We start from the raw sequence: 60,948 nt of genomic DNA, 5'->3' as shown, positions 1-60,948 counted from the left end.
GATTACAGTGAGATTTAATGGAATGAAGGGCATTTTCTCTTCTCTGAAATTGATTGTTTCCAGCGACCACCTGCATGTGTCCGGACATGAGTTGCTCTTTTGTTTTAAGGGACTGTGAAAGGTCACAGCTGTAACGTAGTAAAGTCCCAAAATCTGATTGTTTTACTTATTTTCCTGTCACGCTCTCTACCTCTCCGACACTTTGCCTTTTTCTGCTTCACGTCTCTTCACTTTTCACCCCTCCCATCACTCCTTTACCTTCCCTCCTTCATTTCTCCTCCTAACCACTTCCCCCTTTTCTTTTCTTGTTCCTTTCATCCTCTCTCATCCCTCCAACTTTCCTCTCCTTCCATTCCCTGCAATCCCTCCTCCTCCTTCTCCTCCTCCTCCTCCTGTTCTCCCTCCTCCTCCTCTCAAACATCACACAATCCCCTCCTATCCCAATCCAGCGCACCCTCGCTCTCTCCCTCCCTCTACCTTTATCTTTCTCTCCCTCACTCTTTCTCCCCTTCATCTCACCTCCAGCCTGCCGGAGCACCCTCATCCTACTCCTTTTGGATCGCTCAGCCCGCCTGCTCTCGTCCACTTTCCCTTTTTGTCTGGCTGTCTTTACACCTCTCACTCTCTCTGCTGTCTCTTGCCTTTCATCTCTCTTTCTTTCTATCTCTTTCTCTCTGTCTGTCCTAGTCTCCTCTTCAGCCGACAGAAGCTCACAGGCTCGCTGCTCTTCCTTAAACCACTGAGGATTCAGAAGCACTTGGGTCACATACTCTGTTACTTGAGGTAAGTGTGTGTGTGTGCGTGTGTGTGTGCTGATGGTCATTCACGTTATCTGCATCAGCTGCTGCTTTAGCAGCAGATGGGATGGGACCAGTGAAAAGATGGGAAAAAGGGAAGAGGCAAAAAAGATGTAGTGGAAATTCAGGCAGTCCACAGCAGATGGGAAAGTGACATGACAGGATAGTGAAGAAGATGGAAACGAGGCAAACAGTGGCAAATGATGATGATGATGATGGAGATGGTGATGGGGATGGTGCCAGGGGGTAAAGTAAAAGAAAAGAATGAAAAAAGATTTTGATTAATGCAGCAGTCATGAACGACTGCAGCATCAAAAAAAAAAAAGAGTCAAAGAGAGTTTAAGAAGATGGAAAGCGAAGTAAATATGGAAATGAGGGTGTAAGAAAAAAAAAACAAGACAAAACATCAAAAAGGAAGCAGAGAACAGCCAAAAGAGAGTGAGAGAAATATTTCAAGGAAAGAAATTAGAAAGGGGTGATGATGATTCCCCTCTGTAACAGCTGCATGCCTCAAAACGCAGCGATGCCTGCCTCCTCCTCTCCCGTAAAAATCCCATTCACAAACAGGTCCTGAAAACAGGGGATGGTGATTGGTTCCCTGAGCGCTGTGTGTCTGTGTGTGCTTCATTAATGTGTATGTGTGTGAAAGATCGGGAGGGAGAGAAGGAGCAAGAGAGAGGGAGGGGGGTGCGGAGAAAACCTATTGCATTCTTGTGCAGAAGATGCTGAGGCTTCGGAGCACAGGCTTGAATGAAGCTGCAGGGTGTGTGCTTGCACATTAACATTATCTGTAATACGCAGCCTGTACTACGGGATAATGCAGGGAAGGTGAGTGATGTACTGAGACATACGAACAGTGCAACTGATGATTCTGCACCAGTCTTAAACTCTGTTATTCTCGTTAACTCTTTCTCCCCCATTGCGTCATTCTTGCTGCTGTTCCAGATTGTCTTCCCTCTCTCTGCCATCGTCACTGGCACAAACTTGTCACCACTGCCAACCCTCCTAAGTTAACAGCTGTCCAAACAGCAATGTTCTTCTGTCTCACCAATGCTGGCAAGCTGTTGGTGCGTTAGACTTAAAGGGCTACGATTGGAAAAGGGCAGGAAAGGAGGGGAGGTGAACAAAAAACACCTTCTCAGGTGAAGTCTAGAAAGAAGGAGCTGAGAAATATAACTGGAATTCAAGACGACATTAAGGAAATATTAGCTAGCATGAAAGACAGGAGACCAATATGGAACGATGCTGCAGTCAGGGCTAAAAAGGAAAAACAAATTCTCACCTAAATAAATAAAATAATGCAGTACATCTAGGAGATTCCACAGTTTAGGTGCCATGGTAGAAAAAGCATGGTGACCATTGGTTTCAAATCACAGGACTCACAAAAAGCTGTTTCTGACATTCTCAGTGTGTGCACCTGTATGTTCGCAGGCCAGAGAATGAGCTTGTTACAAATGCACCAATGCACTTTACTGTATGTGACAGTGAACGAATGTTAAACTGGTGTAATGTGATTTGAAGTCAAAAACACCCCCAAATTTCAGGCTTGGAGTTATGAAGCTGTCAAGATGTACTGTGGTGTACTATAGTTATCGTTAGGGTCTTATTATTGTTGAATCAGTTGTAAGAATCAGTAAGGTAGACAGAAAGGTATAATTAAGTATCATCTGCATATAGACGAAACAAAACATTTACTAAGGTTAATCGTCTAAGTTGGTTGTTTTGTAGTTTTTGTGGTCACAGTGAGGATCGGAATCACTCATACGTAAAGATGGTGAAACATGCTGGAAAACACAAGTGGCCATTATTGCTTTCTTTTCTTTCCAGTTTAACAACAAGCAAGAAACCATTCGAGTACATCCTGGGCCATAAATGTTATCACCGCTTCCCCATTAGATGTAAAAGCCAGGCTTGCTGCACAGTTACATATCCTCTCCCAATTTCATGGGAATTCAGTGATTTAATGAGCATGGAGCTCTGTGGAGTGTGAAATACCCAGGTGTACTATAATGCTCTTGGGGGAGGAGACCTCACAGTGTGGCTGCAGGAGGTGTGCGTGTGAAAGAGGTAGGATGGTTTTGTATGTCTGTGTGTGTGTGACAGGACAAGAAAGGAAGGACAAGTGACAGGAAGATGGAAGGACAGGTGCCTTAGGTCACAGCATGCATGTGTGAGAAAGACACAGATTCAGACAGAGCGTGAGAAAGAGGCAGAGGGAAAAAGAGAAGTGGTCGGTGTGTGTGTGTGGAGCTGTGCAGGTCTATGCCGTAGTGAATCTGGTGTGTTTAATGAAGCGAGGAAAAACCAGTGTGGAAGAAATTTCTGAGCTGTGTCAGTGGGATTGGGGCAGGTGGATTGGGAAAAGAGTTTAAGTACCATAACATTCAGGCTTGGATTTCAAATTGTGTGTCTGTGTGTATCTTGACAATGAGCGGCGTACACGGTTATTTAGTGCTCTAATTATGAGCTAGTTTGAGGTGAGTCTTGTGGTCTGCGAGCAGAGGAGAAAAACTAATTTGCATGTGTGCAGTTCTCTCTCACGCCTTGTTACAGGTTCTAGATCCAGACGCGCTAACTCATTCTCAGTATCCACTGATGTGCTGTAGATCCGTGTGTGTGTGTGGTTCAGGTGCAGACCACCACCACTGTCTGATGAACCAAACAGGAACAAAATGCTTCCAACTTGTACAGACGGAGGTTTTGCTCTTTATACAAGAATCTTGCTTTGGTTGCATTACAACCAAAGCAAGATTCAGTCAGAACTGCTGTGTCCTGTGTCTCGTCTGCAGACCATCAGTGTGTTTCTGTTATTTGGTTTCAACTGACAAACACCTGTAAAGTGCTCTCTAGTAGCTTTGGTAGACTGTTCTCTTGAGTGCACCGCCACCTAATGGATTCCAATTTAATATTCAGGCATCTTTATTGAATATAATGTTAAATATGGTCAATACAATGGTTCAGTGGTGCTACCTGAAGTGCACTGTGCACCAGTCAGTCACAGACTTTAATCCTTCAAGTGGTTTTACCATTGTGGTGGTCAGAAGTCAACATGAGAAAAATCCAATCCTTTAATGTTACAGCTGATCAGTGTAAATTAGACTATTGTGTGATAGAGGGTCAAAATGTTTTGCTTCGAACACTGTGCCTAAATGTATGACTGAATCTTCAACACTTTATGATTTTGATTACTGGGGCATGAAGATATGTGAAATCATTCAAACCATAATTTAGAGTATTGCGGGGTAATTTAAAATGTAAAAATAACCACTGGGTTCATTTCTCAGTGATCCAAAATGAAAAAACAAAGGTTTCCATCTCCACTGCTGACAAAGTGGTAGAATGAGGAACTTACAGATCATTAACTTCATCTTTAGAGTCATGTTGCTACTGTGGCTAAGAACTGGTGCAATATCTGTTCCCAACCTGACTGTGCTGTCCGTGTCTACACAAATGTGATGGGAAACCAAGAACACAGTGTTTGTTAGGGTACCTATCTTTGTCCTATCTTTTATGATAATTGCCTTCTGGTTGTATATGCGTCTCCTTTGCAGTTCACAGTGTGTGAATGTGACTGAGCAGGATGGAAACTGGGCAGCCAGCGGACTGGATACAGAAATATAATTTAGAGAGAGAGGTGCTCGATTGTGCAGGTTTGCGATCATAGCTGAGAGTGTCATGGAAGAAAAGTAGTCAGAGAGAAGCATGGTGCTTGTGTGGGCAAGCATCCATGGAAAGTGCACCGTGGAAAATGGAAAACTATTTTCTTTGGTGCATTTCTCTTGATCTCCGTCATTCTTGTTTTAAGTATTTATCATCGCCATCATCTTTTTTCTCTTCTTTCCCTTCTTATCCCTGTTTCACCAGGGTTTAAATCTGCTGTCAAAGTTAATCTCATTCTCCCCATTTTCCTTTTCTTTCACCACCTGTGAGCTGATATGTGACTGTTAGATAAGCTGTGACTGCTGAGCATATGGTCACCTCATCACTACAGTTCCTTCGCCACTTAAGAGGTTGTCTGGATAATTAAAACACCAGCCACGGAGCAGAGGTTGTTCAGAGAGAATTTGCATTTGCGCTGATTTTGTCATGAAAAGCACGATTAAGCCAGTGTTCAGGGCCCTTGTTAAAAGGCATTAATTAAAACACAGATTTCAATAATGGAGAAGTTCTTTGCTGAAGTGACATCTTTAAGCAAAGTGGCTGAACTGGGGGGTTGGTAGCAATCAGAAATGCTCAAAAGTCATGAAGTCATTCGTCTTGTTGACAAGTATTAATGCAGTGCTGTATACCTTATGGTATACTTGCTCACCAAGGTGCATGCAAAGTCACACATATTTTGTGATATACTGTAGCACTACAGGTCACTGAACCCTATCTCAGAGATGCAAACAGATAGAAATGGGCATAAACAGGTGCACACACAGATAAACCGTGTAGGGATGCAGGGCACGTCAGAGACAACATACACTTTTCTATCCTCCAACTCTTCTACCAACGTACCTATCACGTTTCCACTCATATGGAAAAATGCCCCCAATGCCCTGGACAGGAGGATGTGGTAGGCAGACAGGCTCGATGGAGTTGTCACTGGAGTGTCTTTATTGCCAAGGTCAAGGACAGATGTGTGAGGCAGCTGACATCTGGAGAATGTTTGATTGTCTCACTGATACGCAGGATGATCAGTGAAAACCATGCCTGCAAAAGCGTGGTGCTGCTGATTTGGGATTTAAGTGGGATAAATGTGTGTGTACTCCTGTTGCGTGCAGATGTAGGTGTGTGCATGTACGCGATTGTTTTCGTATGTATGTCAATGGCGCCAATGCTGGAGCAGAGCCACCTGTTAATTAGGAATTATGAGCGTGAAGTGATCATCAACTATAGCATCAGATGTTGCGGTTTGGCTAATATTTGAATAAGTGATGGGGTTGTAGAGGTGCACAGTGCCTTGTCAAACAGTGCTCAGCTGGACTCAGGTCTCAGGTGCTGTGTTGCCCAGTGACGGCTAAATTGCAATACTTGTATTACTTTCAGTGCCTTCGGTCTGTGGATGTTCTTCCTCTCTGCAGCTTATCTTGGTTTCTCTCATCCATCTTTCTCATGCAGAATTCCACACATGCTTAACGGCAGGTAGATACAGACGTGAATAAGTAACTCACTTTTTTCACTTTTTTCTTATGGAGGACTTTAGGTCCACAGATTGGTGTCTCTGAGCACAGCACTGTCAGACATGTGAGGTCAATAAGTAGATACTAACTTTAGAGAAGAGCAGAGGTCACCACCGTGTATCAGGAGTGTGCCCACCTCCAATTAGAAAACCTGTGACCTCTTAAATGAGATCATTAACAAACCCGTGGTCAGATGGGAGAAACAGCGAGAGAACACGGATTGAGACTTTTCTTATTTTAGAGCTTGGACACTTTTTTTGGAAAAGAAAAATTAAATAAGATGATAATGTGACCTACTTTCAAAACCACTTAAAGCCTCAATCTTTCGGGAACGCAGTCATGGTATATATAGATATACACAGTGAATAGTATCAAGCTCGTCAAGGTTAAATGATGATTTGGTCAGAAAATCTCATTGTGTTCTGTGTAGGGTTGTGCCCCTGAACCTAACAACAGTATATTAAATTACACAAATCCTACTTTAAGGTCCCTTTTAGTTAACATCTTCAACTGGACCTTTATTCGAAAGTCTTCATCAGTTCTTTGTGGACACTGTGATGGTCACCTGTGGGCTGCTGTTCTAACCTGAATCTAAGCGTTAACAAATGCGAAGCCGCTTAGGTAGTGATGAAAGAACGGCTTTGTTGGTTATACCTCAGGGCACCTGCTCCGCTGAAAGACGGTCATTCCACCTTGACATGAATGGTTTCCTTCACACCTCGCTCGAACCACCTGTCTTCTCTGTCCAGAACGTGGACAGCAATGACAGCAATGACAGCTGGTGAGCTTTGATAAGCTTAAAGACTGGAAACAGGCCTGGCTCTGTCCAAAGTTAGCAGAACTGTCCTAGCAGTGCCTCTAATTAGCTGCTGGTGACTGTTTCATGATTCAGTATCTCCTCATTTTAATGAACATTTACCAAAATGTCAAACAGTCATTGTAAAGGTTAAAGTATTAGGTATTTTCACAGGAGGACAAATGGAAAATTAAGTCCACAGCACAGTTATCTTGAAGCCAGTGTGGAGCAGCGATCTGTCAGCGGTCAAATGGAAGTGCATTATCAACGCATGAAGTCAATGACAACTCATCTCAACACAGAGATGATGCGGATAAGATGTGGTTGTGCAAAGTGGCATTTACAATATCCATCAAACCCTGTCGAGTATCATCTTCCAGACCACATCCAGCCCCTCGGGAACACAGGCCAGGATGCTGGCGACAGGTGGGACGGTAGTTTTCCTTCCATTGCTCCCTTCCTGCTCTTCCTATGCTCCATTTTCATCTGACCTTCATTTCCAGTTTCCTGGTCTCTTGATTTCATTTAATGTCCTGTCCTTCTCCTACCATCCGTCCATTCTCTTCCCTATCTCCATCTCTGCATCATGGTCTGCTCTGCTACTCAGTTCTCAGCTCATAACCTTGTGGCTTGTGTAGTCCTACTTTACACCAGAAGCTCTCTCCCTTCTTTCTTCAGTCTTTATGTTATTTCAAGGTGACTTTCATTCATACGAGTGATTTGACAACGACAGCAGCAGGAGCAGCATCACTGACAGTGTTTATCCCTTACTGCACCACATTGGTTGTCCCATTCATTTCAGTGTCATATTCAATCACGCCTTTGAGACACATTATGTTGGAAACAGATGACATCTTGAGGAGTTATTGTCACCTTTGTCAGCCTCATAAAAACAAACTAACAACATTGTGTTTTCCCGGTGAAGCTCGTGTGGCTGTTACAGTTTGATATAGTAGAGTGATGCACAGTTAAAGTTACAGTTAAGACACAGAAGAACTCTCCACTGAGCTTGAAGACATTTTGTTGATCTAAGAAAAATCATAAATGTCTTTGTGGGGGGATCTCAGCCCATTCTTCAGTGACAAATAGTTCTACCTCATCAAAAAAAAAAAGTATTTACATTGCAGTATTACGAAGTATTACTTTCCAAAATGTACCAGCTCGGGTCTTAACACTGATGAAGATTTGACTGTGATTTATGAGTGATGCAAACATTGGGGCAGAATGATGCTGATCATTTTGTCTTTAACTGTTTACTTCTGTGCTGATGGCCATGAGGCATTTTGGAGTTTGATATAATGTGTGTCTACACATGTGTGTGTGTACATAGTGTTTATACCTTCATTGATGTGTGCAGGACTGTGTGTGTGTGTCTTCATTCACTTCTTCCCCTGCAGCTACAACTCACTTACACTGTCTCTGTCTTTTGTGTATAATGAATGACTGCACATTTCTTTCCTTTATGTGAATGTGCATATTATGTCCTCAAACTCCTTCCTCCTGCCAATTCTCCTTCCTGCATTCTTTCTCTGCCTCTATACGAAGGCTGGCCCGGGCACGACGGTGGATGAGAGTCAGAATGAACATGGAAAACTCAGAGGGGAAGAGCGTACGGTATATGTTCTGCATGCTCCTCTCAGAGTGTCTGTCTTTGTGTACGACCAGCGGAGGGTGTGCTACTACTGCTGTAGCTGTTGGAGCTTTCTGCTGCAAGGTCAGTGGAGCGCTACCCTCTATCTCTCTCTTTCTCACAGCACTGCAGGAGCTGCTGTCTGTGACAAGAGGGTGTCAGCTGCTGCTGCTGCTGACCAGGCATCACTGCCAGGGTTAGGAATACAAGGCAGCAAATACAAACTGGCACAATTCGGCAAGCACATGCACACACACAGCCATGCATGTGGGCCATCATTGCTCACTTATGCGAATACATGTTCATATGCAATGAGGGACACTTGAGTGGTGGTTTGTGGATCCCACTTTTTGTTTCTGTGACACTATATTTAGACCATCCTAGACAACCAGCACTGAACTCAAACACTCTTCATTCACAAATTTAGATGGATGGATAATACTTTATACCTAATTTCAAGATTCGGCAGAAGTGAAAATCATTATGATAAGAAGTGGATGAGAGTGGAGGACTTTCTTTTATATGAGTGTATTTTGCTTTTATGACTCAAGGTCAACATCCCGTCCATAAGAAGAGACAAACTGGCAACGATGTAGGCAAATACCCCCAGACACCCGCCTTTATGTCCAATGAATTTAACCACTCTTCAAACTGTGACTTTAACAACCCCTACTCTGCTTGCTGCCCCCCCATCCCCTTTCTCTTTCCTCTTACATCACAGACGAGGTCCAGAATACAAATCGTGTTTTCCTTTCTTTATTTGGGTAGCCAATAATGCTGTAGGCCAGAGGAGAATGGGAGACGGGAGCGAATATGTCCCACCTAAAGAAAAGAAAAGCAACAATGAGGTGATGAAGCTGCTCTGCAGACCAAGAGATGAGAGAACAAAGAGAGGTGGAAATGCTGAGAAGGAGGGAACATGTAGAGATGGAAGACACATGAACTGACAGGGAGAAAAGATAGAAAGTGTAAATGAAGAAGGGGTTATTTAATATGTGCAGCACAAAGGACGGGATAGTCTTCAGAGACTGTGCTTAACTTTATCAGAAAGGTATTTTCTCCTCCACGGTGGTCAACAGCTGCATAGTGCCGCAGTAGGGTGTCGATTCTCCACAGGGTCGACAGCATGACTGATCTCTTTCATCACATTGTGATACTTGATTCAATGTTTAGATTAAAATGTTGGATAGTGAAGTTTCAGGAGAATGGGTTTGCATTAAAATATGACACGGGAAGAAGTATGATCATGTCGAGGGAGGAATTCACACTTCACACGTCCTTAAAACATCTTCACAGGCTGTGAAGGACGTCTTCTTCTTCCCTACATCCCAGATCCCTGATCTGATTTTTGGATGATGTCAAGACCTCCTTAAAAGCTGGAGAAGTTAATGGAAGAAGTAAAGCTTTCACGTAAAAACATGTGTTGCAGTGACCTTGAGTACACGCAGAACGTAAACTGAACTCAAGGAGCTTTAAACGGTGTGTAACTAGTGGGATGATGGGTGTATGTGCTGTGTGTAAACCTCACCCCTGCTTCAATAGGTCATCTGGGTCACTGAAATAGCATTATGACACAGGGAGGAGGGGGGCAGACTTTTTTTCTGCATGAACAAGCATCTAGCTGAAGTGCCTTTGAGCAAGTCAGGCGCCAGTTCCTTCCTGACAAGGACAAGACCTCTGATATACGAACCGTTGCACTGATGAAGAAAGACGTTACTCTTAACTAGGCAAGATTGTCCTGTGCCTCCTACAGACAGTGTGTAGTGAGTCAGATCTCAGAGTCCATCAGCCCTCATTACGATTAACAGGGACAGGCCTGTCTCCCACTCATCCCATAATATCCCTTGTTTTGGGTTAAAATGGTCAACATCTGCATGTGAAAGACACAACGTTGGAGGAAGCAGAGCAGAACAGGGAGAAATGATGGGAGGGAGAGAGGCGGATCAGCATCGAAAGGCCAGAGGTGGTTTTATTTGTGTGATTATGAAAGACCACACTTCATATTGTGTGTATGTGTGTGTGTGTGTGTGTGTGTAGACCACTGCCCTCAGTATAAAAAGGAGACACGCCTCTCATGACTGTGTCTGACCCCATTTACTCAGGGCTCAAAACGTTTTTGTGTTGCTTTGTCCGTGTGCCACCGCAGCTCTGTCACACAGCAAACACTCGTTGACACGATCGGCATCTGTCTCATTTGATCGAATGTTTTCCCTAAACGAAGCCCATCCAAGCTGGAGCCCATCACTTTAAAGCAGCCAAGGAAAAAAATAGGCCCTTACATCACACTGCTGTGAGCCAACCAGGCATGACGAAGACTGCAGTATTTTCAGCTCGGGAGACACAAACTCACACACACACACACACACACACACACACACACACACACACACACATAGTGGGATCGTTGCTCTTTAAAGACACCATAGTAAACTAGTCGGCTCTCTGTGATGTGGCATCTTCAGTGACAAATCACAGTATTTAGATTTGTTTTTATAATAGAGAAGTAAAAGCATGGATGATGATTTCTCTGCTAGTCGCTAGTTAAGGTTAAAGTCACACAGCGATGCTCTTCAGCCATTCACATCAGAAGTAACTCTATAAAAAAAACTGTAGATAGTGATTTGACTCTTCAGTGTTTAGTCAACAGTGTGTCGGTATTTGTGTGTGCATGCTCGCGTGCTAGTGTTTCATTGCATGTGTGCCCAGAGTACGGTGCAGCACCTGCTCTCTAAAGTGCATGCATGCATGCCTGAGTGTGTGGGTGGGGTTTTTTCAGTGTGTGTCTTTGTTTTTTGGCAGCAAGTCAGCCTTCAGGGCCTCTGTCTTGTAATGCCAAAGAATAAAACAAGGGAACAGGACAGTAAAAAGGATGAGGCACTGCAGTAAAGAGACAGAGAGGCAAAGACGTGCAGCCTGCAGGATGTGACAGCAATCACACTGAACACTTAAAAACAGTCAAAGTCAGGGTAATCAATCAATTCCTGATGAAGCAATGTACAATTTAAAAAGGAGCCATCTCATTTTGTCATCACTGTACTTCAGTCTGTCTTTTTTTAAGCTGCAGTCAAGTTTGCAGCTTGTTGTGGTTTATATCTTTATCATAACAGGTCAACAAATGCCTGATCATTTGATTTGGATAGACAGACAGATAGACAGACAGACAGACAGATAGATAGATAGATAGATAGATAGATAGATAGATAGATAGACAGATGGCTCACAGAGGCAGCACCACTCGTGTGAGACAAATGTCGTCCACACAACCACTCACTTGCTGTGAATTGTCCAGAAAATGTTCTGTTCTATTTACACATGGGCTCAGTCAAACATTACACAGGCTTTAGGCTACGTTTGGATAAGTTCTGGGTTCTGGTGCATGTTTGAATTTGGCTTTGGTTTGTGATTGGGCTTCACTCTGCAGTACATCTGCATGCAGGATTAGATGGATCAGGGGCTCCAAAGTAGTGTACACAGTATTTGTTGGAGTAAGCCATGAGAATATAGCAACCTCTTCAGGACAAACTGCTTCTTGCCCTGTGCTGGAATTGGCTCAAGGTCCACTGCAACACTGTAAAGGATAATATGAGAATAAAAAGGAGTCACAAAAATGTATAAGATTGGTAGCAAGTGTCAGAGTCCAGGCTAAAAATGAGTTCAGTGCTGCAGTGAAGTCTTGTTATGCATTTAACTCTGAGTCTTCATTTAGGTGTCTGTTGCTCCTGTGATACAAATGAGCAATGTTTTATGAAGTGTCCAAGTTTCTGTGAAGTGCTGTGTCTCTCTTTTTTAACAAACAGTACATTTCAAACTCAATCTGTTTTCTACTTAGTGGAGCAAAGAAGAGGCAGGTTCAGTGTTTCTCTGTGATTTGAACGTGGTTTCATTACATTAGTGCTACTGCCCCTGGAAAAAATGGCAGTGTGATTATATATATATTATATTATAACAAGCCATCCTGTGCAACAGCCAAAAACTGTCTGGAATACCAAATCCTTCCACGTGATCGAACACAAACGTACAAACGTTAATGACTGTAATGAGTAAATGTTTTGTTTGGCTGAGGAGGAGAATGGTTAAATGAGATATCCGTCATTACGTCCGCCTTGTTTTGCTTGTTTCCTCCACATTTCAAAACCCTTTATCTACTTTGCCTGATTGAAATTATCAACAATGGGGCTATTTTCATTTTGCGATAAATATAGAAACAGCATAAATCTGTCCCTCAAGTAAGGCTCACCAAAACATCAATACAAAAACTAATTAATTCAGAAATTCTCCTCCGCAGTCGCAAATGCCTTTCTGATTTCTACCATGAAACATTACTTCCATTCAGAACTTCCCATTTAGACACAGTTATTCTTCTGTCTTTCTCAACAAATGATAATAGCCATTTCTACACCTCATTGAGCCAAGAGACAAAATTGTGATAGCGCAGTCTTGGAAACTATTGATGCTGCTGTCTTTTTAATCGGCTAGATGAATTAATCCATTTGGAATGAGAAGAAGAGAGAGGGGAATGAGAGAGAGAGCTATGGCTTGGCAGAGGACCCAGTGGACAAGGAGATGGCATGGGACACACATTTGTCACATGGAGATGAACCTCAAAAGGACTGGACCACACATTTTCTGAGTTGTGCAGATTTATGCGTAATGCAACACTGCTGTGTATTTGTTTCTCTGCTCGTGTAGGCATTTGTCACACATGGACATGCAGATTGGATTTGTACAGGGTTATTATTTTAACAACAGAATGACAATACTCAGAGTATTCAGACTAAATCAGGTATTATAGCAGAGACTGACTGGCAAAACATGACAGACAGCTTTCCTGGAAAGAAAAGAGAGAAAGCTGGAAACAGAAAGGCTGGTGAAATGATGAGGCCATTTGCTGCTCACTGTGCGTGTGTGTGTGCATATATGTGTGTGAACCGGTCATCATTCAATGCACCACACCTGTAGTATGAGAACCTGTCTGCTCAAACCTAATGATCCTGCCACAGGGGTGGAGGGAGAGAGAGAGATTAAAGGGAGGGAGGGATCAAGGATTTAGGAGGTTAGAGAATGAGGATGCAGAGGGGTGGGTGCAAAAAAAAAAAGTAAAATTAATAGGAGGAGAGTTGGAGATGGGAAGAAGAGAGAGAGAGAATCAGGAGGACTCGGGGAAGGACAGCCAAAAGAGAGGGAGTAGATAGATGGAGAGGCCAAGAGATAGATGGCCGTGTTAATGTGGGGTTGCAGGGACACATTGTCTCTGCAGCTTCAAGAGGATGGAGATGAGGAATTTAATAACCAAACAGAGAAACAAAACAAAACTGAGAATGAGGAAGAGGATGAAGCCAAACTATAATTGAAAATAGAAACAGACAATTGAAACAACAGATAGGACGGTGTATAACATTTTCACTCTGCCGCCCTGTCTGGCACCAATCCCAGTGCAGCTGCAATGGAGCTGAGCACCACTTTGGAGGTGCTCTAACATCATTCTGGCTTTAAATGGATCAAAGTTAGATCCAAGAACTCACCCCCTCCCTGACAAACTCAGTCAACCCAAAAATGATTTTTGAAATTAGGATCTAGCTGCGTCAGACTGAGCTGTGAGTTGTGTGTAATCACATGACGAGGATTCGCTGGTTTGTCTTTAGGTTGATTCTTAGGTTTAGATTAAACATATTTTCTATCATACATCATCACATCAAATCTCCAACACCAGTGCAAATGATGTGTGATCAGTGTTCACATCTTAACAGACATGAACAGAACACAGTTTGACACCCGTTCAAACATTGAACTTAATAATGGGAACGAACACGAAGGTGCAGTTCTCCTAAAGTAAAGTTTATTACTTTAGGCAGCATGGAGGCATTGAGTTCACTAATGCCTGTGTTGGCCTGAAGGGTCCAATTCTACAAAAGAGTTACTGCATCACAATCTGCTGAAAACACGGCTGCAAATCCTGGTCAGATTCCCCCCTGTTGGTTTTAACGTTGTATATTTATCTCATATTTAGCATGAACAATATGTTGCTTAATTCACATTTAGATATTTGCACTCAAGCTAAAACCGACATTTGTTGTTGTTTTGTCTGTTTGTGTAGTGAGATCAGCTCCATATGAAGCATTCAGAAGTCGCTTGAGATGCAAAGCGACACCTGCTCATTGACGCACCGCGTGCGGTCTCGTCTCGTGTCACCTGAACAGAAAATGACGTGACGATGAAACGAGAGAAATGAGAAAATCATTATAGTCGTTGATCAGACTAACAACTGCCAGCACCCAGCTGAGGGAGAGAGAAATGTTTATCTTAGGAAGAGGGAAGGAAGGAAGGAAGGAGGAAGGAAGGAAGGAAGAATATGACTGAAGAAGCCATACCGTCAGTGTGATCCCATTTTGCAGCAATAACTTCAGCTAAACGTGTGTGATGAGGGTTGCTGCCTTCCTGCATGATCCAGTGTTGTTGAGCAATACACAGATTTGATACCTTGACATTTTCCTTTATAATTTGCTCCATCAGTGATAGCAAGCTGTTCAGGGTGAGGTAGAAGTCATGGTATCACCACCACGTGTTTAACAGATACGGTTCCTTCTTTGTTCAGTGTTCTTCTGATGGAGGATCCACGAACACTGATATTACCAAAGGTTAATTTAGTGAATTTGTACTCGATCGGCCTCAAAGTCGGCTGGTGGATTTTAAACTCTTTGGAAGCACTTCTACAGGACAAAGCAGCAGACTGAGAAGAAGAAATCTGCAAATGAACTGACAATCTTTAAAGTTCACTCACTTGTTGTAGGGCATGCGTGAGAATCCGATCACATTTAAGTTATGCAGAGATTGAGAATTGTGAGAATTGCACGTCTCCTCCCGCACGCCCCTCTCCACCCCTCCAGCATCACATGCCTCTCTTAATTACTCACCCTGTCTCTCTCCTTGTCTACCTCTCCTTCCTCCACCTCTCTGCACCTCTCCTCATCTCCTCATCTGTCACCTCTGATTCCACGTCAGGAACTTCCATTGGCAGGTCCAGATGAAGAACTACTACCACCGAAACCCTCTGCGTGTGTGTGAGAGTGTGTGATATTATTTGAGACGGGGAGAAAAAGGGGAATATGTGTGTGACCTGACTTGTGGCAGTTTCTATTAATGTTATTAAGCAGAAAAGGAGGACGAGCTAACCACCGTTGAATAAACCCAAATCTATCCAGGGGATCAGAGGAGATCACTCTTCCTCGAACACACGTCCCTCCTTCTCTTTTCACACCTTTTGTTTTTGGCTTTTCACTTATCCTCTTATCTGCTCTGTGTTCCCTTTATCTCTTTTTGCTCTGCTAGATGACAGAAGTGAAATGAGTGTTCAGCACCATGTACATGTTTGTGCACTGCCCGTACACACACACACACACACAGGAAGCTGTGTGGGCACTACTACGCAATAGGGAAGTGTGTACGTTTCGACAGCTCACTGAGTACTGTTTCTCCTGGGTGCTGCAGCTACCCTTCAGGAAGTAACAGCAAAGGTCACAGTATTGATTATTATTCATTCTCACAAGTTATCAGAGTGAGTGAACACAGTCCTACTTTCATTCTTCCTTTACTGACTCTCTCAGTGTGAACAATCACCCATATCTTTGCCTTTATTAGGCAGCACGATGACGCATCTACTGGCTGTTGTTGAATCAGAACCCTTCTACTAATCAGTCACAACAAGAAAACTCTGTCCCCCGAAACCTTAAAATGACCAAATAGGTTTAATGTTGTGGCTGATCAGCAACTGGATGGCTTGACTAATGTAAGGGAAATTATAATATAGTCATGAATGTGTGAACTGGAGGAACAAACCACGGGGTGACCCAGAGTCTGGTTCGGAGCGGCACGCTTCATTCAAAGGAAGCTGTGCATAAAAACACGAGAAAGAAAAGCGAAGATGAAATTGAATCCTGAGGCTGCTGATGTTCTTTTCTCACAGAGGAGCTCTGACAAAACAATTTTCTAAAACAACTTCTCTTCTCTTCTAGTCGTAGTTAAATTGCAACCAAATGTATCTGGCTGAATGAATATTTTAAGTGCCCTTTGGCCAACTTGTTCCACTGAGTCTGGGGAACTTTCAATTGTGTAAAATCAATAATTTTAACACTAACCACTAACATCCACTCATCATTAGAAGATTAAATGTGACAACAACATGTTTGCTTTATAATATTCTGAAATCCAAGTTCATCTGCATGAGATTTGAGTTTTTTTCTGCAAGGGAACAGACCGAGCCTCGTGAAGTCCTGAATGATGCACAGTTTGTTCAAAGGCTTAACGACACCTCACCCAAAGTGCTCAATTATAACGACACTCTGCAGTATTTCTCTTCCATGAAATCCACTGCAGCTACGGTACGGTATCATTTTAATGCAGGAATTAATATGAAACAGTTTTCTCTCGTTTCAGAGTGTACACTTCAACACTGTGTGGCGTTCTTCTTTTTTTTTTTTTGTTGCAGTTAGATAAGAAAGCGTTTCCGTGCCCCCAGGAAAGTAAAAACTCTTCCATTATTTGCCTGACTTCATTAAACCATCTTTACTGTCACTGCTGCTGCATTCAGTGACAGCTCCAATGGCTCAGAGTGCACGTTGAATGAATACTGTGGCTGTAGGTGTGTGCTTAAAAAGTCTAACAAGTCATGCTGGGACATTAGGAGGGAGTGGATCGATGCCCATGAGAGGCTAGTGCATTAACTTGACTTAATTACTGTATAGTGTCTGTCAGGCGTTAAGCCTCACCTTCTCCCTCTGAGCGTCACTCAGAGTCCCTCAGCTGCCAGTTTATTAGGTACAGATAAGGTCGAAATGATTGGCACCTCTCCCTTAAAGAAAGAGCGAAAAACCAACGAAGGTCATGAAATAACTCTAAACTGACAAAAGTAATAATAAAGAAAATATTACAGAAAATTGACAAATTAATGAAACTGGCCTGGACATAAATGATGCCACCACTTGATATTTTGTTGCACAACCTTTTGAGACAATCAGTGCAATCAAGCGATTTCTGTAACTCTCAGTGAGACTTCTGCACCTGTCAACAGGTATTTAGGTTCACTCCTCACAAACAGTTCTGTTGAACCATAACTCAAAGGAAAAGTCTGATTTTCATGAGTACGCTTTTAGTAAATGTTTAGGTTTCAAGTTATTCCAGTGACCTTTGTGGGGTTTTTTCTTTCTTTAAGGGAAAGGTGCCAATATTTTCATCCACATCTATACTTATAGTAGAATGAATGAATTAAATCCTACCTTAATTTACTCTAGCTCTAACATCATTGGTTGTTATATCACATTATTATTTTATCTGTCTGTCTGTAAAAAGAGTTAAATCCAAAATCTGCCAAGGAAACTCTGAATTGACCAAGTATCTGACACTGACTCTTCATTTTGATGCATAAAGTAATATGTAGTATACTATATTACTATGCCAGTATAGTAATATACTGTAGTACAGGAAATTGAGCGACACTGAAGTACAAACACAAGCAGCAGCAAGACACATGAAGTGCACACTCATTATAGACATACTGTAGATAAAATCAAAGCATTTGCACACATGCACATACACTGCCCTCATTTAATGCACACATCTTCAGTTCATTGGTTAATTGATTGATTGATACAGTAAAGATAATGGTCCCTTTCGCTCTGCCAACTTGCAGAGTGTTGTCCAGAATAATCCTTCACCGGACTGAGTCCTTGACTGAAATTAGATTTTAACTGCAATGCGGTGGGCTTTCAGTGCACAGCAAACTGTTAGCCGCTTAGCGTTATGTGTGTTAACGGACCATTCACTCAGGACTCTTAAACTTATAGTGTCTATAAAGATCAAATAAAGTCAGACATCTGCATGATGAGATTGCTTTCTTCGTGAACACTGGCCTTGGTGTCGCTGTAATGGTTCTGTACTTGATACCAAGTCACTCTTGAGTTAACAAAATAACGTCAGCACCAACCCCTGTGACGGACAGTCTGTGTTGTCTTATCTTAATGTGCAGATGTGGCCACAGGATTCTGAATTTAAGGATTCAAGGATGGAATAAGCTTAAGAGATTCTCTTTTATTGGCTGACACCAGTGATCTTTTAGAATTTGATATACTTTTACTGCTCACACCTCCCACACACTACAGCAAATACATTTTCCTCTCTGTATTGAACTTTAAGGTCAAACACGTCTTTGATATTCTTCATATTTGTGTGCAGTATGTGTGTGGGTCTGCTATTGCATATGCTATTTGTGCACATTTCCATGTACTTAGGTGTAGGTGTTTTCCACTGTGGGAGAAGAAATTGTATAAATGATAAAATTGTATTAATGGCGCCATTCTGGAAGCAGCTTTGCCGACCCAGAGCAAAACACAAAGACCTGGTTTCAAATTTAGCACTGGCTCCAAACCAGTCGTGGAATTTGTTTGGTGGAAAAGGTTCAATTTATTTTATATCTTATCTTATGTCTCCCCTGTTCCCAATAATCTTAAGTTTGTATTATAGTTATGCTTTAGTTTAACTTGGTCCAAAACTTTTTCATGTCAAAAAGTTTTGTGTCTTTTTTCTTTTCTTCTGTCTCCCACTGTACTTGAAAACTCACCAACCCTCATATGTGCATGCTGGAACTCCTTTGGCTTCTAAAGTCAGTCTCAACTTTTCCTGACACCTGTTGCCTGAGTTCGCACTATTCTGCCAAGACTCGCACCAGATACTGTGTGAATCACACACTCGCCCCCAACTCTCATCTGCACCCTGCAGTTCACACACTGGATCTCGCTGCAGCATTCCTCTGGTATGTGCCAGAATGTGAGTGTGTTTGTTTATGGACATTGAATATGTTTCTACTTTTTCTACATTATATTCTTTGATATTTATGCACCTATTGTACATATAGCATGAGAGCAAACACACAGTGGCACACAACAGAAGGTAGGTAGAAGAAGAAAAATCTCTGAACAACATCCTTAAATAGCTCAGCAAAACCAAACAAAACCCCTGATTAGAGCACACGTTTACAATTAATCCAGGGGTTTACAGAATTTCACATTTTCCCAATGTATAAGATAAATTTTCCTTATATTACATGAGTTTTCTAGTCAACCTGGACGTCTACAGTCTCAGTCCTCTGAACAAGCAGCAGGGCAACCACACCAACACACTGATGATGATGATGATTTTTATTAGTGATGCATTTTTTAAATGCCAAAATGCCAAAACAAAAACCATCAGATCCAACCTTTATACTAGTGATAATAGCGATAGCTTCAGCTGTGACATCTCATGAATTGGATGGTTCCCACGCCGACCTGAGAGATCTCATTTCCCACTTTGTCCAAACTTACAGGCAGACACATGGATCTTCCTCCCTAAATCACAACCAAGAAATCTTTTTCTGTGAGCAGCCTTGGACTCCTGTTTCTGCCTTCCATCATCTCATCTTGTCTTTGTACGGGCATCATTTCTCCGTGTATGTACAGACAGGTCATTCTTTCTAATATCCAAGTCTCATGTTGTCCTTGTACTTGCGACAGAGGGTGTGTTCTGCAGCAATGAGTGTTCCTTTGCACCAAAATGTGTCTGACGTGTAAAGCCTTATGTCTCTACAGATTCTGATTATACAGAGTAAAAGCGGGAGATTTGTGTAGATGCCTTGATATTTACGCAAATAGAACAATGATTAAACAAGTGGATCTTGCTGCACTTGCATCAGCAAATGTACACACATGGACGCACACACTTTCACAAATGCAGACAGCAGACAAGATTGGATTGGATTTCCTATTAACAGGCAAATGATTCCTGTCCTCTCCTGTCTCATTCTCATTTTTGTCAGATATCATGCCCCCCCCTCCACCCAATCTATCAGATTCTTTGCCTCTTTATTTTTCCATCCATCTCTTCTTTTCACCATTTTCTGTCCACTCATTTTTTTCTCACTGTGCATCTTTTCACTGTGAGAGAGACCAATGGGGAAAAAACTGCTGAGACACAGTAATATAATGCATGTGAAGGACACAGACAGTGCAACACAACAACCTTTTTCCTTTTCTCTTTCACAAAACCTGTGTTTTTTTAAGATACCTTTTAGAAAATGCGCCTCCACCCAGTGTGTATGTTATACATACTCACTAAACCTACATTAAAACCTCCCTCAAACCTCCATAGAAGTGATGCACTTTGCAATAAGTGTGTACTTCAGCCTTTGTTTCCAGATTTTTCCTATTATGTTTTTCGTGTCTGTGTCTGTCAAACCTGTCACATTGCTGACGTTTCAGCGATAGAACTAAATCAAGCAGACTGACTTCATCTGAACGCAAAACCTTGTCAAAAAAGATGCTGATGCTGGAACTTTGTTCTACTGTACATGCATGATTTGATCAGATGTTATGAAAAGCCGTTCCTGCTGCTGCATGTAGACACAACCTGCACAGTGCTGAGGAAGTGAAGTCAAAAACCTCTGTTTCCATTAGCTGATGTTCTGATCCAGACACCTCAAAGGCAAGAACAACATTAAAGTAAGTGAACTTACAGTTCATATTGTATTAAAAAGCATTCTGATATTTCTGTGTGCTATGGAATCGGCTGTAAATGTCTTAGTAATGCAGTAAATGCAGTTTCATGACCTAACAAGTACTTAAGTAAAAAGTGTCTAAAGGTAAAAACGTGACCACGAGACGTGGTGGTGTAGTGGTTAGTGCTGTTTCCTCACAGTAAGACAAAGGAGGATGGATGGATGTTGCAAGTGATGTGCAATTTAATTGTTTAGCCACGAGAAGCTACTGCCTGTAGTGCACGCCAACCCCTCTGTAAGCACTTCAGATGTGTGATTTCAGTTTAAACATTTGAGTTACTACAGTCAAAATGTGCAGAACAACAGATGACTGGAAACTTCCTTCACTGTCTTTCCTACTACTTTTAAACAGGGACATAACGTGCCTGCATTATGTTGGCTTATCTAGATCCTTTCTCCTTTTCTTCTTCTTCCCCCTGGAATTCTTCATTATACTGGGCTTTATCCTCTTAGTTCATCCAAAGAATAATGTCCCTTTGTTCTAACTTATAGGACGTGATGTAATATTTTACTTAAACTATACTGAAAAAAGTTTGTACATAAAAAAAGACATAATATCTGCAAAGTGGAAATTAAATTAAGTTAATTAGTATCTCTGGATGGTCTGACACACAGTGTGGTTTAAGCCTGCTTGCTTTCAATTTTAAATGTGCAATGCAACACGTATATTTGACTAACAAACTGAAATAAGTGAAATGAGCGATCCTCAGGGGAATGAGCAGAATAGGCAGCATGTGTTTGTGTGAAAACAATAGCTCTGGTGAAGGTTTGCTTCAGCCCCAATAGAAAATCAACACACATTTACAGTGTGAATTAATGAGACTGCTGGAAATGTTAGCATTAGTATACCAGTCAAATCTGAAACAAAGTATTAGGAAGCGCAGTCACATAAGTAATCACATGAGCCAACGTATTTTTAATGCAGTTATAATGTAAATAATGTAAAACAGTGAGACATCTGGAACCAACATCCTGAAGCCACAGCCAAATGAATTTTGGAAGGATCCCTTTAGGCTTTGGGACAAATAAACCTGGCCCTAATATAGGAATTTTCTCTGCCTTACTTTCAATTATTTGGCTTTTCCATCTCTGTTGTATTGTTGACATGTGGCCTTCTACCACTCTCACTTTCCACTCACTTTAGTTTTTTCCTGCCTAAACCAAACCTGGCATGGGACATGCCCTCCTTCCACCCCTCCCATCTCCTGTCCACTCACTTACTGTTAATAAACGTAGTGCTTTAGTCATTCAGAAAATATGTTGCATCAAAACACATGTCACCACATTTAAAGTCTCATAGGGACATCATTTTTAAATGACAGTGTTGGTTAATTACATTTTCCATTTTACCTGTAACTCGACAGTAGGTGCACCGAGCATGAAATTATTTCATAACAAACCTTAGCGTATATAAAGCGTTTGTGAACATGACCAACATTTTTATTTCTGTTTCTGGTAATGACGGAACCAAATCACAACGAAAGTCCTCTCAAGGCGCTTTACAGTGCAAGCTTGACATTGCACAGATAATAAATCTTTAACAGCAATACAAAAGCCCTGGTACATGTGAAAGCTGTCACATAAATACAATATACTGACAGTCACTGTGATAATAACACCTGTTAATGAAAGTTGTTCCACAGCAGCGAACACAGATCTGATGTTTAATGTCTGCCACACACACTATTCACAACTTCTACACCAAGACTCAAGCCCACATAAATCTGTCCTTCCCAATAAAACTTGTTTATGGCTTTCACGTACAGGCAGCAGCCCTGAAGTCTCGTATCGGCCTCCCTCTACCCGAGCTTTATAAAGGTCAGTGTGGGAAGTTCTTCAGTAATGCCACTGGAGGAAACGGGTGATGTTTGCTGTGATCTATAATCACTTCACATCTATAAGTTAGCCTGAGGGAGGATTCCTGGGCAGGGCGTGCTGCACTGTCCTAGTACCAAGTAGTGTAAAGGCTGCCAAGTGTTTTAATGTTGGCGTGAGAGATAAAGAGCAATGGGGCTCCTCTGCAGGTTCTGTCTCTGCAACGTCATGATGAGGCCTCCACAGTGCATCATGGGGATTTTCTGGACCTCAGCATCTTAGTCTAGGTATTGCTTTACGCAAAGCCCACAAACGTTTAGTTAATTCAGCCTCTGAGGCAAAACGATCCACTTATTGGAGAGTATAGATTAGAGTTTGCCAAGCGCCTCCTCTGAACAGCACTTCTCCAGTCGTTGCCTACAGCAGCAACCATAATTAAGCACGGGGGTCTTGTCAAGCTATGACTGTGTCTATATATTGAAAAAGTGTTAAAGTTTGTGAAGGTTGGTGTCTTCTTCATGCCTTTCCACAACAACTTAAAAAGCCTCTTCTAGTGGGCATATCTATATGTGCTGGATCATCATCGTTTCCTTCTGTAAAAACACCTCTGACTGAACTCGAGGATCAGTTGTATTGTGTTCAGTGTCCTAAGTCTGTCACTGTTATCATTTTAAATGACATACTGTATGTGATATGCAATGAATAACTTGAGGTGTAGTCAGTGGTACTATGTTTTTTGATTGCAAGACTTTTCCAGACGAGGCTTTAAATTACTGCCACCTCAACAACATAATGTTATAGATAAGCTGAAAGAACACTCGTGGTAAAGATAGAGCTGCTCAAGGCCTTTTAATTTGCCACTGATGGTGCTGGATGCCTTAAAGGATGAAATGCTAGATGAGAATTAAAGGTGAAAATTAAAAGTTTAAGAGAAGAGAGACAGCGGGAGGCAAAGAGAAAGAGAGATCAGATCAGAGGGGAGCTGGAGCACAGAGCGAGGTCCCTCGGGTGGGAGGTGGAGAAAATTAGTTGGAGAAATCAAATAGCTGGAAGGAGGGAGGGATCTAAGGAGGGAGGGCGAGAAAGGGTGAGCATAAGAAAAGAGGTCTGGCTCGAATGAGAGGTGGAGATTTATGATTATTAATAGTAATGTTTGATTAGTATGAGTACAGTCAGGAAAGCGATACGACTGGTCCGAGCAGCTTAGCATCACTGGCCCTCCGCTGAACTGGGCTCCCATTTTTCATCCTAAAATAGTTGGAGAGGGCATGTATAAAACAGAAAGAGCAGAGCCCCTGATGTTTTACTGGACCTTCTTCCTGCACCCGTCCCACCGACACCAACTGTCAGTAGCCAGGTAAGAAGGAATGACTGAGATAGAGAAGGAGTTCGGAGGAGATGTTAAATAGATGAAGGTTGAGGCACCAATAATCTGTGTTTTCCTTCATTATCTGCAGCGTATGATATTTTTTACCTTGAGAAATCTTACATTACTGGGTTATCTACTGCACGGCTCAGATGTGAAAAGGTGTTTGTGTTGCTTTCTAATCTAATTCAGTGATAGAATATAATTCACTGTAATGGAATAAAATCTAGAATATAATATAATAAAAAGGGGTATGAAATAAAAATGAGTGAAGAAATGCAATTTACTCTCTTTACAGGCTCTTCTATTGAGTGCAATTAGATTTAGATAAAGAGACTATATAAAAACGAAGTAATTACTTTCTGATAGCAGTTTGTTGCCTAAAAGAAAACAGGCGTAATGTTGCTGTGCTTACTTGTCGTATCTGTCAAGGTCGAATTTTAATTACACATAATGAGATTGAATACACGCTCACGTCCACACTGCAGGTAGCTGAGTGAAAATGCTGATGCTGATCTTGAGAAGACATCTCTACGTGCTTATGATTCCATGGCCGATCGCTGAGTTTGAAAATAAAAATGTTGCATGTATTCACATAAGAGATGCATTACGTAGCATGAATATTTATATTTAGAGACAGAACAATACTTAAGTGGATGCTGTCTTGGGTTAATTAATAAGAAGGGTGCATAATGTTTTGTTTGTGTGTCACAGTGAAATATGCAACACCCCATACTGATGCTTTCAATGGCAAACTGATTTGAATTTACATTTTTAATTTGTTGGGTAATATGTTATGCAAATATGTGAGTTTGACAGTTAAATATGTTTTTATCTCATGTGTTTTGCAAAGTCATCCCATTAAAACTTGACTTTATTACCTGCAGTTAAGTGGGAGTGTGACCACGGCTAACAGACACACACACACACACACACACACACACACACACACACACACACACACACAAAAACACAGTACTGTACAGGGCTGCTGTTGCCAAGCTCCAACTGTGTGGTTAAGCTATCCTGTCCTGTACCTGCCAAAGGATTAGACAGTGGACAGTGGTGATAACAGCCAGATGATCCCCAGGCCTCTGTGCTCCTTATCAAATCCATTCTCTCCTGGCTGTGTGTTGGTGTACAGATGTGTGCTTGTACTGGTGCATTTATATGTATTTGTTCAAATAGTATTGTGTTTTATTTTCTTTATATCGGCAGGTCTAGAAAATCAATAGACAATGTAAAACAAAGAACTGAATTCTGTTACAGCACTCATTTATATAAAGTTAGTTTTACATTGGCAGCACAAACAACGACACATGGAGAAGAAAAGCTTTCTTATTCTGTGACTGAGAACAAAAGAGTCTTCAGCTTTAACTTAACAAAAGCATAAATCATGATTCACACACTGACACAGCAGCATTAATGGGGGGAAACTCATAAAGGCATCAAACTGTGTGCAATGATTCACTCGACCCCACAAACACAGGACAGTCAGATGAACACGAGTGGCTCAGGTTTGTTGAGATACACATATTCTCCTCTTTACTCTTTAAGCTGAGCTGTCTGACACTCGTCCATGCCCACACGTATAATCACACACAAATAGATTCACACACTTGTGCAGCTGTTACTGTAGAATGGGGAGCTGGCAGGACTGTAGGATGGTTAGGTTTCAGACACTTTGAGTGACCATCAGGGTCGTGGGACTTCACATATTCATCTGCTGGAAATAAAATGGAAATAAAAGGTCAACCTCATGTGGACAGACCTCTGTCAGTATCCTGCTGAAACCTGTCAAACATTTATCTATCACGTGTTGTAGAAGAATAATGTTTGGTTATAGTATAAATGGCTTTGGTTGAAAGAAGAAGTAAACAGCACAGCTCAGGGTTTCATTGCAGAAATCAATGAGCTAAACAGTAAGAGACGGGACACTCAGTAGAGTTCAGGTCAAAGCACTGTTCTGTCAGAGAGACAGTAGCTGTATGGACAGTAGCTAAACAATAAGTGTGTTAGTGGTGCAGATAAAACTGCTGGTTTGTGAACGATGCTCTTAAACTGTTACTGTAAAACCTCTTTCCACTGGTTTTCTAATGAATGCTGCTTTAACAAGCTGTGAAAACACGTGTTTGTGTTTCAGAGCAGTGGTTTGTTGCTAATTACTCGGAGCTGATGAAAAGATGCTGCTGACTGCTCACTGCTGGTCCTGAAACTGAGCTCACGATTAGTGGTACTACCACGGTTACACGAGCATACATAATGTAAACATGTACATTTTAGAATCGAGCGTTTGGGTTAAACAGCAGAGTGAGTGTAGTGTGACACCGAGCTGCAGCAAACAACCACACCAGGGCCTTCACCGGACGTGGTCTTAGTCCAGCAGCTAACATGTTTCTGGTGCTAATTTAATCCTTAAACTTTCCCAGAAGTGTATTTGCTTAAATTTTGATCTGTACCTTTAAAAAGAACCATGAGACCTGAATGAAACTGTAAATGCCTTAATATGTATTCAACTGTTTGCCACAGAGAGGACAAAGCATTTCAGATTATTCACTGAGATGAGAGACAATCATCAGATCAGCACCACTGGTCTTTATCTTTTCCTTTAAGTAAATCAATGTGGCTGATTTTATACAGTTCCACTAGCAGCACACCGACTGAGATATCTCAGTAAATCAATGTGATCCTCCTCATTTCACAGTGAATTGTTTCTTTTCCCATCAGACACCTTCATGGGAAAGGTCAGGGAAGGAGGTTGTGCTTTTAAAATGGTAAAAGATTGGATGTGTGGCCACACAAGTTAAGCTGTTATTGATCTGTGTGTGCAGCAGCATGTTACAGAAGCAGATAACACCGAACCTCCACACAGGCTCGTGTTACAGCAATGGAAAGAATCCACAAACTACTTCAAATAGTGGTTAACGCGCCGTGTGTGTCTATATGTTCCTACTGGGTGGTTTCAGACGTACAGTATGTGCTATAATGTCTTTTCATTGTGTCCATCGACCATCCGTCATTTTAAAATGTATCATAACCCTCAAATAGGATGAGGATGCTCATTATCAGAGGCCTCTCGGGTCATTAGCTCATAATTTGCCCACTGTGTGGTAAACATTTTTATCGACTTAAAATGAACCCTGAATGAATAACATTAGTGTTATTAAGGATTTTCACTTCAGCCAGAATCACAGTTGAGAAATGATGCAGCAGAACACGATGTAACATGAGCGATTTGTTAGCAACACTGTGGACAGAGCCGTGATATCTGCCAACTCAGCATTATGTTCCATGCACACAGATAACACGGTGGTGGTAAAGGTACAAGGAGGCTGGTGATACACTAATCCTCAGAGACCTATTGGGGCTGTTCAGATCCCATTTCAGTTGATCTGTATTGGTTCCAGTAAAGCTGATCACATCTCAGCGTGGTACTGTTCTGCTGTCTGCTGAACTGGCTCATGAACGTGAAAAACTGTTTAGGTGCATCAGTAAATGACCAGGAACTTCAACAGCCTGGTACGTCCCGTCACTATAGGAGGTTACCTGGAGATCTGCAGGTACTTTAACTTCTTTTAGAGCGCCGACAGCCCAGCGAGGGGTGTGTGTCTGGATTCAGGTTGAGGTGACGTTTGTGTGGACGCCTGAGTGACTTGTCAGTCATCTGTTCTACATCCTACTTGAAATAATGACTGTCCCAAATCCCTCTTAAGGTTTGCCAGACCACAATGAGCAAAGTGAAATCGGAGCAACCCATCCCCTAATCCACATGTCACTCACTTGTTCTCAGCACCACGGCTCTCTGGGCTCCTGTCGTCGGCTGCTTGCTTGGAGGTTCCCTGTGCGTTTGCCTGACTGTGTGTTCCCGTACGTGCTGTGTATATATGTGTGTGTGTTGCAGTAGAAGCAGAGGAGAGAAAGACATCAGTCAGGGTGCAGGGGGAAGGTGACAACTTCATAAGCAGCGATCAGGTTCAGTCACACACACACAGTGAAAAGCCAAAGCGCTGTTAGCTGCTGGGCTCAACTTTCACAGTGGGAGGCGCCTCCATCTGGTCCGGGCTGACAAACTGTGTTCTCCTGCGGTATTTCGGACACAGCAGAAGACTCAGATGGCCCGTTAAACCCCCGCTGACCTGGCCTCTGGCCCTGTGTCCTGCTTTTAACTGTAACAGCCCAGTGATATCACACAGGCGAAATGGAAAATGCTGATCTGGGCAGTGCACTGTTTGTTCTGCTCTGTTCACGTCCTCCCTTCCTGCTCCTGGTTCATTCTACTATTATCTTTTAATCTTTTCCCTTTTCTATGACCTTATTTATGACCCCTTGTCACCCCTACTTGCTCTGTCACTCGTAACCTTCTTCTCACATGTCCCGGTTTCCTGCTTCATTTCTAAAGTGTCACCAGTGAAACACGAGAATGTCTCTGAGTTCTCGCTCTGCTCTCTAGCGACCTTGTTTTTAACCTTGTCCCCTCTCTGTCCTTCTCTTTCTCTCTCTCTCTGTCTTTTGTCATCGCTCCTCTTTATCCAGAAGCTGAGATGGCAATGAGCGGCATCCTCAACGCTGGTGACATCAAGAAAGCTCTAGATGCATTTGCAGGTAAAGTGCTTCCCACAGATAAATCACAGGTTCCCACCTAGGTTTTTGGCACCAGAACTGCAGCTGTGAACTGGTTCTGGGACACAGTGTTTTATCAGTGTCTCCTGAATTAGCACCTGTCCAGCAGCAGGAGATACATCATAGATGGTCGGCTAAACGACGCAATCATCTTCATTTATCAACTTCATTTAAATAAAGTGGATTGTCTTCACCAGTTGACCCACATTTTGTTTTCACATTTGTCAACACTGTACTCGTTAGTTTCCAGCTGGAGCTGTCTTTGTGAAATGCATCTTGGGAGTTGAAGTTAACGCTTCATGCTGATCCAAAGCGTTGCTGTGCTTCAGTCCTGAATCACACAACACTGACATAGAGAAAAGTTAATGATTTATTTTCCATTTTCATAGAAAATTTAAAACTATTTTTACTGTCTTTTACATTTTGTGTACTTGCAGTTGTTTGCTTGTTTTGCTCGTGCAGTCTGAGCAGGTACATTAGTTGGTAAAACAGAGCGCGGTGACCTAGAACTAATGGCTCCTCCGGCAAACACATGTTCTCAATCTGTAAGAAGGTTGTTTTAGTAATAATTATTTTTTTGCCTTTAGGCTCAGCACCCAGATCAATACAGAACAAAGCAACTTAACAAAACTTTTAAAGTAGTTTCATCACAAATCTGCATCAACGATGAAGGATTACAGTTCTCTTTGGGAGGACGAGCCTGGTATCACAAAAAGTCAAAGTATTTGTAAAACCTTTCAAGTGTCAGTGTGTGTGTGTGAAAAGGAGCATCCCCAGTTAACATTTGGAGTTTAAATGTGGAAGGTGCTGACATTTTGAATCTTGTTCTGTGTGTGTGTGTGTGTGTGTGTGTGTGTGTGTGTGTGTGTGTGTGTGTGTGTGTGTGTGTGTGTGTGTGTGCAGTTGCTGACTCCTTTGACCATAAGAAGTTTTTCGAGATGGTCGGTCTGAAGGCCAAGTCCTCTGATGAAGTGAAGAAGGTCTTCACAGTACTGGATGCCGACAACAGTGGCTTCATAGAAGAGGAGGAGCTCAAGTGAGACACACACACACACACACACACACACACAGATCCCTACGTTCAATCGAGATACACACCTCACTCACACACATAACAGCGTGAAGTTCCACTCTGCTTTTCTGTTCCCATCTAGGTTTGTCCTGAAGGGTTTTGCCAAAGATGGCAGAGACCTGACAGACAAAGAAACCAAAGCATTTTTAAAAGCAGCCGACAAGGACGGAGACGGAAAGATCGGAGTTGATGGTAAAACCCCAAGAGTCACACAAACAGACACCAAGCAACAGAAACATAGAGAGGACACAGACAGTGTGGTCGTATTGTTTATTTATTAATTGATCTGCATATGATGACGTGTTTGTTTAGTTGTTAGTGAAGAAAGGCAGCAGATGACTTTCAGATTAGGTATATTTTATGGTTTGGGGCTTTTATTGGTGAATCAGAAAGCAACAAAGACTTCCTGTTTGTGTGATTTGGACCACTGAGGGACATCAAGGTGTTGAACCTTGCGTCTGACTTCTTTATTGAAGATTTAATTTTGCAGTGCAAAAAAACAAAAAGATAAAACAACAGCTGCAGGTTTCACATTGTGCCGATACTTATTCTAAAATACCGACAGTGGCTCTGAAGTTCGATCCAGGGCAGCAGGTTTATTCCTTCCCACCCTCCTCAGCTGACGCGGCTTGTCTCCTGTTACCACTTACATTTTTGACCTTTCAACATAAAAGCCCTGAACTCACTAAAATAACTTACCTTACTACATTTCCTCCCTGTAAATCTATAAATGGAGAATAAACTAAACATTCGACCTAACATTCGTTTTCTCTCTCTCTTTCAGAGTTTATTGCGCTGGTGAAAGAATAAGCAGTTACCTAGTGTGACTGACGAGCACCACCCCATCCCGACACCCACTGACCCACCTTTCTCTCTCCCCTGCACCTACATCCACACCTCAACACCCCCACCATGACCGTAGACTGGAGACGCTTCCTGCTCCACACTCTCCTCGTCCCCACTGCTGTCTTCACTGAGCGCACTGCTGCGCTATAGGAAGTAGGCTGTGGCGTGCACCCCCCCCCCCCCCCCTTCACACCCACACATCCTTAAAAACCCCTTGAGCTACTTTCATCCTATTTATTTTCTCCTTTTTATACAAACTGTTCTTGTTTCTGTTTATGTATAGATATAACACATGCCTGCAGGAATAAACACATTTAAAGCATAAAGTAGAGATTTAAAGAAAACTGAGATTCTAAGAGAAAGTCCCTCGTTTCCTTCTGTGTTTCTGACTTCATCTTTTATTTTTTAAGCCAACACGTCTTCTCACTTCCCCATTTTTCTTTATCTCTCTCTCCATCCTCTGTTAATTTTACTTCTGGTCCTTCCTGCATTCCCTCCCTCTGTCCCCCTGTGTCCCTGCACCTCCCTCTGCACCGTCAGCTCATCCTTACATCCATCTATCTATCTATCTATCTATCTATCTATCTATCCTTTTCTCTTCTGTGGTAATGAGCTGTTGTAAAACATACCAAAAGAAGAAAGAGGTCAAGCTGTGAAAGAATAAAATAAAATGAAGAAAACAAAGCCTCGAGGTAATTGACTTTTCTGTCAAGTCTTTATTCTCTTATCTGATTTCACACTGCTCACCTTAATTCCCTCTTTGTCGCTCTTAGTCACAGTAACATCAACAACTGAGGCAAATCATGACAGCAGCCTAGTAACGTAAGAGGAGTCCCTTTAAAAAGGCCACGATTGTCCCTCAGTCAGACTGTTCATTAGCACTGACGGTGAAGCTGCATAAAATCACACTGTATGTTATATTATGGATTACAGAGGAGCATCTTTCTGCAGGCTTTTGCAGTCACATTACATAATAAATGCACCTTCACTGAAGTAGAGAATGGAAGGCCGAGGCCACGTTATTCCCATCGCCAAAGAGTCTTTATTCAGAAGTGCTGTGCTAGTTTAACAGAACCGTGCCGTCAAGCCATTAGCACAATTGGATTCACACTGAGGTTCAATTTGGGTTAAGTATCCCCAGCGGAGGAACCAAACAGGCAATGCGGGAATCTTCTTTAGTAGGCCATTTTACCGCCTGAGCAAATAAATACAGATGTGAGGCTCTGAGGCTGTGGCTTCAACAGAAAGCAGAGAACTGTTGCAGCTCAGACTGGCTCACTGCTTTCCCCAGAAGACTGTTAAGGTTAGTGTCATTCATAAGGAAGACAGATGGTCAGTGGAAAGAGGATATTTATGGGACGTGGCCTCTTCTTTAACACGTGACAAAGTGCTTCCTAAAAGCATCGAAGTCTCCCTCTAATAAACACAGTAAGACAGATGGGAGGTGTTAAAGGCCTCAACACTTTCTCAACCAGCTTCTTTTATACTTTTATAACAGCTTTGATTATTTCACACGAGAGATATTTCCTATTTATTTTATCTAGACTTCTGTGCACTGTGATCAGGGCCTTTAACTGACCACATTACACCTGAATTATTATTTTGTATTTTAACAACTCCATGTTTATTCTTGCTGGTTCATAATAATACAGCAGATCAGTATTACCACTGAACCATCAGCAGAGAATCCCACCTGCACATATAGTGATGCAAGTTAATTATTACATAATTATATGACACTATAAAAATGACATTACGTTTTTCATTACATTTCTTCCTCAGACGCTTTATTCTATTTTTACAACACATTACATTTTCTGCCAGAGGTTACATTTTCAATTTCTGCAAGCCATTTTCCAAAGTACATTTGTAATGCAATTAATATTTAGCAATGGACTTAATATCATATTTGGAACATGTAGAGATGAATGGTTCAGATACAATATAATAACACATTAAACACATTAAAAAACATGACATAGATTTTATAGCTGCGTACTGTAGCGTTATACAGCACTTGGCACCAACATTGATCCCTAATTCCTAAAGATGGATCTTAAACAGAATTAGATACATTAGTAAGTGATTTATAAAATTAACTGTACAAAAGACCATGAGTAGAATCTAATTAATTCATATATCAGCTCCTACTATCATATCATTTAGCAAAAACACTGTTGTTACTTGTTGATTCATTCTTATTATTTTACAAATCACGTAACAGAACATAATAAAAATAGAAGAATAAAAAAAACAAGAGCAGCATTTTCTATATATTTGTCGGTGTTCACAGATTTAAAGATGAAACTTCTAAACTATTTGTCCAAACTTAAAAATATTAAAATAGTTATTGTATTTCTTTGCTGTTCTCCTACATAACTGTTTTAATATGGAAACTATAGCTTGTATCAGTATAGAATATTTATTCTGCTCTTACTCAGCTTTCTGCCTTATAAACCTCCAAGGTCAAGAATAATTAGAGCCCAATATAAACAGTTAGGGTGTCATCTACGATACAGACGTGGGGCCGATCGGTCATTGGTGGATGTGGGCTTCAGCTTAACTGTTGCAAATGGGTTGGTACCTCTTCACAACACAAACAGCAAAGGAGAGCGGGAGATAAATGTTGGAAGGAGAGAGGAAGACACAATTAATGCTCAACAATGTCTTTGAAAGTGTACACTGTTCAAACTGTACAGACATCATGCAGGAAACTGGTCGACTGAAGGGAGCGCGACTGTAACACAAATGATTTCAGTGCTGAACTACACTCAAACTAATGGAAGTTAAGCGATTCTGTGTCGTTTGAGATCACTGCCCTCGTCTGTTGTTCTCTCGTTTAGTGGCTCTACAACATGCTTCAAAACTACCATTAGTTTCTGTGCAAGAGAACGAGTGGCCTCCGTTTTAACATCTAACAAGCTGCCTGCACTTTGAAAGCAGAGCCGCAGTAACATTAGTCTTACCTTGGGAAGAGTTCTGGCTGTGATCGATGTGTTTGTGATCTCTGCAGAAAAAGATGAGAAAGGTGCAGGTGAATAAAGGTCACTACTGGAGGCTCTGCAGCACTTGACCCCTGGTCTCTCTGCTTTAACTCAGTCTTCCAGCTGCTCATTACACACACACACACACACACACGCAGTGTGTTTCAGACTCTATTAAACTGCAAAAAACACAAACTGCAAAGTCACTGTTTTCTCAACATCAGAGATCATGCAGAGACATCAAGGTGAAAACCTCAACGCACCAGAACTCCAAATACAGTCAATGTGTTATAAAGTAAGGACACAGAAATAGAGTATTGAATACATCACTGCACACCTTAAGGTTTATGTATAGTACCACGCCTACTGTATTTAGTGTCACACACTTCCAAAAAGTCTGATCACTGCCTCTAATCACAAAAAACATCTAACATGCACACAACGTCCTCGCTCATACACCATCAGCAGCTGGAGCTCCCTCCCTGCATCCACCAGAAAGCTGGGTGTGGCGTCATTGAGAACAGCACCTTGCCACAGTAGCCCTGCTGGACATATCAGCAAAGTCCATGTTTACAGTAAAGCAAATATCCACTGTACAAACACTGAACTATTCCAACATCAGTGCTTTGTTACACTCTCCAAATATTAACCTAGTCAGTGAAACATGAGGGTCTAGTTTATAGCAGCTGGGATCGACAGACTGATTCCCATACCTTGTTCTCTGAGTAAAGCTCAGCCTTTTTGTCAGGCATGGCACTAAATGGTTGCATTTCAGGGGGTTTATTTGAAGGTATGGATGATGTGGGTGGCGGCGGAGGTGGAGGTGGAGGAGGTGGGGCTCCGCTGTGGCTGCTGCTTCCTGGTTGGTTGATCAGGTTGTTAATGCTGCCTCTGTTTGTTCCTCGATGGTGGGTGGAGTTACTGAAATGATAAAACAATAAACGCTAGAAATTAGAAAGACACACAGTCAGTGAAGGAGGCACAGCAGCACCGACGTGCACTGACACCTGGTAGCAGTCCCCAGAAACACCCAGCGCTGCATACATCAGCATTTACAACTAGAGTAAAACAAATAGGAAACATCAAATGACGAGGAATTACCTCTTCTGTATTACACTGCCTTTAGGAGACAACTGCATATTATTAATGCAATGTGACTTTGAGAGATAAATAGGAATAATCACAGTTTGTAAATTCAACTGGTTAAAAACATTTAGTAATAAACAGTTGGATGGAGGTGACATCCACCTACACAGGCAGTAAGAGTTATGAGGGAAACTGTGCCACCCCATCACCCCTCTAGCTCTGTGCCTGCTTTAAGGATTACAGATTCTTCATTTTAAACACAGAGACTAGTAGTAAAAGTATGTTTTGCATTTGACAGGGGTACTTCCACTTGCACATTTTACACATTTGAAGCTGTAGCATGTGTCCACAATGACTGAGTAAAGTTTCTACTTAGAAACTCGTACTGGTTTTGCTCACAGCAATGGGTCACCCAAATATCTTAAATAGTCCACGTTATCATTCCAGGCTTTGAGTTTCGTGCTGACCCTCTTAAATAACTGTTTGCCCCATAAAACAATAGGGACAGGAAGTCTGTTCAGTCTTTGGTTTGTCTTCATTCATATTTAATTGTTGTACAGAGAAGGATGAATCACTTAAATTAACCTGCACCTTCCTGGTTGGTGTGAGATACGACATGTATATTTGTTGAATGCGTGTTTACTTGGAGATGGTTGTTTCTGCAGGATCATCCATTTGTTCCACAAAGCTGGATGGAAACCATCCTTGACTGAAAATGAAAGCGATACAAAAACATTGGATTAGGTGTGAATGTCACTGGGACTGTTGGAAATGATTTAAAAGAAATGGTAAAACTGTACACTTGAGTTGTGCTGTTAGTAACTTTGGTTCATATGTCAACAACTATTGAATTGATTGTAGTGACATTGTGTACAGACATCAATAAAGAGGATGAAGCAAACTGTACATCCTTTGGTGATACCCTGAAATGTTTTAGTGTTGTCATCATGTCAAATCTTTAACTACAAACTTTGATTTTTGACCAGATACCTGAACACTAAACACACACCCCTCAGCCTCAGCAGTACCTAGTGTTTTGTGTTAATTAGAAAATGCTAACATGCTGAATTAAGATGTAGAAACGTAGAAAACATTATGCTAAAAATCTGCCTGTACACATTAATTTGCAATCAAGACGTGCAGCACAGATAAACACAGCCTCACTGAGGGGGGAGCATCTCTCACCGTCCACTGCTGTCAGCACGTCCGTACAGCCAGCCGTTCCTGGCCTGTTGAACCAGCACAGTGATTATCTCCCCCCTGGTGAAGGGCAGCAGGGTGGGGTTGGAGCCAGCAGGCTGGTGGGCAGCAAGGGCCCTCATGGATCTTCCTCCACCGCCTGCAGACCGAGAAATGCTTCCTTGGGGAGACGGGGCTGAAACACATGAAACAATTTATTAACACAGAGAAAAGAAGGAAATCTCCTGAAAAGAGTAATTAAAACTATAAAAGACTTCATTATGGCCTTCATAACTCAGAGGTTGATCACACTACTTAATATCTCACTCTGTGCATCATTCTTTTTGCTCGATGGTGGGGGGTGCCATCCATCAAACCGAAGACAGTGTCATTGATTTTCTATCTACCAGTAAACAGCAGAGCCAAGGACAACAAGGCTGCTGCAAACAATTAAGTTGTTAATGTTTAAGGTGCATATTTTGTTTATTTATAACAAATACAAATGATCTATTATTTCAAATATTATTTACCATTTTACGTGTTTGATACCTGTTTTACTCATAACGACACATCAGGAGAGAAGACGTAGGAAAGTGCTCAATGTGCAGAGCTATGAAGCAGCTTCTGTGTTGAGATAAGTCAGTAAAGAGAAATCTTTTCTCATAAACCCGTCTGAATTGACCACTCACCCCTCGATGGTATGCTGCCGAGAGGCATCTCCTCTCTGCTCTTTCTGAAATCTTCCTCCTTCATCCCGACCTGCACAATCATTAATGTTTAAGACAACACATACATTCATTCAGTTCAGGTCATTTTGCCAGTTGTAACATTTCCACATTCAAGAACTTCATTACAGAGGAATCAGTCAGTGCGACTGAGCTGGATTTACACCACATGGAAGCAGGAGCTGGTGTAAAACGGCGAGAGTGGACTGAATCATTGCTTGTGAGACTGGTTCATTAATGAGGGCAGGTTGTGGAGGATGTATTGGATATGTACAGTAACGCTGTACGTATATTACCACGAGCAATACAAGTCATGTGTCGTTATAAGAACACAACTCATATATGTGCCTGATCTGGCTCAGAGCCTTCACTCTGTTCCAAGCGTCGATAAATCCCACGTCAAAGCAAAACAAACACTGAATCCGTGCTAATCCTCCGATTGTTATTAGAGCAGGATGTGGGATCTGAGAGGTTCATTGGGATGTCACCTTCCAAGAAGGAACAGACGGAGACTGACAGGGTTTATCTCAGGAGCGTCTTTGTGGTTTACTTGAATAGTAATTGCAGCCTTTGTTGTATAAAGAGACACAGACTTTCAGTTTGTGAATTATCCATGATGTTAGACTCTATTTTAAGACGGAGAGTTGTCTGGAATTATAGTCAAAGACGGTGCATCGTCTGTAAATTCAGCTGGTAGAAACATAAGGTTTGGCTTCACAGCTTCAATTATCACGTGTATATATATGTATATATATCCTGTGTCCTCTGTCTGTTTAGCTTAGGTTTAATCCTCCTGTAACACATTTGTGTTTCATGCTGGTTGTGTAATTCATTCTGATGGTTTGGAGTCTAATCAGGCTCCAACCACCAGAGGGCACCCTCATAACAGGAATACAGCTGCAGTAAGTTTCCAGATGAGCTGAGTTTTTCACAGTGTAGGAAATAAAAACAAACAATAATAAAAGTCAGGATAGAATCTATGTATTTCTTTTAGAATTGCAGATGACCTCATTACTTTTCAATAACTTAGAACTTATAACTTAACTTTAACTAAAAATAACTTATATAACAAGTAAACATTTGTATAAAAGCTCACAGTGCTGCTCAGACTGGTGGATCGTGGCCTGGCTTCAAGCTGTCGGGTGGCGTTCACCTCCGATGTCCAATCGTCAGCTCTCTGCTGCAGAGAACCTACGGTCTGTCGTACAACACAAACAGAGAGCACACATGTCTATAAATACAGGTTTTATCTGTACATTTTACAGCAGCTGTAATGTTAATGCACGTTTTGCAAACAATGAAATGAACTGTAAATCACAGTAATCATTCATTTCTAGGTACATAGAAACACTGTTGTGGATCTAACAGTAACTGAACTGAGACACTGAGAAACGGCAGAGAGCCTGTTTCTATCAGTAAAAGAAACAAACGATGAAAAAGAAAAGGCAAAATCTTTGAGAAATCAAATTAAACTGAGGGGATAATGACTGAAAATTATACGACAACACAGGAAATGATGATATAAAGGCAGGATTTTGTCTCACTAATTCCACTGTATGAGATAAAGCATCAAACATTTTAAATAGATGAGAGTTGATTTTAGTAAAGTGTAAAGACTTGATTTGACTATGAACAAGATCATAATTACTGGATTGAGCATTTGGATTAATAACAAACGAATCATTTAGATGAGTTGTGAAAGAGGCAGCGTTAGTATCTTACAACCTTTGATCATTTACCACCGGCGCTGTTTTTAGCTTTTATAGTGATGTTGTAATTTTATTTCTCAGAACTGTGAAGCTGAAGCTTGAACGGCAGTCAGTGACGTGGGTAGAGTAAAAAGTTGACCTCAGCTGCCCGCTGGTTGACCCTCATTATGAAAGAGGGGGGTTCCCTAAAGGCCCTGGTTTCTTATAATTACACCTTTTATCTCTTTTGAGCATCTTTCTTACGTTCACTGCCATGTGCCGCACGACAAACCCAATTCATTCGGCACCTGAAGTCAATAACCCAACACAAACCATGAAATATTGAATCCAAAAGTGCTATTTGAAGTAAGTCGTATACCTTATTCATGAGGTGGGCGATGGACTGTATCAGTCCACAGTGTTTCTCAGCCAGGAAGCGGTATCGCCTCTCCTCCTCCTTCAGAGCCTCTTCATGGCTCTGCCTGAGGAACTGCACATACTCATCCTGAGGATACACACAGCACATATAGTAAAGTATACAGCACACACGCTGCTGACACATACATAAACAATGAAGCTTGAATGAATTTTCCTCCAGGGTGCAGAAGGAGCAGAGAACCTGGCTGGTGCCTCTCCTCAGCTGTCTCTGGTTGTGGACTGCCATCTCGTAGTGCCTCCTGCTGCCCTGTGTGACACACAAATCACATCACGACTGTGTGAGAGCACCTCGGTTTCCATGTTCAGCAGCACATTAGGAGGAAATTAGCAGCTAAATGAATTAATTAGAGAATTGACTCCAGGGCCACATGACCACATTTATAGGTCCACAGTTATTGTCATGATTCCCTGCAGTTACTATTTAAATTTTCCTTCATGGACATTAAGAGATAACTGTTTGAAGAGTCCTTGTTGACCGTGCACGGCCGCTGCTTAGCCCTCATTTACCGATATGTAGTCTTGATCCAGTCGGATGTTATTGTCCATCTCCTGAAGAACTTCCACACTGAACCATCGGAACTGCAGAGAAACACACAAAATTTTAGTGAAAACATGAGAAACTGAACCACAAAGATTAAAAGCAGACTGATAATCTGCTGGATGATTATCTGTTTGACTTACGACTCCCTCCAGCTCCAACGTGAGTCTTCTTTGGTTTTCGGAGAGCTGAATCAGGACATCTCCTAAAATGCAAAACCGACCACATGTAAATGATATTACTAAAGAGAATGGGTTGTAATGAGTTGATGCTGTTTTTCTTTTCATCTCTGTAAACCTACAAAGCAGAGTCACAAAAGCAGGATAATGCAATAAATGCAATAAGTTAACATATTTTCATCTTGCACGACGTGTCTTTGTGTGTTGTGAGTTGAATCATCATGTCTATAATTGCACCTTCTCTAAAAGTCATTCCTGTCTGAAAATGCACTATCACAGCTGCAGCTTCCTGTTCACTGCTCAACAAATGATTTAAACTGATTTCTATTTCTAAGTTGTAACCTTCTTTCCTAAGTCAGGGTTCTGGACAGTTTCAACTTGTGCAATCATAAATATGTTTTCTTAGGAAACATGATGGCAGCACAGTTATGTTTTCTATTTTCATAATGACCATTTGTTCATAATTATCATGAGTGACAAGTTGCACGTTCTGTACACTGACACCTACAGTAATAAATCAAATAAATGTAAACAAGCAACAGTCTGCAAAAATAGCAAAACATCCTGTTTTCATTTCTGCAAAAATATCTGAGCTTGCAGCACAGTGTCCAGATTTGTGGCTCAGACATCATTAGGTTTTATATGGTAGGATTCAGGAACTCACAGCACTTGGTTAGAACAGGTGAAGATTGTAGTTTGGTTTAACAGAGAAAAGTTTGTCTTCCTAAACAATCCTGACAGCTAGTTCTCTTAGCTCGTCGTTCAGGGACCTGGATATTTTCCACTGAGACTTTTTTTGTGGCAGCTGTTTTGTAACCAAGCGAACCACCGTGACAGCTGCTGCACCTTCTGCTTTTCTTGCGGACTCCATGTGTTTGTGCAGTAGTTTGCAGTAATGACCGTGTTGTGCTTCCAGTGACTCTTTCACTGATAATACTTTTCTTCCTGGTCTCAGTATGTGACGTAGTTGGCAGCTAATCTGAAACCAGTTTCCTTGTTCCTGAACGGTTTCTTTCATCTAACTTTTTTTTCTTTGTGAAATGTTAATGTTTTCTGATTTGTGGTGACTTTCATATAATTACCAAACTGTGTTTTGACACTTTCATAATTGCCTCCAGTAAAAACTCATCTGCTGTATTAAGCCTTTATGATCTGAACACTGTGTGACTAAATCCATTTAATAAAACAAACAGCTTTTACCTATGCTGTAACATTCCAGCAATGCTTGTTTAATTTTCCTGTCACTGTTATTAAAGTGTATGCTGGGACTCATTTCCTCACTCAGGTGAGCTCATCACTGCAGCAGTAGTAGGCTAATGATGCATTTTGGACAAATATCTTCAACCCCGCTGTTCAACCTGACACTACACAGTTTGACTTAAGTGAACAGAGCACAGCCTGCTGCCTGTCATCGTCTATTATTCATGCTCTCTGCTGGCATCTGATATGCACTCCGCCAACATGCGGCTACAACTCATATAAAAATCCTCAAAACAAAAATTATGTTGCTCTTTAACTCTGAACCACTGAATCATTGTGACTCGAAATAGAATATGTAATAATAGCAATTAAAATGTTTTTTAATTCTGGAAATGTACTGATGTTTTGAGATTTTTCTCACATATACTTTTTTATATATATATCTATTTTTTTCCACAATTACACATCAAAGATTATACTTATCACACACACACGTTAAACAAACACAGTCATTGTGAAAGTGGTAATAGAATCCCGCCTGAGGGTAAACTTTGGTCATCATGATGTGCAAGAACAATGTTTAATTAGTTTAATAAAAGCCATAAACACATGAAACAAAGTGCTCACATCCTGGATTGTAGAGGTGCAGAAAACAAACGCACATCTCTATATTACAACGTGGAAATCATGAGACTCCACATGAATACAAACGTGCAAACGTACCTATGGAGCGGGAGGACGTGGTGTGGAAAGCCCGCTCTCCAATCTTTGAAAGTGTGTTGAAGTAGGCCTCGCTTGTTACAGCCAGATCTGCAACACACACACACACGCACACACACACACAGCTAGTCTTTGTCCACAGACACAAATATCAATGTGCACATTTTAAATATGATTATTTTTACAAAAAGCAGCATCAAATCACGATAAACACATTTTACCCATCTACTGCTGACACTGCTTTATCTCTACCACCCTCCAGAAGCATTGTACAAAACCAAAATGCTGTAACCACAAAAATTCACACTTATTTGCACCCAGTCATTTCACAATTTAGATCCTTTCACATTTTGCACCGTTTTTCTATTGTAAATAAAAATATAAGGATAAAAGCTGCAGCTCGTCACACACACAAGGTGCTTTGTGCTTTCGCCTCCTGATGCTCCCCTGCAGCTTCGGACTGACAGTGGACGACCACGAACAGTGGGTCTGCTCGGTGTGGACGTCTAGACAACAATAGTAATAGTCATTCACACACACACACTCTCTGAGGGTGGCTGGATTTCAGGAATGAAAACCTGTCTAATGGTGATTTCATAACAACAAAAAGCCACCACATAGTCTTGGTACCTACGTCCAGCATCCTGAATCCCTGCAGCTGCATATTAAATTAAATTAAATATATGTGTGGGCAGTTTGCTTGTCTGCTGATAATGTAGTCATAACAACCTCTGCATATCTTGGTTACAGGCCCATAACCTACAACTACAACAGCACCAGGATATTCCCGAAGCATGTGAACTTTGGATTGAGCTCTAGTGAAATACATGCATGACAGCGCCCACATTCAGTGTACAGCTAATAGAGTTTGTTCAGTTTATAGCACCTATAAAGATAGGTGTGAAGCTTCATGGATTTTTCTTTCTTACCCTTGAAAGCTTGAACATAGCTGTTTCCCATCAAAACCAGTTTCTGTAGGCTTGGATTGAACTCATCCATCAAGCTCTGTGAGGGAAACACACACATACAGTACACATTTACATCACATTCAACAGACTGTTGAATTCTGAAGGCTAAACACACTTTAAGACCAATTCAATTCAATCGGTATTTATGAGCACACACTTTCTCCCCCAACGCTGGAGCACAGACAAGCTAAGACTCAAATCCCTGGTGTTATCAGCCGAAGGAAATACTCCTTGAATTTGAAGCTGACTTTAAGAATTCACATCGTGTTTGCTCTGCAGAGATCACATAAAGAAGTTTAAGTGAGCTTCACTCCTTAGTAGCCAGAAACAGTCCCAGCTTCCTGAGGAGTCAATTGTAGGAAACCACATCTGGGGACAGACTTGTGTCTCACACACAGGCTTGTTGTCTAATTGGAGCCGTTGACCTGCACAAAGTGTCTGTTACTTACTGAGTAAACCCCCAAGGTGGAGCGATGCAGCTGATCACTATTCATTCCCGACATGTTTCTATCCACAACAGGGCAGCTCTCAGTGAAAGCGGCTGTGCAGGCCTTAAATCATCCAGCGAGTTAATGGTGCCAGTCTTAGCGTGGAGTTAAGAAGAGGAGGCAGCGTGGTAGAAATCAACACCACTGTGGCCTGAGAAAGACCAGAGTAAATAATTAAACACGGTCCAACCATAAAACAGTCCAACATATGCTGTAAACCCAGACTGTCTGGGCGGGTGCCTGAATGTGTGTGTATGTTTTATTTAATACTATAAGAGACACTCTGATATATATTACTGTCTATCGACCCACTGTTGAGGCTGCTCTATAGTTTTCTTACTGTCGAGAAACACCATAAAAAGACTGATATTTTTTGACAGTGCTACTCCGTCGACCACGTTTGGTTCACTTGTGAGAATTTACGGCAGCAGGACTGCGCATGTGGGATTGACTGTGAATAAGCTAGAGCGCCTCTGTTCCTCGTAACATATGGAACATGTCAGGCAGTGCAGTGCTGTGACTCACTCGGCGGCACAGAGGAAAAGAGTTTTCAGGCTTTGACAACTTTCCATGGGATTTGTTGTTATTTTATTTCTGCAGAGACGTGAGAGTTTCAGATGAGAATACATGAATCAATCATCGTCAATTAATTCAGCTTTATTTTCCCAAAAGGGGGAAACTGGTTTGGAACCAGGTGAATAATAATAACAATTTATAGCAAACACAGACAAATAGACAAAGACAGAGGAGGCAGCTGTCCCAGCAGATTAACAGCACAGAACAACAAGGGCCTGAAACTTTTCTTAACTGAATAAGGAAAATTGTTGCAGGTCTACAGCCACTGAAGCCAAGACGGAAGTAGCTCAAACTCTTTGAACAAAGAATGATCTGGAAGTCGGTATCTGTCAACAAGTCTTTGTGGTTCATGTAGAGATACGGTTATGTGGCTCAGGCTTTTCCCCTTGTGGCAGAACACGGAAGATGTTTGACATGTTCCTGGACACATATTCACCACATCACGTTCAGAACGGTTCTGTTTAATGCTGTAATTAGGATTTTCTATGTTTGGCTTGTTCTATTGTTCCCGACATCTACAGTTTTCATCCTTTTTACTCAGAGTAGGTTTTTCTATAGAAAGAGTGTAAAGATTTTTGGCTACATGAAACATCCCAAGTGCAGTTGTAAATAAACCAGATTTGTAAATCTGTAATTTACTTCATCATAATCCTTTAATGCATTAACATCACTAATATTCCTCAGTTTTGATTGGTTAGTGCAGAGTTCTGTGTCCAAATGTGCCACAAATCCTGTAATCCTCCTACTTTAATCACTTTAAATGTCAAAATCCCCCTTGTCCAAACTGCACATGGCAAAACATTAAGCAGTGGTACAGTGCAGTATGTCAGCGTTTTACATGAAATACATAAATGGAATAAAACACACTAAGTGAACAAATCTTACTCTTGGTTAGCGAAGCGAGAAATATTGATCAGTGTCAACACTTCTAGGTGCTGCAGGAAAATTCCCACAAAAACCAAGACAAGTGAAAATCTCACCACTGATAAAAAATACAAAAGCATGGGGAGAGTGCAGCTCTGCCACATTTAATCCAAACTTCTGACGACTGGAGAGAAAGTTATTGATTCTTTCCCAACTTCAACCTTCATATTTTGGCACTGGACCTGAAACCTGACTATCCTGCAGCCAATCTAAAAACCCACAGCAGCAGAACCACGTCTACAGTGGATTTATCATCATCAACCTGGATTTGTTTTTTCAAAAAAACTGCTGGAGGAGAGGTCCAGATGCCACGTGGAGCACTTCTGTATCCTTCTGGAAATGCATGGAACATGTTGTGGTAACAATTATGTTGCTGTGATGTTAAGTCGTTGACTTAGAGACTAAACGAAGCATGTTAAACTGATGAGTGTAGGAGAACGAGTCCTGCACACTAGATGGCACCAGAAACTAACTGTAGTGAGTGACTGGAATTTTAAACAGCTGGTTTAAAATCTTTTTTACATGCTTTTCACACGCTACATGCTTCTCAGCACAAACACTATCAAACTGTTCCGTATTTTCCCACAGTTCAGCTGAAGTCACGTGTTCACAAAGACAGCAGTGGACAAACAGCTCAGGTTTCGAGGTAGAGAGTGTGTTTCAACCTTTATGCTTCCAGACATCTGAACAAACAATGATTAATTTCCAACAAAGGAACACGTTAAAGCTCCAACAGCACCACAGAACACAACGTGAAGGTCAAGCTTGAGTTGGATGATGAATTGAGTTTAGGTTTACTGGCCACAGACTCTCTCACAGAGCCTTTTACAGACTTTAGAGATCAGCAGAATTTGGGATCAGTGATGGAGCAGCACAGAGCACAATTCTTCACCTCGGCTGACCTTTGTAATGCACCCGTACCCTCTATAATATACAACTTCTGTGGACTGAAAATAGGCAGAACTGCAGCCTCGAGCAGTCATTTAGTTCCAATAAGGGAAAGAAAACTGAAATTCACTTGTGTATACTTTAATTCACAAATGCACTCATGTAGGACCGAGTGTTTAAAGATCATAAAATACTAAAATACAATCTGGTTAAAGCTCCGAGTTTCACTACAATCAAAATGAGCATAATTACACCGACAAGCTTAATGAAAATGAACCACAATGAGAACTCACTCTACTGCTGCAAAGCTATTTGCAGCCAATAATTCCACCAGCGCCATTTAATGTACACTAGAAGCCAAATACAGCTCTGTGGAGCCCAGACATCACTGTTTAGTCGAAGGGTGTGTTTTTTTTTGGTTTATTTTATTTGTATTTTCTCTCCACAGGGCTTTGCCTTGTGCTTTTCTATCCCGTGGTGTTCCTGTGAAGCCTGACTTCTCTTCTGCTGCAGACATGTTGGATGTCAAACGCCTCATCCTCCACACATCTTAAATTAGAGCTTTCAGCGCCTGCAACTTTGAAAGGGTTGAGCTTAAATCCCCATTGTTACTTGTGTGAGAAAGCACATCACACACTAATTTTATACACACAGGAGCCATAACTCCCACACACTGAAGATTTCTTCTCACACGTTTGCCTATCTGTGTGTGTGTGTGTGTGTGTGTGTGATCTCTCCCTCTCATGCACACTGATGATTAATGTTTAATTACTGTACATGTGCATGGATCATAATAAAATTAAGATGTCTTACTGGCGAGTACGGTTAATGAAACTCACTAATAACACCTAATAACGTCTGGAGCATGCTATGCAACACACACACACACACACACACACACACACACACACACACACACACACACACACACACACACACACACACACCACAGCAGGGCCATCATTCTTCCATCTCTGCTGCTGTGGAGCTGTTCCACAGGGAGCCTTGAGGCTGACTTATGGCCATCCACACACCACATTACGCTGCTGCTGTAATGTGTTTCTCAGCTGAATGTTGGGCCAAACACGGGTCGTTGTGCACTGGGGGAAAAATTCAGCTGAAGAAAAACCAAAGAAACAAATAGCTTCTCCTCTTTTGAGGGTGAACATGGTGCAGCAAAGCCACGACACGTCAACCCTTGTGTTTATTAGGACAAAACCCATCGTTTGTCCATGGTGAGAAGCACAAAGAGTCTAAATGCAGCTGCAAAGTTCGCTCCAGGCTGCAGGAGGAAGACAAATTGTTCTGTGCCGTCAGACTGCGTGGAGCAGTCCAAGGTGCTTTCGTGTCTAACTTTGTCTCCCTCTCCCCCTCATTCCGCTTCAGTAACAGGCAGGATTTTGCCTGAATAGCGAGGACATGCGCGCTGCACAGGAGGAGGAGGAGGAGGTGGAACTCAGCCTGTCTGCTTCTGATCTTCTCTGTTGTCTCCATGATCACTCAATTATAGCGCGGGACGCTGCTTTTCCAAGTGAGGAGGGATTTTCTCCATTTACACGCTGGAAAATATGCTGAGACTTTTCCGCTGTTTGGAGGCTTCTCGTTTCTTCTAGATCTGTAGTTGTCTTATCATATTTTTCTGATAATCGATCGCTCCCGCCGCCACCCTGAAGTTCATTGTTGTCATCTTAGCCGCCGGAATGGTGGCCTTCATCGGAGCGGTTATCTGCATCATCGCGGCCGTGCACACCGGCTCCTCCAGGGCTGCTGCGGCACAACAGCAACCGGCGACCGACAACCACTCGCTGTATCCGGACGCTGCGCTGCAGACCCCCGCTGCAGCGGGATCCATGGCCCGGCCCGGATCTTTGGGAGCTCTCCATGGTTCTGAAACGCCCGATTCCGAAGCGCCGACTTTCAACATTGGGCTCAGCGGCGTGGACGGGGTCACTGGACTCACCGGACACGACCCGACGGTCAGTCGACTGATCTGCACACCGATTCCTGCCGGAGAGTGCAACACGAAAAACTTTCAGCAACAAGCGGATGACCCGTCGCTGTACGCGGGCGAGGACTGGGGGTACCTCCGCACCACCGCCGACGAGCTCCGGCAAACCGTGCTGCAGCAAAAGGACCAGATATTAAGCGACCAGAAGACCATCAGGGAGCTCACGGGGAAACTGTCCGACTGTGAGAAGGGGCTGGACGGCAGAAGGAGCCGCACGGACAGACGCGGGAGCGCTGCGGGGTTGTGGAGGGGCAAAGGCGCCGCGGAGGAGACGCACCTGGAGCGGATCATGGTTCGGGACAGCCCGGGCTCGGAGCCCGAAGGCGTCCACTTGCTCACTGTCAGGGCTGTGGATGAACTGGAGCAGGCTATCACTCAGCTCAAAGACCGCATAGAGAAGCTGGAGGTGGGTGTTTGGTTACATCTAAAGACATGAAGAATCATGAAAACATGCTTCATGGTCTGATAACTGCACGTTACCAGCTCCAGCTGAAGTTTTCAGTGCTGATCAGAGGTGACAGTCCTGCCTGTGTTTAACTCTTCTTCTCTCTGTAGTCACTTGTATGATTTCTGGGCACCGTGAGTGGTTTGTGAAAGCAAGCAATGGTTTTCAATTTTACATGAGAACAAGTGAGTTATCCAGAAGCCTGTGCATGTGATACTGGCAGCTCAGCTCTCCTTTCTGCAGCCACACCATGTGAATTAAACCTCTGATCGTCAGCATCACAGGATCCACTGATTCAAGTCGACATGTTATTGATGTTAATTGTTGATAAGCTCAACATTTATCTGTTTATTGTGAGCACAACTTGTCTGTCAGCGTCTTTCATAATGCATGGACTGATTGCTCTGGCAAGGTTGTAATTTATCATGCCAGGAAAACAGATTGAAATGTAAAATTAAAAGACAGGCAGAGATGAAAGGGAAAGGCAGGGACACATGAGGAGGGGGAGATGAGGATAAAGATAAGGGAGGGGGGAAGCGAAACGAGGGTAACAGCAGCAGGATGAGACTGTGGCATAGTAACATGAGAAAGTGTTTTCATCTGACCACAATCCGACGATGTAGAACCTCATTTTTGGCTAAAGCAACACCATGAATCATTTATGAGGTGCCTATATTGGCTGAAAGCACAGACTCAACATGCTCCTCTGCAGATCAGTCCTCCTCAGTCAGTGGTAGTTTATGTAGGACATTTTCTTTATATAAACAAAAACAACCAAACATTGTTTTACCAATGTCAGATGAAAACCTTCTCCGTGTTTTGGACTCTACAGGAACTCATCTGCACATTTATTAACGTGAAATAATGGGATGTGAATGACACAGGTTTCTTAGTTAAAATCTCTTTTACTATTCAAGTCACGTTTCTATGAACAGTAGGTGCTTGGCCTACTTCAGTAGCACAGAGGGGTGTTTACACGAGATCCTGTGTTCTGGTGCACATGCAGCACTCATCTGGGAAAACTGGCCGGGTGAAATAACTGTGCTAACAAGGTGACATGGCTGCAAATCATGTGAACATGAAGATAATGGTTTTCCATTTTTAGCAGCACTACACACGGCAGCTTCTCTTTTTGAAGCAGTATGAGCAGTTATGTGTATTTTTCTGCCGCAGCTTCATTTCCAGCGGATGTTCACTCATATCTTGCTGACCCAGCTAAAATGAAACGATCCACCGTGCTTCCGTACGTGTTTATGGTTTGAATCACTGAGTGATATTTTCTGGCCCGTGCTCTGATTCTTTTAGCTAAAGTTGACCTTGTTTTCACAGTTTGAATAAGCGTAAACTCACTACAGCAGTTTGTGGGCTCTGATTAATTATTGCTGCCGTTTGCTGCTTTCCTAAAACACAATTGTAGTTTTATTTAGCTCCGACTAAAATCTCCAAGAATATTCCAAGTTGCCACATAAAAATATAATGGATGCATAAAAACAGCTTGTTAAAATGGGATTGTTGGGTTTTCTATATCATTTTTTATACAATTATATGTGAATTAAATAAATGTGATGAAATTTCACTGTAACGAAAATGTGGAAGATTCAGTAAAGTGATGCGATAGATGAAGAATTTACAGTAAGAAAGACTTTTGTGTCTCCAGATGGTAGCTCTTCTCATGATCCAGAGATGGTGAATCCTACCGACTTTGGTGCTCCTGTGATTTTCCCACTTGTGCCACCATGAGGACAGTTATTACGTCTAAATTCTGATTAGTGAAACTCTAATGGCTTCACTGTGAGTGGAAACTAAGAAAGCATCAAAACAACATGAGACTGTAGATTAGAAAAGTTGCAAAACACATAAACAAATTGCACAAAGATCCCGTGAGCACAGACACACTTAACTGTATAGTGTGTCAAGTTAGAGGGCGGTATACATGTGTAGTATTTGACTCAACAGTATTAAGTTGCTGCGTGCACCAGTAGGTTTGTTTACTTACTCCTGTATTTCTGTATTAGAGAGTTTTCAGTGTTGATATTTTCATGAAGATGTTTGACATCTTCTCATGTAGGTACCTGCCTCAGAGCATGACCACAGGCTCGCTAACACAACCGTCAGAAATACGGTATGAAAGCAGATCAGCTATCAGCTGTCATGCAGACACACACGTGCTGCTGTGTGAGAAATGTGCGGCTCAACATTAGCGTACACACGGTGGAAGCAGGTGCATCACAACGTGATGTAGCACTATTAGCTGTTATGTTAGCACAACAAAAGAAATGATTACAGCTAATGTGCTTGTGTTAACAACACACATTACAATATGGACAGAAGCCGAGCTCAGCACTGTACAAGTGGGACACATTCAACACAGCATACTGAAGTATAACAGCTAAATGTCAGGGATGTTGAAGAATACTTCAGCCGGCGTCACCACAGAACGTTACAGAAAGCCCAGAAAAAGTGTTTCAATGAACACAAGAGGAAAAAGTTCACGCTGAAAAGGATGAATTGTGGATAATATTAGAAATACCATCTATTGTGTCTCCTGCTTTCTGTTAGACGATGGTGCTCACTACATGAACGTATATGTATGGACCGTATCAATCACCCTCGTGGCGTCTAATATGTTGTTTCTGTAAAACAATAGTGGAAATACTGTCCCACATATTGAAGGGATCTAAAAAGCCGTCAGAGTCTGTGTTCACCACATTTCTTCACTTTTGGTTTGGGTGTTATTTCAGTAAAGCTTTATACTGTGGAGCCTAGCAATTTGTTGTTGACTGAAATAGTTCATTCTCTTGGCAGCCTTCCTGACTTTCAATTATTTGTTGTGTCGTGTTTAATTGAAAACAAAAATCCCTATAGACAGAAAAAGGGCTCGGTTTAATAAGGGACTGGTTCCCAAACATGTGTTCAACACAAATTTTTGTTGCATTGCGTGTGTAATTCTGTATCACAAACACTTTAAAATGGTTATATTCAATATTTTATAATTAGGTGAATGTGTCAATAAGTAAGACAGTGTTCTATCTACTCAGCAGACACAGTGAGCAAGTAGCTGGTGAACAAAGAGGAGTGTAATGCAGCTAAAGAGCCAGATTACTGATATCTACCTATCATATCTAAAGTCAGTGTTGTGTTCAGAGTCCTGGCCAGAAATCCCACTTTCCTAGAATCAAACTTTGACCCTACAACTGGTGGACAACTCGCTCTACCGGTTGTGCCACAGTTATATTTCTTTAGTAGCTTGGACTAAAGAAATATAACTGTATGTTACCACCAAAGTGGTAAAAGATCATGTTTGAGACCAAACAACATCACTGTGACTGCACCCAGACAAGAACCAGTCCAGCACGTGTTCCTGTAAAACCACATTTCATATTCCTTTACATGACAATGTTAGAACTACATCGACTGCATACATGTATATCCACGGGCTAAATGTAGTGCTATAGCTGCTGTAGCTGGTATGTGCATTTTTAAAAAGCTGTAAAATGACTGTTGCATAAACCTCAGGTAAACATCACAGCAAGTGGATGATGTGAGAACCACTTTACATCATTTTCTTTGGACCGTAAAACCCACACTGATCCAGTTTTTCTTTGCTGTCTCCTTCCTTTGCAGGCAGACATTGGCCCATTTCCGCACAACCAGACGGAGAGCAGCATCTCAGGAGTGCCAGAGGAAAGCGGGAGGTCTGGTGGCCCAGAAAGGTTGGCGGATCCTGGACACAAAGCTGGTGCTGACAGGCCCTGGAGAATGGAAGACTTGGAGGGGGAGCTGGAGAAGAAGGTGGAGCTCCTGGAGAAAGAGAGAAAAGCCCTCAGGCTGGAAACAGAGAGACACAGACAGGATATAGACCTGGGCATCAATAAACTACACCACAGAATCTCAGGATTGGAGGAAGGTAACGTGTTGAGAGGAATGAACAAAGAGAAATGAAAAATAATCTAAAAACAACCTCAGTACTTTCATTTCTGTATCACTCTTAATCAAATCAAGCCACAGGGTTTCTTGTAATGAATTAATTATGCTTAACTTATGTGAAGAAAAGAAAAGATCAGAAAGCGTTTAAATTAAATTATTTAAATCGTGCCCTGCTTATAAAACACATCAGATGTTTTGATGTGCAGATACAGTACAGTAAAAGCAGGACGTTTGTTTCACTGTGGATGATTTCTGTCTTCTCTCCCAGGTATCTCAGGGCATTCTTTCCCAGAGGGCTACAGACTGTCCTTCCCAACACGGACAAATTACATGTACGCTGTTATGAAACACGCCATCCCAAAGCTGCGGGCCTTCACCCTCTGCCTGTGGCTGCGGCCTGCAGAGGGAGGCGTCGGGACGCCTCTGTCTTATGCCGTTCCCGAGCAGCCGAACGAGCTGGTGCTGCTGCAAGGCCTGCATACCCCCGTCGAGCTGCTCATCAATGACAGGGTACCGTATCTGTCTACACTGTAGTTTAGGTGAAGTCTGGAAAGTAAAGTCAGAGCTGGTGTCTGTACTGGCCTGATTGAATTTCTCAAAAACATATGTATCATTGACTTCATGTGGTTAATATTTGTAATTATGGGCAGATTTAAATGTGTAATTGACATAAATATCTTTGACTGCTTCTCTCTAATTCTATTTAAATTCTAGTCGCGGTGCAAAATATGATGGACACATCTTTTTTTATAGATATGATTTGGGTGACTTGACAACAGCCAGTGTTCAGCTTTGTTCTTCTTTCAGTCAAAATCAGAGATGATATAGAAAAGTCTGACCACCGCTTTCCTCCAGGCTTGTCCACTTTTACCTGTTGTAGTCTATAAGAAACAGTACCCTTGATTTGAATTGGTAATGCCTGTTACAGAAGAAAAACTGCAACGTATTAGCATACAAATAAGTACAACCTATCAAAAGAAACAGCCATTCTAGCCGACAAGCTAAATAGCCTCATCGGTGTGTTTAAATGACAAACTAAGGTACAGCAATGACAGCACTGCAGAATGGTGTGGTGCAGTGGCTTTAGGCATAATTCAGCAAAGTTATTATGGTAATAAATACCTGGAGGAGACGTTCTGTGTCCTTGGAGGTAGCAGAACGCCTTTGGGACTGTGAAATGCTGCATGACAGCCAACTTTTGAGCCCTAAAAACTAAACAGATAAAAGCAGTCATCAAAGTTATATCAGATATCAGGCTTTTCAGCTGCAGCACTATCACATACAGTTCATTGCACCACCAGTTGCCACACATCTACTTTATCAGACTCCCTTTCCTAGGTGGCGCAGTTGCCTCTGAACCTTTCCAGAGGCAGCTGGCAACACATCTGTGTGAGCTGGAGCCAGAAAGGTGGAGCCTGGCAGGCCTACCAGGGGGGAAAGCTGAGGGGAGAGGGCCACGCTCTGGCTGCCGGACATCACATCAGACCTGGAGGAGTGCTCATACTGGGGCAGGAGCAGGTAAATGCACGACTGAGTGAGCGAGAAACCAACTGAAAGAATGAAGTTTTACCAGATTAGAGGCCTGCAAGGCTGGAAGTTTACTCCTAAACAATTTAATACAGGCTGCCCTTCAGAATATCGCTGAGCAAACAGTACTTTACCCACTGCAACTGTGGGACCATTCACTTAGCAGCTTCTCTATGAGATAGAAAATATCTAGTAAATAAATTTAGTATATAAATGCATGAAAGACCTGGAGAGCCTTGGGGGACATAGATCTACAAAATCAGTTTAGCTTGGCGCAGAGCACTAGCTAAAGTGTTGAGGTGGTGGGGGATTGAAGTGTGTGAGCCTAGATCCAGGCACAGGGAACAAATGGTCTTCACTCACTGCTCCCTCATGGTTTCTTTGTTTCATATCTGCTTCACACATTTCATCACACCTCAGTCTTCCCCAAAACAAACTCTTCTGTCTCAATTCTTCCTGTCTGTTGTCCATCTAACAGCGCTGTTCTTTCTCTTCAGGATTCCCCGGGTGGTGGTTTTGATGCATCCCAAGCCCTGGTTGGAGAGTTGTCTCAGGTGGGTCTTTGGGACCGGGTCCTTTCCTCCAGCCAGGTGGCCAGCTTGGCTCGCTGCAGCAAAGTCACCCAGGGCTGCGTGGCCCCCTGGACTGAAAACGGAGTTGAGGTTTACGGTGGAGCCACCAAGGACCCAGGAGAACCGTGTAGTAAACACAGCAGGAGCTCTCAGTGACCGACGGTCAAAGGCAGAAGAGGGGTGGTGGGAGGAGTGAGGGGGGGCGTTGTAGATTCTGCCAGTGTTAACACTGCTACAAGATGTTTGAACAAACTGTGTAGAAGGGCTGACGAGTGTTTAAACATGTAAAACTAATTAACTACATTAATATTTACAGTTACTTCACCAAACTGATCCAACATTTAGGGACAGTGGAGAAGGAAGCCAGATGTTTGAATAATAAATAATAATAACACTACTATAGAGAAGATTCAGGTTTATCGAAATTATGTTGTCAGTGGTCTTATCTCTGATTTTCCAGGCTTTGTTAATGATCCAGCTACTGATTAAATGAAGGAAAAACATCTAATTTAAGCATTGACTACGTGCAAGAATCTACTCTTTTGCTATCGAAATTAGCAAAACCACTGGCAGAGTAATTGTTACTGACCAGAATTAGAAATGTACCCTTCTCTGAGCCTCAAAGAAACAATGCAACATTCTGCCAAGAGTTAGAAACAGAAAGAGAAATGTCCCCGTTCATGTCTGTGTAGTAAAGATGCAGCCGTTGGATAACCTGCCTACCGACACCTCGAAAGCTCAATAATTAACTGTTGTCTTTTATTTAATCACCTCAAATAAAAAGTCATGTTCTAATTTAAGTTTGTTCAAATTAAACTAAATATAATAACATTGCTTAGCATTCTTGATGCTAAGCTAAGTTGGCTGGTTGCTGGTGGCAGCATCATAATTACCTACATACATCAGCTCTCGACAAGAAAGCAAATAAGCCCGTTTTCCAAAATATTTGACTTTTTCTTTAATCTGTCCACTGTGGTGGAGAGGAGGTCAATTTACCTCTGGCTGTAACAAATTCAATGCAGCTGTCGTAGCCTCAGAACTGTTGACCTGCACTATGGCTGCCAGAAGCTGTGTCACGCCAGCTGAAATCCCTCCATGAGAGCAACAGGGTTGGAACGGAGTTAATAAAGGGCTGTGACAGCTTGGGAGTCAAGGTAAGGTGATGAAAAATGTTGGAGAAAGCGGGAGGAATATTAAGTAGTCGATGGCAGCAAGGAGCAGATGATGAAAGGGAAGGGAAAGCAGGACAGGGGAAAAGCTGGATCGGGCACTTTTGAGGAGTGATGCTACATTGTTTTCATCTCTGCATGATGTATTCATATCTACTGCCACCTTTCACTGAAGACTGAGGACAGAGCCTCCTGCAGCCAAGTCGCTGAATGAGTTAACAGAACAAATAATGAATAAGACATCTTGTTACCAACACTTGTTGTACACTTCAGTTCTTAATATTCATGTTCTCCAGACATGCATAAGTGAGTTTGTTTCATAATGCAGTCACAGCCACGTTAACTGTCTACTTCTATATATATATATATACTCATATATATCTCAACCTCCACCTCTTCCAGCCTTCCTACATTCCACGCATGAGTTGTGCTGTATGTTTGTAACATGCCTCGGTGCATCCGGTCTGTTTCTGAAACCCATCCGCGATCACGTTTGTACTCGAAAACGGCTTGAACCACTGTTCAACTGTTGTACGAGACACGATGTTGAACAGAGACTGCTGATTTCATTTTAGAAGTTTGACAACACCGGCTCTCCCTTGCTAGATAAATAATCCTGAGTGGAAAGTGCCTGTCAGGGTATTTGTACCCATGTAAACAAATCATCAAACGTATTATCCTGATGAAACTTTCACACAGCGAGATGTTTCAAACTGAATAAGCATCAGAGTTTGTGGGAGTTCCCTGCTGATTTTTATAAGGTTAGAGAGGTTTGATGAGACACTGCTACAGATGCTCGATCAGGTCCAAACCATCTCGTTGTGTCTAACAGTGTCTTTGATGATGCCTCAGTCTGTGGTTTATTCTTCATATTATGCCTGTGTGTGTGTGTTCAGCTCATGTTTGAGCTTTTTGGGGCTTTTGACAGTAGTGTGACGTTATCATGTTTACAATTATTGGAACTGAAAACTAAGCTTTTTAACTCTCTCTGCAACGTTCGTCTTTTCTTACTTGATAATTCTGTTTTTTTTCTCAGTTTGCTCGTATCTGTCTATTATCCTGTAGTTTGTATAAATACTGTGTGTTGTGTCTCGTATGGTGTTGTATTGTTCTGCATATGTGCTATGTTTCAAATCTTTATTAAAGTGCTAATTTCCAGATGAAAAGAACTGGTTTCAGAGTATGTTTGAATTAATAGCTCAAGGAAAAAACTACAATGGTTTAGGTGTATAGAAATCAGCTTTTCTATTCAAACACAAACACCAACTGTGAGAGTAAACTCTGCTAGCTGTGTGTGCTCGGCAGACTCAACAAGAGAAATACAATTTATTTATTTCAATGACAGAAAGCTTTCTGAGTTCTCTGCTCTTTTTCCTTCCAAGTAAATTAAAGGCAGGAGTTCAAGGAGAAAAAGCCCGGGACCTTCTCTCTTGGGTGGAGACGGTTTATATAAGTAAAATGAGGATTCTGGAGATTCAGTGAGTCATCTGATGTGACTCAGCTGTTAATTGATATGTGAAAACCAGGTTCTATTTCAGTAGCACGTGTTTTAGAAGCATAAAGAGGTGGAACTGGACAGCATCCATGTTCTGTGCACGATAACAGTGCACACTACCAGTGCTGCAGTTATTGTTTGTGTGACTTTAATTTTCCCGCCTCTACGTATTAAAATAGACATTTAATTCCCACCCTGCGCTAATTCTCCCATCATCGTCTATTCTCACCTTCCTCTCATCTTCTCACTCCTCCTCTCCTCCTCCTGTGGCAGTTCTTCTTCTGGCGCTGCATCCATCCCTCACACTCGATCGGTCGATTGTCACCTGCACTTTTCTCGATCCCTGTTTCTTCAGCCAAGACACCCTCAACAAGTCTCCTGACAAACACTACATGCACAGAGAGCACGAGGCTCTGACTTTAGCTTTGACGTCACAAATCTGTTATTTTTACACATAAGTTGAAGAAAAGTTGGCATAAAATTAAAGGAAAATGCAAAAAGAGATTTGTAGAAAATAGGGATTGAGAAACAAATCCATTTATTTATGCTTCTACATTATGTTGATGATCGGACTGAAAAGGCAACAAATATCGTAGCATTGCTTCCGGTACAGAACCTGCTGTGCAGCACTGAGAGGTACAGAACAAAACAGCAGTATCTGTAATCCCTAATCAGTGTGAGTCAATCTGTTCAACTATTCCAGTGGATAAGACTAAGACATGGCTGAGTGCTGTATGTTTACGCAATCCTCTCTTTTACTAATGGACTTACGACTTAAGTCCATCAGCAGCTCTCCGGCTCGTACCAGCCAGTCACAGTCCGCTGAACGATGTCACACAACTTAGATTTAGACTCCTGTTGATCCCATTACCGTTTAGGTGTAGTCTGCTGTGTGTGACAAACGGCTTAGAGTTAGAGAGATGACTTAGAACAAACGCCCACACTACACATTGATATTTACTTAAGCACACTGATTGATTAAATCCCATTTTTTTGAGGCTCTATTATGGTTTATTGGTTAAAAATGAATTAAAAGAAAATGGAATTATCAAAAAGCTATGTGATGAATTTTTATGGTGTTGCACAGAATTTGAAATAGTATGTCAGTGCATGAACCATACGGTTTATCTGTGGCTGCCGAAGAGGTTAAAGCTTGCTCCTATAATCCAGGGAGCCTAAGTATTATGGTTGTGCACTAGTTGGCTGTTGAACAGACAGTTGTGAATCACATTATGCAATATGCAAAAGGGTTATAGACATTTTTTTTCCTACACGTCTCACACCTGCTATGCTACTGCGGCTGCAACAAAATCGCCTGTCGCAGCCAGTTTCTAACAGCTTTTGGCAGCCTGTCAGGTGTTCATTTCTTTCTGTGCACTCTCAACATTTCTCACAGGCAGCAAGTGCAAGAGACGTAGGAGGAGACACAAACTCAATGTGTGATTCTTACACATCAATTCAAATATCTCCTCACTTTATTTATTTATTTATTTCCTGTTTTAGCACGTTAAAAGCAGACTGAGTTTAGAAATTGGCGTCTTTGCTTTTCCTCACTGAAACAGTAAAACTGAAAGGCAGCAGACAGCAGCATGGAGATACTGTACGGCACAGGCAGGGATGGATGTACTGGCTGCAATAAAGAACTGGCAGCAAAGAGCAGACAACCTTTAGAATTCAACTCATCATCTACAACTAAAAGATGATATTCCCTGTTGGATTATCCCAATCTAATCCATAATATTCCCTCTAGGAATGGACAGAATGTAATCCCATGTAATCCATAGATAGATGGAGCAACAAATAGAGTCACATCCTAAAACAACTCTCCGTAGAGTGCGTTCATGCTGAAAGATGAAACAGTCCATTAGTCGGGTTTAATCTGTCTCTGCATGTGCTGCACATCAAGTTTCAGTGAATCACAGTGAATCAGAAGCCGAACGTGTCGTCTCGGCTCCCGACATGCAGGAGCTGTTCTGATTTAAAGCTGCAGGAAACTAGTTAATTTTGCTTTTAAAAGCTCGAGTGGATACTCAGCCTCAAAGAACCTTCTCCTCTCGCTCTCCTCTTCAGATGAGCAGCTTCAGGACGTGTATGTTGATCAAGAAATGAAAAGCTTTTAAGAGTAGGATGTGAACGCTTGAGTGACAGTTCATGTTAAACTCATAACACAAAGTACAGTGTGTCCAGGAAGTATTCAAAGCTTAACGTTTTCCACTTTTTGTTGTTACAGCTTTAATCAATTCATTATCAGTCAGAGCACAAACCAAGCCATGAAGTCTGTAGATATCTGAGACAGGATTGTATCAAGGCACTCGTTTGGGGAAGGGTACAGAAAGACTTCTGCAGCATTAAAGGTCCCAATGAGCACAGGGGCCTCCATCATCCCTAAAAAGAAGAAGTTGGAACCACCAGGACTCCTCCTAGATCGGGTCGCCTGGCTAAACTCAGCAATAGAGAGAGAAGGGAGCTGACCAAGAACCAGATGGTGACTCAGAAAGAGCTCCAGCGTTTCTCTGTGGAGAGATGAGAACAATCAGGCCTGTCCGAGAGTAGAGAGGCCAGACTAAACCACTGCTCAGTAAAAGTTCCTCAGACTCTCAGAACATGAGAAACAAGATTGAAACACAGATTAAAGTCTTCGGCCTGAATGCCAAGTGTCATATCTGGAGGAAACCAGGCAACGCTCAGCACCTGGTCAACACCGTCCCTACAGTGAAGCACTGTGGTGGCAGCATCAGGCCGTAACAAAATGTGGAAAAGGTGAAGCACTGTGAACACTTCCTGGATGCACTGTATCTTATTCTGAAGAGGTGCTTACAGTGATTTCAGTTTCATGAATAAGTTTTGCAGCTTCTCATTTATTGTACCTTGATAACATCACTGAGAATCTTCAGCCAGCTTCTGCAGGACTGATTTTCTTTTAGACCTTAATATGGAACCTGAATGATTTCATGATGGTTAATTGTGGAAACAGCAAAGGCAGTTTAATTGCTATTAAGGCAGTTTTGTGATTGGCAGTATTATGAGGATGGATGGATACAACAGTTGAATCCAATGAGTGACAGACTCCACCACTTATAATTAAAACGACTCTATTGTATTTACTGAAGCTGATGATAAATAACATAAAATGTAAAGTGTAAGAACATGACTGTAGCTTAATATCTGGATTATTTGCCATACATTGTGTAAGAATAGGATCGTGGCCACCGCCTCCTCAAATCCACCTACTCATCACTTTCCCTTGAGCCAGAGTAAGGTAATCCACCTACTCAGCCCCCACATGGCAGTGGACCAGAATCGTTACTCTTCGGTCCAAAATCCCCACAGAGGCTCCATCTGGACAGGAACACGTTTTGCTCTTCCTCCATCTTTGTCAACCACTTTGTTTCTCATATTCCTCCTTCCTTCCGCCGTATTCACCCTGCTCCTGGTTAACGTGGTGCAGTAGGTGGCCTCGTGTAACTCTGTGGGCAAAGCATGGCTGTAAGTCATTAGTGTGTGATGTTAAAATGTATACGCTCGTGTTGTTGTGTGTAAATGTCTTTGAGTTTATTCATTCCACAGATGGTTTTAGCGCTAAATAAATCATTCTGGGTTTGTTTCCTTTGTCATTAGTTTAATGGAGAATCATCCAGGGTCCTCTTCTGAGCCATTAGTTTCCTCTTGGTCTTAACATTGGTTGTGAAATCCACGTTATTCCAGTCATTCAAAATGTAAATATCCACACTCAGAGTCTGCTGTTCTGTCTATTCTCTGTCTAATTGCAGCCCGTGAACAACCTCTTTCTCAGCCTATTGTAAGTCACCCTTTCCAAATTCACTTTGATGGGGTGAGCAGATGCGTGATAGTTTTTGGAGCCTGTGACTAAATTCAGCGAAGGATTGACCTCCGTTATCAAGATAGCGTTAGTGAACCTCTCCTGGCTCTTGGTTGCATTTGTCTGTGGAGCCACTTTGTCCCCCCACACGACTACAAACCACATCTTCAATGATTCACTCTCAGTACTGAGCTATCAGGAATGTTTGCGATGATGTTTTCTGGAACTAAATTGACCAAGGCCCACTGTATAGCTTCAAACGTGTTTCTCTTTGTGCACAGTCCACTCTCATTTTTTAAATCTCAGATACAATATACAAAAGACAATAATTCTCTTGTTTGTTCGTGCTACAGGAGGAGAAGATGGAAAAAGAACTGTGAATAAAAGTGTTGAGTGAAGACAAATGAGTGTTTGAAGACGAGAGGGGGAGTGAGAGGATGAGTCAAATGTGAAAATTATGAAAGGCTGAGCCACATGGAGCGACAACATGACGATAACTGTACAATACACAGAACCAGAGAAGAGACTCCAACAAGGAGCCGCTAAGAAGTTGCACAGAAGTCTATTTTATTACCTCGACTAAATTATAAATGTGTTTGGAGCTTAAAACGCTCAGATGTTCTCTCTGTGTTTCAAGATGCATGTTTGTGTGTGTTTAAAAATGCATCCGTCTCTGTGTTTCGTCCTCCAAATATTTTCTGAGTGAGCACACACTCA

The 60,948-nt window shown here is 42.0% G+C and overlaps 3 protein-coding genes across 6 annotated transcripts; 2 read left to right on the top strand and 1 right to left on the bottom strand.

Moving 5' to 3' along the window:
* Positions 1 to 530: 530 nt before the first annotated feature.
* pvalb6 (parvalbumin 6) lies at positions 531 to 31,357 on the top strand. 4 transcript variants are annotated; one of them, XM_026363730.1, is made up of 5 exons: positions 531 to 783; positions 28,686 to 28,751; positions 29,673 to 29,805; positions 29,924 to 30,033; positions 30,626 to 31,357. In XM_026363730.1, exons 2-5 carry the CDS (start codon positions 28,691 to 28,693, stop codon positions 30,649 to 30,651), a joined length of 330 nt encoding a protein of 109 aa, XP_026219515.1. In that variant the 5' UTR covers positions 531 to 783; positions 28,686 to 28,690; the 3' UTR covers positions 30,652 to 31,357. The 4 variants fall into 4 exon arrangements, with proteins under 4 accessions (XP_026219515.1, XP_026219360.1, XP_026219439.1 ...); XM_026363575.1 differs by having other exon boundaries at positions 28,683 to 28,751; XM_026363654.1 differs by lacking the exon at positions 531 to 783 and adding an exon at positions 23,970 to 24,140.
* A 1,818-nt stretch (positions 31,358 to 33,175) lies between these two features.
* Positions 33,176 to 42,895, bottom strand: baiap2l2a (BAR/IMD domain containing adaptor protein 2 like 2a). Its single transcript, XM_026353450.1, has 14 exons — positions 42,842 to 42,895; positions 42,354 to 42,429; positions 41,428 to 41,514; positions 39,469 to 39,530; positions 39,295 to 39,366; positions 38,969 to 39,034; positions 38,729 to 38,866; positions 37,758 to 37,859; positions 36,626 to 36,695; positions 35,943 to 36,132; positions 35,401 to 35,466; positions 34,385 to 34,454; positions 33,654 to 33,694; positions 33,176 to 33,273 (listed from the first exon to the last, which is right to left on the bottom strand). Exons 1-14 carry the CDS (start codon positions 42,893 to 42,895, stop codon positions 33,192 to 33,194), a joined length of 1,176 nt encoding a protein of 391 aa, XP_026209235.1. The 3' UTR covers positions 33,176 to 33,191.
* A 3,772-nt stretch (positions 42,896 to 46,667) lies between these two features.
* cbx6b (chromobox homolog 6b) lies at positions 46,668 to 56,069 on the top strand. Its single transcript, XM_026341107.1, has 5 exons — positions 46,668 to 47,682; positions 51,346 to 51,628; positions 51,917 to 52,158; positions 52,987 to 53,166; positions 53,673 to 56,069. Exons 1-5 carry the CDS (start codon positions 46,969 to 46,971, stop codon positions 53,901 to 53,903), a joined length of 1,650 nt encoding a protein of 549 aa, XP_026196892.1. The 5' UTR covers positions 46,668 to 46,968; the 3' UTR covers positions 53,904 to 56,069.
* Positions 56,070 to 60,948: the final 4,879 nt, after the last annotated feature.

The sequence above is a fragment of the Anabas testudineus genome, chromosome 8, assembly GCF_900324465.2.
Source record: "Anabas testudineus chromosome 8, fAnaTes1.2, whole genome shotgun sequence".
Taxonomy (NCBI): domain Eukaryota; kingdom Metazoa; phylum Chordata; class Actinopteri; order Anabantiformes; family Anabantidae; genus Anabas; species Anabas testudineus.
This window is presented reverse-complemented; position numbering and strand designations above follow the sequence as displayed.

Bases quoted from the DNA above. Each gene is read 5' to 3' on its own strand.
- pvalb6 (XM_026363730.1), top strand. From the start codon at position 28,691: ATGGCAATGAGCGGCATCCTCAACGCTGGTGACATCAAGAAAGCTCTA. The intron at 28,752-29,672 runs GTAAAGTGCTTC...GTGTGTGTGCAG, and splicing joins AGCTCTAGATGCATTTGCAG to TTGCTGACTCCTTTGACCAT. The intron at 29,806-29,923 runs GTGAGACACACA...GTTCCCATCTAG, and splicing joins ATAGAAGAGGAGGAGCTCAA to GTTTGTCCTGAAGGGTTTTG.
- baiap2l2a (XM_026353450.1), bottom strand. From the start codon at position 42,895: ATGTCGGGAATGAATAGTGATCAGCTGCATCGCTCCACCTTGGGGGTT. The intron at 39,035-39,294 runs GTAAATGAGGGC...TGTGTCACACAG, and splicing joins TGGATCAAGACTACATATCG to GGCAGCAGGAGGCACTACGA. The intron at 36,696-37,757 runs GTGAGCTTTTAT...ATGATTGTGCAG, and splicing joins CCACCAGTCTGAGCAGCACT to GTCGGGATGAAGGAGGAAGA.
- cbx6b (XM_026341107.1), top strand. From the start codon at position 46,969: ATGGTGGCCTTCATCGGAGCGGTTATCTGCATCATCGCGGCCGTGCAC. The intron at 51,629-51,916 runs GTAACGTGTTGA...CTTCTCTCCCAG, and splicing joins AATCTCAGGATTGGAGGAAG to GTATCTCAGGGCATTCTTTC. The intron at 52,159-52,986 runs GTACCGTATCTG...TCCCTTTCCTAG, and splicing joins AGCTGCTCATCAATGACAGG to GTGGCGCAGTTGCCTCTGAA.